This window comes from Asparagus officinalis, chromosome 8 (genome assembly GCF_001876935.1).
Source record: "Asparagus officinalis chromosome 8, Aspof.V1, whole genome shotgun sequence".
NCBI classification, from domain to species: Eukaryota; Viridiplantae; Streptophyta; class Magnoliopsida; order Asparagales; family Asparagaceae; genus Asparagus; species Asparagus officinalis.
In genome coordinates this window covers 102,403,990-102,476,078 of record NC_033801.1, presented here as the reverse complement: position 1 = coordinate 102,476,078, position 72,089 = coordinate 102,403,990, and positions in this window count along the sequence as shown.

Sequence of the window (72,089 nt, the reverse complement as noted above, 5' to 3'; positions counted from 1 at the left end):
CTGATTAACTTCATGTCGTTTGACGGGAAAGGTTTGCCAACTCAACACTTGATCTACTTCAAGTCTCACTTGGGTATGATTTTTGGTAATGAGCCCTTGATGGTACGGTTATTCGTAGGCACCCTTTGCGGGGCTGCCTTCGATTGGAATCAAAGTCTCAAGCTAGGGAGCATTAATAGTTGGGATAACATGAAAAATCTCTTCCTCAGTAACTTCTTCGATGATGACACTGAGGTATTAATCAAAACTCTTCTAGATGAGAAGCAAAAGAGCAGAGAGTTAGTCGACAACTTCATCACGCTTCCAGAATAAGGCGATGAATTGCAGGGATCCGGTCATGAAGGAGTTCATCCTCCAAGCTTGTCACAACAATCTTTCTCTAGATGTGTTAGAAGCCATAAGGGTGGCGTCATCCAAAACCTAGAAAGAGCTAAAGGTATACAGAGAACAAGTTGAACGCTTTCTCAAAAGAAAGAAAGCTGAGAGAAGTCAACCGATGACATCTGCAACTGCTGTGAACGCTAATCAAATGTCACAACAACAACCCCAGAGGCAACAAAGGACTCCCGATCCGAGGTCCTAGAAGGAGTATTCTTTTGAAGATGATGAAGTTCCATCCATCTTTAAGTACCTCCTCGCCAACAACAAAATCAAGCTGCCACCTATTGTGAATCAGGAGGAAGCTAGCAAGACTTCGGCCCAAAATACTGTGCATATCACAGGAGGGTTCAACATCCCACCAAGATCTGTTTTGCCCTTAAAGATAGTATTCAAGTCTTGGTTGACGTCGACATCATAATGGCAAAACAAGCCAAATAAGAATGGTGAAAACTCCAATGAGTATATGAGTATAAATTACATCTCCTTGAACCTCCAATGGTATATGAGGTTAAACTAATTCCTTAAAAACCCCAATGAGTATACGAGTATAAACTACATCTCCTTGAAACTTAGATGAGTATACGAGTATAAACTACATCTTCTTGAACCTCCGACGGGTATATGAGGTTAAACTAATTCCCTAAAACTCCAATGAGTATATGAGTATAAACTGCTTTTCCTAGACTCCGATGAGTACATGAGTATAAATTGCTTCTCTATATTCCTCCGAAGGGTATACGAGATTAAACTGCTTCTCTTATTTCCAAAGAGAATACTACACATGGTATTCTTAAGGATAACCTAACAACATGGCTGAAAATAATGCGCTCCTCATTTGACTCAGTTTTGCAAAAAAAAAAAATGCAGGGGGTCGATACGAAGTTTGAGGAGAATACGAAGTCAGGTACCAAGACCTGATTTCGTGGCAGTATAGCCCACCAACGGGAAGTTCCTGGAGAATATTACACGTAGTATTCTTAAGGATAACCCGATATGGGAAGTTCCTGGAAGATGTTATGCATGGTATTCTTGAGGATAACCCGAGATCAGTTGGTTATTCAAGATGAAGACCAGTCATCTGAATAATTCATTCTTAATCATGATAAAAAAAATTGATTAAGAACCTCCCACTATGGCTTTTTAATCATTTCTAAGATGATTAAAACCCTCCCACTGTGACTTTTCGAGCACTCTTTCGTCGAGATGAGATTCCATGACTTCATCGGGTCAATCTTTCCTCATGAAACTCTCATTATGACTCTAAAATCCTTCAAGGATGAAGCATATCCTATCTTCTTCAACCCACTTAGGAGCAAGCTTCCAAAACCATTTTTGGTCATCGACATCTCTTTGATAATCAGGATTCTCTTGCGAAGTGAAAGATAAAATGATATCTTCTTTCCTTCATTCAATCATTGGTTGGTTTCAATCGCCAGGAATAATCTCATCCACTCCCGCTGTGTTTTTGGAGCGCTCTTTTGTTGAGATGAGATTTAATAACTTCATCAGGTCAATCTTCCCTCACGAAACTCCCACGGTATAATTGTGGAGTGCTTGATGACTCACGGTACTCCACCACAAAACCTCTCACTGATCAAATTAATTAACGATGGGTGTGACGCCCCGAGTTCACACAAGGCTGCAGTCCAAGGTAAAACCCAGATTGTCAAACCTATCAAGTACCAAACATCATGCTACGATATGTTTTACCATCACAATCACTATCTCTCTAGTAGAATTAACAAATAGGTAAAGGTACAAAACAAGTAAATAGTAAAAATAGTACAAGATCAGGTTTGCACAGAAGAAATGTAAGAATAATCAATACATGAGCCCAACTGAAATAGAATAAAAATATCTCTGAGTCTGAAATAAATCTCACACACTGAGTCAAATGTAATCTCACTAATGCACTCAGCCTCTACAAAATAAAATACAAGTCTAGAGTCTGATAATAACCAACTAAATGTGGAGTTCTAAAATAACTACAAATATAAATAATAACTAGGTGGAATTTAAGATGCGATCCCATCAACCTATGACTCTCCGTGCGCTGGACTCATTGCCTGAAAGGGGGGAAACAACGAGTGTCAAAGCACTAGCAAGAGCATCTCCACCGCTCCTAAGGAGAATGGGTAGGAGTAAATAAGAAAATAGAGTCAGTACATATAAGTATAAAATTATTCATATATCTCTAAATGGAGATTAGTATCTATAAATCCACAACACGAGAATTAGTACGTCGAGTAAAATAAGCCAAACAAGGAAACCCTCATGTATATACCTTGTCTCAAATTGTGAATCCCTAAATAGCAATTCCAACTCTATGATTGAAAACAACAATCAAAAGAAAATACTCTAAACCTTAACTATATAGAACCAATACCACATCTCGAACTACCCTCGGGTAGTTGGCGCAATAATAAGAGAATATCTTCCAACTCAAAAAAAAAAAAAACACCATAGGCCATATCATGTATGCCACATATCAAAGAAAATATCCTATTCTTGGGTAATCTAACATGGGGGTAAACTACAACTGTAAAATATGTGTATATATATGCATCTTCACGTGTAATAGCGATACTCTTGTAAGGCTCTTACTCAATCACTCTGCGGCAATAGGTTTTATCTCTCTAATCCAGCTACATGAAATAACTATACTTTTGTAAGGTTTGCACATTTACATGTAGGTTCAACTTTCCTACTCAATCGTTCTACGGTAATAGGTTTTATCTTCCTATTTTTGGATATACTTCCATATGATCGTACAACGGTGAATAGGTACATCAGCCCTACCCAGAAAACACACCGATCATCTTCGAGTATTTGGTACCGCCGAGGTCTCATTACGAGAAAAACAACCAAATACTCCTAGTGTGGTACATCCTATGTCTCATTACGGGATAAACCATCACATTGAGCATCCATAACTAATGAACAATACGTTATTATATGTTGTCATACTTTCATCAACTCAACGTGAGTCAAAAATCTCAACAGTGCATGTCAATACAACATAGTCTAAGTGTATGTGCACATATCTTGGTGTGCGTATCAATATCTGGCATTCACCAACATTCCAAGAGTTAAACAACTCTTAAATATCATAATACAACAATCCAAGATCGAGAAACTCTCTCAAAATTCGAATGAAGAATAAACATGCACAGACCATATAAGGAGTGGGCGGTCGACCATATCTTTGAGTTGGTCGATCGTGATAGGTTTCAGGGGCTGCCCAGGCTTCCGCCTAGCACGTGGTCGACCGCCTTGAGTTGGTCGATCGTGATAGGTTTCAGGGGCTGCCCAGGCTTCCGCCTAGCACGTGGTCGACCGCCGCTTAGGCGCTGCCAACCGAACCCGATATTTTTAGAATCGTACAGGTTTATATACTGTTGTGTTCGTGTCGTGTTTTTGTGATTTAAACTTGTTTAAATCATACTGAAACATACGTAAAACATTGTAAACTTCAAATCATCATATTTGGGAATCATAAAACATATTTAACATGATTATTTGTAACAAGAAATATGTTTAAACCCTTAAACTTGCATGAAACATAAATACAACGATTAAGAATTATCAAATCTCAGTTAAACCACATGGTTGATTACTTTTAGGTCTTAGAACACTTCTGAAATTCGTTCTTAATCTCTTTAACATGAAAAGACCTAGTCTTTATACTTATAATATAAAAGAATTTGCTTTTATTCACAAATTAGTCGATTAGGCTCTATGAAACATATTAAAACTCTTTAAAAATATTTTTAAAACACAGAGAGGGATTAGCAGAGATGAAACTTGTCTGAGACTTGATCTAAATCATGAGAGATGAAGTTTCAAAGCCGATCTCCAAGTTGTAAACCCAAAACAATCCAAAATCCCATTCAAAAGCCTTCAAATCTTTCTTAAAAAATCAAATTAGGGTTTATAGGGGAGTTTGGTGACTGCTATGGTTTTTTAGAATACTAAAAATTCATGTTTACATGATATATATACCATAGAAAATGGATATAGGCTTTAAAAATCCGAAACCAACTCAAAACAGGAAAAGCAACATACAGGTTTCGCGGTCGACCGGGCCGGTCGACTGAGCTGCGGTCGACCGTGACGGTTGACCGGACTGGAAGTTTCTAATTTTTTACTCTTTTGGCCATTGTGCATGTTTCGACTAGTTTCTTTCTCATGTATGAACTTGTTTATGCTCAAAATACTTGTTAGTGTACTCATACACTATTTAATAATATTTATCAAAATAAATATTCACTTATTATAATTAATCACACATTAATTATATTATCAAAAATTTTAGGGTTTTAAAGTGGGTCCACCAAAATTCTTCATGGTTAAATCCGTTCAGACATCCATTGTGTCTAGCCTTTACTCCCACTGTTGAAGTCCTGACACGGCAATTAAAATTTCAATCTGCTGATCCATAGCAATTATTGAACCCCCTTCGTGTCAAGGTCTTGACACTTGATATCGAAAATCCTCATTAAGTGATTTGTACAAGTTAACATTCTTACTGCTATTTGTACCTCCACTCTCACTGTTTGTTGGTCAAACCTTCCTACAATTAGGACCAAAACCAAAATCCTCTCTCGATTCCTTCCATGAATGAGATTTCCATTTTCAAATCGAGTGATTAAACCTTCCTATAGTTAGGATTGCCTTAAACTCTCATTTGGTCAAACCTTTCTACAGTAAGGGTCAAAATCAAAATTCCTTCTCGATAAACGAGAAATTCACCTTCAGATTGGGTAATCAAACCTTTCGATAGTTAGGGTTATCCGAATCCTTTTGATTCTCAGAGTGAAGATTCCACTCTTAGTTTCACTTTTCCAGATTTTCGAAGTGAAGATTCCACTTTGAGTTTCTTTTGAAGCAGGAGATAGAATATAAAATTCTTCTTCTCCAGCACCGAATTCGTCTTGCCCTAAGAGAAGACAAAAGGGGTTCGTCTTTGCCCCAAGAGAAGACAAAAGAGGTTCATCTTTGCCCCAAGAGAAGACAAAAGAGGTTCATCTTTGTCCCAAGAGAAGACAAAATGGGTTCGTCTTTGCCCCAAGAGAAGACAAAACAGGGTTCGTCTTTGCCCCAAGAGAAGACCAAATTCTAAAAGTCTATACGTGTATATAGTCTACATGTGTAACCAGTTGTTATTATCGACTTAATAATAACTGAATCTATGCCTCTCTGGCATAAGGGACTTTATCTTGGTCCCTCATTAGAGATAAATCTGCATCTAACACATGCTATCGGGTAGTCCGTTCGCGTAAAAACGACAAATTTTACGTATTCAATATCATAGCGACCCAAATCCATGCCTTTCATGCATGAGATACTTTATCTCAATCTCTAATTAGAGATAAGTCCACGCCTAACACGCGTTGTCGGTCAGTACGTTCCCATAAAAACAACAAAGTCTACATATTCAGTATCGTAGCACTAAGTCTAAAAGAGTTTATTTTTTTAGCATAACATTACATGTAGAACAGACTTAGACAATCTACATACTAGCTTGACTCAAACGGTAGTCAGTAAAGACTCATCAAATCTGTTGATGGTAGAGGGTTTGCCAAAAAATCCTATAATAAGCAGCTCGTGATGACAAATTCGCTCTCAACTTGTATGGGGTCTACGGTGGTAGTCAAGTATGATGCCCCTATTTTCACACATGGCTGCAGTCTAAGGTGAACCTAGAGCTATCAAATTTGCCATGCACCCATACTGTGTAATAACATATTTCACCAATCATAGTAATATACTCTAGTGGAATCAAAAGAAGTATAGGTAAAAAACAGGCATAATAAAGAAATAAACATAATATACATGATATGAAAAGAGCTATCTCATAAATAAAAATCATGTCTTAACTGAAATACATCTGATATATGGAATAAAGAAAATGTCTCAACATGAATCAACTGAAAATCGTACTACGTCACACTACCTTTACAATATGAAAATAAAACTCTAAAGTCTAAATGAAATCATAGAAAAATCTATTGTGGAGCTTCTACTAATAACTCATGAGACGATGACTATGCAAAAACTCCGTCATCCTGCGGCTCTTCGAACCTCTGTATTACCTGAAAGAAGAGAAAACAACAAAAAGAACCATATAAAGAACGTCAGAGTGCTACAGCAAGATCACCTCCATCTGCCCCCAGGGGAAGGACTACTAGATGGATTGGAGGCTCTATCTATTAAACATAGTCTACATAAATTATTTTTCCTGTATCTAAGTGGAATTTATATTTAGAAACCTATAATATGAGACGTAGTACGTCGAGCGAAATAATCCAAACCAGGAACCCTCATGTATATACAATTGTCTCAATTTGTATATATCTAAACATTAATACCGAACTAAGAATAAACAATCTATATAAAATCAACAATTAGAAACCCACAACACGACACTGGTACTCTGAGCGAAATAATCCAAACAAGAAAACCCTAATGTATATACCATATATCTCAAATTGTGAATCACTAATCATTGATCCCAACTAAGACATAAAGAAAGCAATAAAGAAAATAAAGACATCATTACATCGTATTTATATTATCCTCCACTATCACTGTGGAGATAGAGTAAATACTTTCAAGAGCAAAGTACCCTGGTCATATATCTCAATGATGAATCACATCCATAACTGACATGCACCAAAGACTCAGGCTATCAATTAGCTATCTTAGTGTAACTCTTTGTAAGATTTTGAAACTTAGCATCATCATATGCAATGGACTACCACGTAGGTATCCTAAACAGTATACACAGCTCATTAGTCTCATCACGATCTCAGAGCATAACATGAGTGCAGGACGACCTATCATATAGGTATCCAAAAAGATAGCTCACAAGTCTCATCGCACCCTCGTGTGGACGGACTGCTAGACAAAGCATCCAAACCCTGGCCTGTGTGAATGGAATATCGATGCACTACCCAACGTTGTACTGAACTGATCTCATCAACGATATCTATTATTGACCCTTTTGTTTTGATAATGGTTTAACAAATAATTTACAACTAATATTGTTTGTCTAGTGTTTGTATTTTCTTATTTATTCTAGACAAATAATATGTTGGAGGTTGGTTGGATTGCACCCTCACGATGATATCAAAAGGAGGTTGGCGAAATATCCGAGTGAAGCCAATGCATTCAAGTCAAGTTTAAGTTCAATTTTCATCCGCAATCAAGATGAGCTTAATGAAGATCAATTGCCTTGGGTATATTAGTTTAGGTTTATGCTTTGTGTGCTTATGCTTTAAGCTCAAAGGGTGCACGTACATGTTTTCTTGATTTATTGATTATTATACATCCATTTGAGATAATAACGTGTTTTTAGATTATTGACTCAATATAACCAGTTTACATATTTTATAAAGACTATTAATCTATTTAAAAGAAGTTTCAAACTTGTTTAAACTCGTTTTGTCAAAATCAAGTTTTAATAAGTTAATGTCTGTGTATGTTTTTGCAAAATAGATGAGTTTTCATAATTGGGAAATACAATTTAAAAAATTTCTTCATTTACATGTTTATCTTCATATATATAAATATTTACCCAATTTTTACTAATTTTGGAGTTATTTTATTATTTTCAATTGATTTTACAAAAACAAGTTTTTAGTAGTTTTTCAGAAACTATAATATCTATATTAAAATAATTATTTCTCACAAATGGGAAGGTATATTTACGAAATTCTTCTAACATGTTTATCTATATGTTTAGAAATTTCTCGTAAAATTTCATGATTTTTAGAGTTGATTTACTATTTTAATTGATTTTACAGCGTTGATACACAGATTTTCAGGTTTGTGCACGTTCTGTAAATAGTGTCGGTCAGCCGGTACACTATTCACAATCGGCCGAACATTATACCATTGCAATAACGGCTAGTTTTTCTATATTTCGGGTTTTGATATTTTTCTTGGGGTTTGGTCTATTGTTTTGAGCAACTATAAATACCCTTCAACCCTCAACACTCACAACTACTTAAGAAAAGTTTTAAACAAGTTTACAAAGGTTTTAAGTGTGTTTAAGTTTTTTTTTGAGTGTGTTTTACTAGAGTTTTTGTGAAGAAAGTTTCACAAGAGGAGGAGATCATTTCTTTGGTGTTTGGACTTCAATCTCATCAGAGTTTTTGTGAAGAAAGTTTCACAAGAGGAGGAGATCATTTCTTTGGTGTTTGGACTTCAATCTCATCTCTCTCCCTCTTGATTTTCGAGATCATTTCTTTGGTGTTTGGACTTCAATCTCATCTCTCTCCCTCTTGATTTTCAGAGAAGTTTATGCTAAACTCATCTCTAGCTTTATTTATATATTTGTTTGATTATAAATTTCATTAAGCTAGATTACTTACTGAGTTTGAATTTCACTTTTCTCATTGATTACACACACACCCCTTGAGCTTTTAGTATTATCACATATTGTATACATTTGGGTTGTGGGTTGTATCTTTGAGAGAGAGCTTAATTGAGTTCTCATTTTGTTAGAGAACAAACTAATTGTATTTGAGCTTTCATTATGGTATCACTTTGTAATACACATTTACACCGAGAGGAGTGTATGGTGAGGACGTAGTTGATTCTAAGAGGAGTGGCGTCGATAGTAAAGCCTAGTGAGAGGTAGTAAAACCGAGCACTTAAGGGAGGCGATACGTGAGGACCAACACTTGAGGTTGTAGTTTTTATATGTACATTGTGAGTGACTTGTAGATTTTTCGATGAACTAGAAAACCAAGTATGTAGAGAAGTTCCTACTTTCAAACCGGGTGTGTTGATATAGTAGAGATCTCCTCGAAGTGAGAAGCGGAGACGTAGGTCAAGGGTTGACCGAATTACGTGATCATATCTTGTGTTCGAGTTTGCTTTGTGTATATTTATTTTGTGCTTGTAATTTACATTCTTGATCATAACTCATTTAATATATCTTTTGTAAGAATTAATTAATCAATAAATTTTTTAATTGGCATAAAATCAGAATTAGATTAGCATTGACCCTATTTACCCTCCCCTCTAGGTACTAACAATTGGTATCAGAGTTTGGTGCTCTTTGATTAGAGGTTTAACCGCGTAGAGTCAAAGATCCTCACTTTGATTTTGATAATCTATTTTTTGAGATTTATTATATCTTGCTTGCACTTTTTCAATCATGGATATGCACGGTGTACCTAGTTTAGGCTATGATATTAATATTGCTCCATCTTTCAATTCTTTTTCTATGTACAATAGTGTTTTAGATTTAAAATATTTGTTAGATCTAAAAATATTAAATTATGGGAAGTCATTGATCATGCTTATGTTGTGCCCTCCTTGGAGAAATCCAAGTGGAGCAATCATGATAGAAAGATGTTTACTATGAATAAGTTATTGTTCGAATTTATACTTAATGCTTTTGAGTCATCTATTTCTAACAAACTTGCTCATTTTAATAGTGCTTACAAACTATAAAAATTTATAGATGTACATCAAGAAAGCTTGCAGGAGATCCAACATGTGTTGGCGGATTCTACTTCAAGTGAGGTTGGAGCATCATCATCATGCACACGACCACTAGGAGATAGCCATAATGTGGTAAGCGATTCCGATTTTGATAGTGAACCATCTATTAGTGAACTCGCTTGTGCATATGATAGGTTAATGCATGCACACCAAATTGCATAATAATTTTGTTAATTTGAAAAACAAGCATGATAATTTAAAATCCGATCATGAGACACTAGCATCTAGGTTTCAGGTAATTGCTAATGCAAATGTAAATCTTAAAGAGAGCAACGAAGAACTAAGATTAAAAAATGCTAGTTTATCTCATGAAAAATGTAATACCATATTAGAAGTAGAGAACATTAGAAATGAGCTTAATTCTCTTAAAAATGATAATATGTGTTCCACTTCTAATAACAATGCTAATATGTCTAATGATGAGTTGAACAATGTTAAAAAATCATATTACCTCTTTAGATTCAACTCTAACTACATGCATTAACAATCATAAGAAGCTTATGGATATGTGTGCTAAGTTTCATGCTACTACATTTAAACAATCTATATATCATGCACATATATAGAGCAAAGTTTATAAGTGCTCTATTTACGACCGTAAAGACCATTTAACTATAATTTTCTATGATGCACAAAAACCATCAATTAATAATCATAATTTTGCATCCCATCAAGTTTCATCATCATCACATTTTGCACATACACCTGTACATAATCATAAAGTTCATCATAGGCATGCTCATGTATTTAAATGTGATTATTATGGTCATTTTGGTCATTTGACCAAGTTTTGTTTTGATTTGAAAAAGGTTTCATATTTGCCAAATGTTTCTAAAAGACCACATAAATTTAAATGTGATGTTTGTGGTAGGTTTGGACATCTTGCAAATTATTGTTTTGATTTGCGAAAAGGTTCTAATTTGCAAAATGTTTCAAAAAGACCACTTTTATTTAATGATGTTTTACATTTGCAAAATAACTTTAAAAGACCATCCTTGTTTGCAAATGTTCCTTGTGTACATCCATATGGTCTACAAAAACAAATGCATTCTTTTCATTGCACATATTACAATCGGAAGGGTCATTTGCACGATTATTACTATGACAGGACCCATGCACAAAATACACCCAAAAGGGATCATAACCCTAGGGCTTGGAGCTTTAATGATAGAGGTCATGTCCCTAAATTTTTTTGGCACCAAAAGTTATTGGGTGCCAAAACAAAATTGATTGTGTTTATTTTGTATTTTTTAGATTTTAGCTTTTTATTTGTTTTCAAACATATATATAAATATATACATTTACATTGTTTGAAAAACTTAAATGATTTATTTTTAAATTTTAAATCCATAGTTCATGATTCTTGTATGTTTTATAATCTTAATTTGAACTATGAAGAGTTTATTTTGACTTGTACTTTTGAATTCATTATAAAACACTTCTATGATGATATTTATGTGTTTGTGCTTGTTGATCATCTTTATGTGCTTTATAATGTATTCTTTATGTGGTTTGATCAAGTTTTATAAAAAAAATTCCTTTATTGATAAAACATAATTTTTGGATATATATATATATACTTTGTTTTGAGTTTTTATATGAGAGATTTGTGTTTAAGCAATCCCCCAGTTTAGTGGTGATTTATTTTCAAATCATGTTTACCGGATAATAAATGTTTATATGGGTTGTTACAAGCTCAAGAGCTTGATATAGTTGCCTTTCTTACCTTTTATTCGAAAATTGGTAGTGGTTTATTTTTATAGGATTTCACTTGATTTATGATTTCATTTGAGTTATTTATTTTTCATTTGGATTTTCATGTTAGTAATGATTTTGATGGTTCTCATGATTTGTTTTTATTTGAAAACTTTTTTCATGATTCTCCTGTTTTTCATTCTTTTATTTTCATAAATCTATTTATACATTGTTTTTATGTTTATGTATTGAGACACACTTTTTCATATTGATATATCTATATGTGTTCTTATAGTCTTGTTGTATGTGAGTGATACTTAGCATGTTTCTCATCTATGCTTACTCACATGTTTGCCTTAGCACTACATCTCATATATTTTCTATAAAGCATTTTGATTGGGGGAGCAATCCCTATTTATGTTTTTATACTCACCTATGCTAATTTGTAGGGGAAGCTTACGCTCTCTTATTGTTATCCCCATTTTTGATGTTGCCAAATGGGGAGAAATATTATGAGTATATCATATTTATTTTTATGTACGATAATCATAATTCATATATTCATTTCGTATCATGCATATCTCTTTTTTTAAATTGTTTGTCATCATCAAAAAGGGAAAGATTATTGGCCCTTTTATTTTGATGATGGTTTAACAAATAATTTACAACTAATATTATTTGTCTAGTGTTTATGTTTTCTTATTTATTCTAGACAAACAACGTGTTGGAGGTTGGTTGGATTGCGCCTTTATGATGATATCAAAAGGAGGTTGGCGGAATATCGGAGTGAAGCCAATGCATTCAAGTCAAGTTCAAGTTCAAGCTTCATCCATAATCAAGATGAGCTTAATGAAGATCAATTGTCTTGGGTATATTAGTTTAAGTTTACGCTTTGTGTGCTTATACTTTAAGCTCAAATGGTGCACGTACACAATTTCTTGATTTATTGACTATTATACATCTATTTGAGATAATAATGTGTTTTTGGATTATTGACTTAATATAACCGGTTTACATCTTTTATAAAGTCTATTAATCCATTTAAAAGAAGTTTTAAACTTGTTTGAACTCGTTTTGTCAAAATCAAGTTTTAATAAGTTCATGTCCGTGTATGTTTTTGTAAAACAGATGAGTTTTCACAATTAGGAAATGCAATTCGAAAATTTTTTTTGTTTACATGTTTATTTTCATATATACAAACATTTACCCAATTTTTACTAATTTTGGAGTTGTTTTGTTATTTTCAATTGAATTTACAAAAATAAGTTTTTAGTAGTTTTTTAGAAACTATAATATTTGTATTCAAACAATTATTTCTCATAAATGTGAAGTGATATTTGAGAAATTCTTTCTCTAACATATTTATCCACATGTTTAGAAAATTACCTCAAAATTTCATAATTTTTGGAGTTGATTTACTATTTTAATTGATTTTACAGAGCCAAAACCATAGATTTTCAAGTTTGTGCACGTTCTGTAAATAGTGTCGGTCGACCGATGCACTGTTCACAGTCGAACAAACAGTGTACCATTGCAATAACGGCTAATTTTTTTAGATTTTGGGTTTTGATGTTTTTCTTAGGTTTTGGCCTATTGTTTTGAGCAACTATAAATACCCTTCAACCCTCAAGACTCGCAACTACTTAAGAAAAGTTTTAAACAAGTTTACAAAGGTTTTAAGTGTGTTTAAGTTTGTTTTTGAGTGTGTTTTACAAGAGTTTTTGTGAAGAAAGTTTCACAAGAGGAGGAGATCATTTCTTTGGTGTTTGGACTTCAATCTCATCAGAGTTTTTGTGAAGAAAGTTTCACAAGAGGAGGAGATCATTTCTTTGGTGTTTGGACTTCAATCTCATCTCTCTCCCTCTTGATTTTTTTTCACAAGAGGAGGAGATCATTTCTTTGGTGTTTGGACTTCAATCTCATCTCTCTCCCTCTTGATTTTTAGAGAAGTTTATGCTAAACTCATCTCTAGATTTATTTATATATTTGTTTGATTATAAATTTCATTAAGCTAGATTACTTATTGAGTTTGCATTTCACTTTTCTTATTGATTACACACAGCGCCCTTGAGCTTTTAGTATTATCACATATTGTATACATTTGGGTTGTGGGTTGTATCTTTCAGAGTGAGCTTAATTGAATTCTCATCTTATTAGAGAACAAACTATTTGTATTTAAGCTTTCATTATGGTATCACTTTGTAATACACATTTACACTGAGAGGAGTGTGTGGTGAGGATGTAGTCGATTCCAAGAGGAGTGGTGTCGGTAGTAAAACCTAGTAAGAGGTAGTGTAAAACCCCGTGAATTTAAAAATATGTTGATAAATAATAATAATAAATGTGTCATATAGTGATAAATAACATTTATTGATAGTTAAGTATGATAGAAATTGATTTGAGAGCAATTCAATAGATATATGTGAATATAGGAGTGAAATCATGTACTATATACACGAGCCTGATATATGGAAAAACAATCAGTTAAGAGTATACGTGATTTACATAATGATGCATTTTGAATATGGAAAAAAGCAAAAGAAAACAGTTATAGGTCTCTTTAACAGCTTTCTAACAAATCTTAAATCACCATATTCTGAGGTCATATGAGAAAGTTACAGCCAAAATACCGAATGTGGTTTTCCCAGTCAGACTAGGTTTCCTGGTTCGGGTCAAATGGGTTTGTTTCGGGTTTGCCTCTATAAATAACTATATTTTTTTATAAAAATTCCTCTCTTTTATCGTATCTCTAAACCCTAGCAACCACCCTCTCCCCTTAAAAACCCTAGATCTTTTTCTTATGAATTTTGAGAGCTTTGTGAAGCACAATACCGACACGAGGGCGAGATCATCGACGTGGTTGCATTTGTGGATTGCTTATTGTTTGTTTTAGAGGCTTGCACATGAGATTAAGGCAAGATCATCTACAGCCAAACCTTACCCGTAGTTTAAGACATGTGTTTATGAAGTAATATGATTATTTTGATGCTTAGATCTAATTTTAACATGATAAAAAGTAGATTTTTGATATAAAATCTTAACCTGATGTTAGATCTATATGTTTTTCTTACTATTTATAATAGAAACATGATCATGATCATTAGGGTTGTTTAAAATTTTGTTTTTAACTTGTTAATCATGTTTTAATCATGTTTAAACCCTAATTTGATGTTTAATTGAGATTGCATGTTGATTAGAGATGCTTAAAACCTAGGTTTGTGAAACATAAGAAATATGAGTGAATTTAAATCAAATTATATCTGATCTATGAGTTTTTACAAGGTTTGTGAAACATAAGAAATATGAGTGAATTTAAATCAAATTATATCTGATCTATGAGTTTTTACAATCAAGCATATGTTAAACATGTTAAGAAATCATGTTCTAATCGAGGAATTTTGTTAATTAGGTTGTTAAACCCTAATTAGATTAACCCAAGAGTTTGAATCATGTTTAAGATAATTTCTATAAGTAATTATTAAAGCTTAAGTGTTGTTATATGTTTCGTGATAAGAAAGTTTTGTTTTTGAACAAGTTATGATATCATAAATCAAAAAAACCTAAAAACTTGAGAAAGCAGATTTTTTCTCTGGCTGGTCGATCGGCGCCCTAGGGGCGATCGACCGACAAATCTCTGTTTGTGCACGTTCCTGGTCCGATCGATCGGTGCCTTTAGGGCGGTCGACCGGTTTGTCTCTTTTGAGTTTCCTGAGTGTTATTTGCTTGCATTTTGGATGCGATCGCGGGGTGTGAGCTGCATGATGATACACGTACAGCCTTGAGTACACACGTATAGTATCGTAGCACACATATGAGTATCCCGAAGGGGATTATGACAAGTGTTGTCTGATTAGTCTGAAATAAAAGATATACATGCATTGTAATATACTGCTTGTTGATTATTTTACACACAAGGTAGTCGTGAACATGAGTTGTGGATCCGCACGTCGAGATACGTGCGCGGGTGTTGAGTACACATTTTGTTTTAGTTGTATCACATGTTTAGAGTTGAAAGTGTTGTTATAACACATAATAATACATAATTCATTAGTTGTGACTGCTCGGTGATGGATGTTTTTCCATAATGAGACCACGGTTGTACCACACCAGGAGTATTAGGCGTTTTCCTGCAATGAGACCACTGCTGTACCAATACTCAAAGATGATCTGGGTTTTTCGGATTAGGATGATGTGCCGACGCTCTGCTGTACGATCATCTGGATGAATCTTGATGCATCATTTGGAATAGGGAGATATACCTATTGCCCCAGAACGATTGAGTAAGGATGTTATTTCCACATGATAGTGTGCTGTACCTTACAAGAGTATCGTTGTTTCATGTATAAGTAGGGTACAATTCAGATACTTTTGGTATACATGGCATGATCTATGAAGATGTTTATTTTGGATGATATTTTTCTTATGACTGCGCCACCACCCGAGGATAGTCCGAGATTGTAACATTTGCTCATCATGTTTGAGGTTTGGAGTTGTAGTCTAGTTTTATGTATTGCTTCTCTTTTACTTCTTAGTTAAGATCAATGATTAGCGATTCATAACTTGAGACATATGGTATATACATGAGAGTTTTCTTATTTGGATTATTTCGCTCGACATACCAGTCTCGTGTTGTGGGTTTATGACGTACTACGTCTCATTTTCTAGGTGTCTAAATATTGATTCCATTGGATATGGGAAAAATGATCTAGGTAGACTATGCTTAATAGATAGAGCCTTCACTTCATATAGCAGCCCTTCCCCAGGGGATGGATGGAGGTGATCTTACTATAGCGCTCTGATGCTCTTGTTGTTTTTCTTTTTGTTTAAATTGTCTCTTTTAGGTAGTTCAGGGTTTCGGAGAGCCGCAGGATGACAGAGTTCTAGCATAGTCACCGTCGCACAGTCTTAGTAGCTAAAGCTCCACTGTATAGTTACGTTCTTTATTCAGACTTTAGAGTTGTATTCATTTTATAAAGGCAAAGTGCCTTAGTATGAGATTTAGTTGATGCATCTTGAGACATTTTATTATTTCAGATATTAGATGTACTTCAATTGAGACTTGATTCTTTAATTTATAAGATCTCTCCTTCTATATCATATCTGTTATTTTTACTTCCTTATTTTTGTCTGTTTTGTACCTTCACTCCTTATTGATTCTACTAGAGGATATTAGTGTGATTGGTGAAATGTGTTAATGCACTATGTGGGTGTATGACAGGTTTGACAATCCAGATTTTACCTTGGACTGCAGCCTTGTGTGAACCCCGGGGCGTCACAGGTAGTAAAGTCGAGCACTTGAGAGAGGCGATATGTGAGGACCAACACTTGAAGTTGTAGTTTGTGTATGTATATTGTGAGTGACTTACAGAGTTTTCGGTGAACTAAAATACCGAGTGTGTAGAGAAGTTCCGACTTCCAAACCGGGTGTGTCGATATAGTGAAGATCTCCTTAAGGTGAGGAGCAGAGACATAGGTCAAGGGTTGGCCGAATTACGTGACCATATCTTGTGTTTGAGTTTTCTTTGTGTATAATTATTTTGTGTTTGTAATTTACATTCTTGTTCATAACTCATTCATATATATTTTGCAAGAATTAATTAATCATGAAAGTTTTTTAATTGGCATAAAATTGGAATTAGATTATCCTATTCACCCTCCTCTAGGTACTAATAATTGGTATCAGAGCTTGGTGCTCTTTGATTAGAGGTTTAACCGCGTAGAGTCAAAGATCCTCACTTTGATTTTGCTAATCTAGTTTTGAGATTTATTATATCTTGCTTGCACTTTTTTAATCATGGATATGCATAGTGCACCTAGTTTAGGCTATGATATTAATGTTGCTCCATCTTTCAATGCTTTCTCCTATGCACAATGGTGTTTTAGATTTAAAATATTGGTTATGTCTAAAAATATTAAATTGTGGGAAGTCATTGATCATGCTTATGTTGTGCCCTCCTTGGAGAAATCCAAGTGGAGCAATCATGATAGAAAGATATTTACTATGAACAAGTTAGTGTTAGAATTTATGCTTAATGCTTTTGAATCATATATTTCTAACAAACTTGCTCATTTTGATAGTGCTTACAAACTATGAAAATTTATAAAAGCACATCAAGGAAGCTTGGAGGAGATACGACGTGTGTTGGCGGATTCTACTTCAAGTGAGGTTGGAGCATCATCATTACTAGGAGATAGCCCTATGTGGTAAGCCATTCCGATTCCGATAGTGAACCATCTATTAGTGAACTCGCTTATGCATATGATAGGTTAATGCATGCCTACACTAAGTTGCATAATAATTTTATTAATTTGAAAAGCAAGCATGATGATTTAAAATCCGATCATGAGACTCTAGCATCTAGGTTTCAAGTCATTGCTAATGAAAATATAAATCTTAAAGAGAGCAATGAAGAACTAAGATTAGAAAATGCTAGTTGTCTCATAAAAAATGCAATGTCATATTAGAAGTAGAGAACATTAGAAATGAGCTTAATTCTCTTAAAAATGATAATATGTGTTCCACTTCTAATAATAATGCTAATATGTCTAATGATGAGTTGAACAATGTTAAAAATCGTATTACCTCTTTAGATTCAACTCAAGCTACATACATTAACAATCATAAGAAGCTTGCGGATATGAGTGCTAAGTCTCATGCTACTACATCTAAACAATCCATATATCATGCACACATATATAGCAAAGTTTATAAGTACTCTTTTTGCGGCCGTAAAGGTCATTTAACTAAATTTTGCTATGATGCACAAAAACCTACAATTAATAATCATAATTGTGTATCCCATCAAGTTTCATCATCATCACATTTTGCACATACACATGCACATAATCATAAAGTTCTTCATATGCATGCTCATGTGTTTAAATGTAATTTGTGTGGTCGTTTTGGTCATTTGGCCAAGATTTGTTTTGATTTGAAAAAGGCTTCATATTTGCCAAATGTTTCTAAAAGACCACATAAATTTAAGTGTGATGTTTTTGGTAGGTTTGGACATCTTGTAAATTATTGTTTTGATTTGCAAAAAGGTTCTAATTTGCAAAATGTTCTAAAAAGACCACCTTTATTTAATAATATTTTACATTTGCAAAATAACTTTAAAAGACCATCCTTGTTTGCAAATGTTCCTCGTGCACATCCATATGGTCTACAAAAACAAATGCATCATTTTCATTGCACATATTATAATTGGAAGGGTTATTTGTATGACTATTGCTATGACCGAACCCGTGCACGATAATTTTGTGAGCTGCACTAGGAAATGACTAGTCGAATACACATGTTATTAGTCTACTATTCTGTGTTAAACAGATTTCTGTTTCTCAAGTTTTGATTTTTTTTGGTGATAATTCCTTAAATAAAACCCATTCAAATCACATGGAACATAGGAAAAAAAAGGTTTTAGTCTTCTAAAATTTACTATCATAGATTAGTTCACATGATTTAACTCTTGGATTAAACCTTAATTAGGGTTTAACCTCATAATTATTCAAATTTTCACATAAAAGCATGAATTATCTCATGATTAATTTGGTCAAGGTTATAACTAACATTTAACAGAGATAAGCTTGTTTAAAACACGTTCATGTCATTGTGATCTCACAACCTAGGGTTTAATCATGATTAATTTATAAGAAAACTTGATTAATTAACAAACTAGGGTTTGCACATAGGTTAAACTTAATTAATAAATTAAGAACAAAATTAACATTTATCATAATGATCATCATCATATTTCTAATATAAATAGTAAGAAAACCATGTAGATTTAACATTTGTTTATAGTTTAATATCAAAAATCTAATCTTTTTCACATTAGATTAAGTTCTAAGCAACATATCTGTCATATTACTTCATAAAAACATGTTTATAAACTATGGGTAAGGTTTGGATGCAGATGATCTTACCTTAATCTCATGTGCAAGCCTCTGAAATGAACAACGAGCAATCCAAAAGTATAAACAACTCGTTCTTTCTTGCCACACGTTGATAATCCCGCCCTCTTGTCGGTATTTTGCTTCACAAAACTCACAAAACTCACAAGAAATTGATCTAAGGTTTTTAGGGGAGAGGGTGGCTACTAGGGTTTAGATATATGATAAAAGAGAAGAATTTTCGTGAAAAACATAGGTATTTATAGAGGCCAACCCGAAACAAACCCGTTTGACCCGAACTAGGAAACCTAGTCTTACTAGGAAAATAACATTCGGTATTTAGCTTTAACTTTCTCGTTCGACCTCTGAATGAGGTGATTTAAGATTTATTGGAAATCTACTGAAAATACCTGCAACTTTTGTCTTTTTAGTGTTTCCAGATTCAAACTATATCAGTGTGTAAAATATGTATACTCTTAACTGATCGTTTTTTCAGATTTTAGGCTCGTGTATATAGTGCATGATTTCGTGCATGTTTCTCATCTATATTCACATATATACATTGGATTGATCTTAAATCAATCTCTAGCACACTCAAACATCAAAATATGTTATTTATAACCATATAACATATTTATTATCATTTATTATAATTTATTCAAACTTTTGGGGTTTTATATTCTTCCCCCTTAAAAGAATTTCATTTCTAAAATTCTGCAATCATATCTTAGGGATTAATAATATAAGAAAATCACCAAGAGGGGATAATCCAGATAATGAAACCCTCCCATACACATCTTGTACATCTTGTACCATTAATCCTCAGATATGAAATATAGCAATATCTATGCTTAACCATCTCGAATGCGAATATTCCCACTTAACTCCTAACTAAACGAAACTAGTATGTCGGGTGAAAAATCCAAACAAGGAACCCCCCATATATATACCATGTATTTCGAATGATTAGGAGCTTAGTGTTAGTACCCCCATGCTAGTATTAAATATAAATATGACCATATAACCAAATCGTAAACAAAAGCAAATCATAATCAATCAATCAATTTACCTGCTCAAACAGATGTGGGTAGTCGTGATGCATATCCTCTTTGTGCTCCCAAGAAGCCTCCTCAGCTCCTTTCCGGTTCTATTAAACTTTAACTAGAGGAATCACTTTGTTTCTAAGTCTCTTGTCCTCCTTGGCAAGAATACACACATGAATTTTAATAGTAGTCAAATCATCATGAATTTCAATCTCTGATGCGTCTAATACTCGCTACTGCTCCTCGTCGCGTAGATACTTTTTAAGCATCGAAACATGAAAAACGTCATGTATACTTGACATCGATACTGGAAGATCTAGCCGATATGAAATGGCTCCAATGCGCTCTACTATCCTGAATAGATCAATATACCTCGGGGCAAGCTGTCTTCGTCTACCAAATCGCTGAACTCTCTTCATTGGTTCCACTTTTAACAATACATAGTCCTCAACCTAGAACTCTAGCGGTCGTCATCTCTGATCTGCATAACTCTTCTAACGACTCTGCGCTGAAAGAATGCACTCCTGAATTTTTGCTACCTTCTTTGTTGTCAGTCTCACTAGCTCCGGTCCAAGTAATAGGCTGTCCTCTGGCTCTGCCAAGTAAATAGGCGATCTACAAGGCCTCCCGTACAACGCCACATACGGTGCCATGCCAATAGTCGCTTGATAACTGTTGTTATAAGCGAACTCAATCAGTAAAATATGGTTCTCCCAGCTGCACTGGAATTCTATAACACAAGCCCGCAACATGTCCTCTAATACTTAGTTGATTCTCTCCATTTGTCTATCTGTACTAGAATACGACAACTGGCTACCGAAAGAATTCTCGAAGCTCCTCCAAAAGTGTGAAGTGAAATCTGAGCCTCGGTCTGATACAATCATCTCTGGAACTCCGTGTAATCTCATGATCTCCTGGATAAATATCCTCGCATAAGTCTCCGTTGTATATATTGTCTTTACTGGTATAAAATGTGTTGACTTCATCAACCAATCAACTATCACCCAAACTAAATCGTTCCCCTTCTTCGATATCAGCAATCCTATGATGAAGTCCATGGAAATATCTGTCTATTTCCACTCCATAATGGATAAAGGCTGTATGGTTCATGCTGCTCTCTGGTGTTCTGCCTTTACTTGTTGGCAGATAAAGCACTTAGCTACATACTCAACAATCTTCCTATGCATGCCACTCCACCAAAAGTGTCTCTTCAGGTCCTTGTACATTTTTGTTATGCCTAGATGCACTGTGTATCTGGTACGATGTACCTGATCAAAAAAGTCTTTCTTCAACTGCGGACTATTCGTGTAAGGACCATGAATTTTGATACTAATTAAAATAATTTTTTAGCATTTTAAAATATTTAATTATGATTTTTAAAAGAGTATTTATATTTTTCTCAAATTTCTATAATTTTTATGATTTAAAGTCTAAGTTTTATTTTTATTTAAACGATTTAAATATTTATAAATTTATTTAGTGTAGTAAACGTTTCTGGAATTTATCCGTTGTATTACTAATACTATTACGTATCATTTTGAATAATATGTGGTATTATTATTATTACGTATATTTTCATATAATACGTTGTATTATTATTTCATATTATTTTGTATAATTTATTATATTATTGCTACTTTTGCATATTATCTGTCGTATTAGTACAACTGGTACGTTTTATTGTGTAGATAATTATCCCATAATTATTTAATTTTAAATATAAGAAATTATATTTTTATTAATTATTCTTATTTAATTGTAAAATTTCTTGTATTATTTCTACTATTGCATATTATCAGCTGTATTAGCAAAACATGTACGTTTTTAATTGTAGATAATTATTCCATAATTAGTTTATTTTTAAATATCCGTAACTAATTATTTTAATTAATTTTTCGTTTTAAATACCAAACCCTAACCCTAATATAATATATATATTATTCATAACATCTTTCATACTCTCTCTCTTATTTTCTTCAACGCCGGCCAGCACTACATCTCATCCTCTCTACTCTTTCTCCTCTGCACCTCACCATCTCCAGTCATCCCGACAGCCACCCGCACCCTACGAGCGTACACCGTCGCCGCTCACGTGCAGCCCGAGCAAACCCAACTGCGACTGGAGCTCACACACAAGAGCTCAAAGTCACCAGCGCGAACTTTCCATCGCGCCCAACGCTGCTACGCAGATGCCCGCTCAGCGCCCTCTCCCCGTTGCCAACCGACAAGCACATGCACGCCGCCGCATCCCTGTTTCCGACGACGCACACTTTCCCCTCCGACCAACCGTACCTACCTGCCACCAAGATCGCGACCACGCTCGTACGCCTGACTCACCACCCGCTCCCAATGACCTCCGCCGCGACGTTCTCCACCACGTTGACGAGCTTGTCACCCTCCGCCGATCGGATAACACCCGAAATGTCGCCGAGTTCGCTCGCCCATCCAAGGCTGGGCAACTCCCCCCTCATTCCCTCGCGGACATTACTCGCCAGGCCACAGGCCGCGCTGCAGCTCCGACGAAACCGCCAAGCGACAGCCCTCTCCCTCCTCTGACGCATAAACAACCCGCTTGCCTCCCCAACGACGCTGAAGCACACAGCCTCAGCTAGACCTCCGTACACCTACTGATCAAATCCCGTCCGCAGAGTCTGAGCTCCGACCACGGTCGACCAGATGTCCGATGAAACCCACCTCGCGCCGCCCTATCACCGTGCTCCCCCGACCACTACGCATTCTTCCCCATCGCCCAGTCCACGAGACAGGCCACTGCCGACACCGTTGATCCCCAGAGTCGTCGCTCCAGCCATCGACGTTCAGCCCCGTCGCCTCTCAGATCTGAACCGCCATCCGCTACATCGTCGAGATCCCCGTCAGTGTTGATTCGTTCGACGAACCCCGAGGCAAGATCCCGCTCTCCTTGTTTCGTAGTTTGAATATTTACGTTATTATGAATTATTTGCATAATTTAATTGTGACGTATTTATTTGCATGGGTTGTTTGGTGAAGAATATTGATTTAAATAATAGATATGTGATAAATAGTATTTTCGAAATAGTTATAATAAGTTAAAAGAATTTAATTTGATAATGGATTTATTTTAGAGAATTTATAATTTTTAAAAAGAACTTGTTTTGAGAAAAAGAATTATTTGGAATAATAATTGATGAGAAATAATTTTAAAGAATTATTTCTAGAAAAGAGAATATTTTGGATTATTATAATGAAAAATAATTTAAAAAAATTATTTTGAAAAATGAATTATTTTTCTGAATTACATAGTTGTTGTTCATGATTATATTTCATGTTTTGTAAATATTTTACTATATTCGTCATATCAAGATGTGGTTGCGTGAAATTCATGTTATTATTATCTCCTTGTTGTATTTGAGAACATTAGTAGTTCATGACTTAGTGGCCTCGTGCATCATGAACAGACTTAGTGACATGTGTGAGTGTGTTGACTAAGTCTAGGTGGTGAACCCGAGTTTCAATGAGGATTATGGTTGACATAGAAAAACGAGAAGTATTGGGATGGGGAAGTCATTGTTCATGTGATCGGATAAAACTGTTGATGTATCTTCCAGGCTCGCGCCAGTGGTTGATGTCGTTACTGGGGTTGGTTTGTAAGGCTAAAGTGAAGTGTGTACATCACTTTAGTCAGTGGAATTGTTTCGTCACCCGAGTTTTGCTTGAGTTCGGACCAAGCAAAAACAGTTTACGTGTAGTCCTCTTGCCGCATGTGTAGCGGGATTGGATGTGCATAGGAGATTTGTGAACAGTCAGTTATCCGTTGATATGAACGTTGACTTTATTTGAGATGCGGACCAATAAGTGATAGGATGGCTAGTACTTGACCCGGTTATCGTATGTAGTTAGATTTATGTTATCATGTTTTAGTAGTAGATTTTCATGTTGATTTTGTGGATTTCCAGTTGTACGTTCTTTTGTTATTTCTATTATCGTATCTTTTCCGCTTTGGTTTTCGATCGTTCTATTTCTTTTGTGGGGTCTTACCGTGTGCCATGCACGCTGACGTACACGTATTTTTTCTGGTGTACGTCAAACTTAGAGGAAGAACAGGTTTAGCTTGGAGATGCGTCAAAGCCTTAGTATTCTCAGTAGGAGTGCCTAGCAGACGGAGAAGAAGAAGAACTGAAGCTTAGTTATTCCTTTCAGATTGCTTTTGTAGCATTTCCTTTTCCGCATGATCATTGTATTTTACATTTCTCCAGTACTCATTTTTTCAGATGATTTTATAATAAGGGCATGTTTGACCCGAATATTATGTCTTGGATGATATTCATTTGTGATATGTATTATTTTATTCTGTGTTGTTCATTATATTCTTACTGATTGTGATCGAGGACCTGTGACTTCGCATTGTATTTATTTCCAGATGCTTAGCGTAGTAGGTTGAGGAGAAATGTATTTATTCTCCTTGATCTAATACGTCACGTGCTTGTTCATGTTCTGATTCCTGTATATTTTGGGAAGCGGGGAGTAACATGTTTTAGTGGTGGCCCATGCAGGTCCTGGTCCCGAGTTCTCACTAGTAAGAATATAGTAGACAATTTAGATACATATCATATTACATCCGTGAGACTATTCTTGAGCCCTTATTCTATTTTCTTGATAAATTTTGTTTCGTCCCTATCTTATCACTCTTTGACTCCGGAGTTTTCTACGGTTCTTGTCCCATGGCTTCGTGATTACCCTCTCTTTGTATAACTCCTCTATTCTCGTACCGGTCGTTATTTTATATGTTATTATTTTTACAAGTATGTTTTCTTTGATTTGACTTGTGTATCATTTAATTGTATTATTTATTATATTATTTTATGTATCAAATACAATATTATATTGTATGTTTTCATTTGTTTGTAAATCTATTTTATCTTTCATAGTTCATGTTTTATGTATTATACATTTTATTTATGTATATTACGCTGATTGTATTTATGTGATTTTCGACTACTACACAATATACTGCTATGTTTAAATTGATTTTATATAGTGATGATTATTATTATTGTATCTTGTTTATATTTATGAATATTGCTAATACTTCTAATTTATCATATTGTTTGTCGAATATATAATTATGTTCTTTTTATTATGTTTTATATAATATGTTTATTTTGAATCACATGTTTACTCTTATGTCTATTTTATCATATAATATTTTATGACTCTTTCCATCAAAATTTATTTTTGTTAGCATGATTAGTACCATGAGTATTCAGACTTTTCATAATGATTATATTTGTTATACACATCATATGTTTCTGAATCTTGTTTATCTCTTTTGCTTTTATATCTTTTATTTTTATACTTTGATTTATTTGTGTTTCTTTGAGCCTAACTATGATTTTGTATTATTTACTTTGTTTTATATAACTGTTTGTATGTGTATCGTTTCATTCTGCTATTGATTATTAAAATAATTTGCCTCTGTTTGTTTATCTATATGTATTAATGTGTTTCTATCTATGTTTATTTCTTAATGTTATTTCAATTGTGATTATGTATGTTCTGTATACCTTATTATAATCTTTATTGTCCTTCTGCCTGATTGTTCTGCATTCTTGTCTTATATCTTGTGATTTTCTAGTGATATTACGTCATTCTCATGTTTAGTATATTTCAGTCATTTTATATTATCATTGTCTACTATTGTATATTATGTTATAAGTGCATTATTAACTTGCTAACTTGTTTTATTACGTATAAAGTAGTTTCATTTAGTATATTTCGTTTCATTCTTTACTTCCAATTACATGTATCATCATTGTTGATTTAATTTATCAATCATTTCATCTTTCTTAGTTTTGTTTATGTTTTGCTTACTTATTTTCTATATATAGTTTCTTATTCATTCTAATACTTACTTTTTATTTTGTTCTCTGTTCAGGTTAGTTTGATTCATTTATTTAGTCATAATATTTATATAAATTGTGTTTTTTCGATAATTATTGCTGTGATATACGACTGTAATTATTTATTTTGTTTTTGATATGATATACTACATATAATTCATTTCTTGTATGTTATTGTGTCATATCACCTTGTCCTTCCATGATTATCTGCTTTGTATTGTTTTGTTTATCATATCTTTTTGGTTTATGTTCAATTACCTTCTAATATTCCACTTGCATTGTGCTGCTTATTTTTACATTATTATATTGTTTGTCGCATTCTAATTTCTGTATATACAATTTATAAATTCCTAATATTTGTGTAATGAATTATTTATCTGCCAAATTTTGTATACTACTTTACATGATTATTTGATTGTATAATTATTTTAATAATTATGTTTAGATATTTATACTTGACTGTCTTTGTATCTTTTCTATATTTCACACTACTTTTCATCATTCCATCAATTAAATATGTTTTCTTTTATTTGTGTTTATTTTGTATGTATTATTATTCTAATTGCTTTATGATTGCTTTTCCTATTATCTTTGATTTATACTTATTAGTATATCTTTTTATTTTGTTGTTTGATCCTGTTGATGTTCGTTTTTCGCTCGTTTACTCGTTTTTATTGATTTTATATCTTACATTGTGTTTTTAATATCTTTAGTTGAACCTGTATTGATTGTGTTTTTCAAAATTAATTTTCTTTTTGTTTTTGATTAACCATTGCTATACCCTGCTATTATATTTTGTTTACACTGTTATGTATTTTAGATTTTTTGACTTTTCTTATTATGTTGTTTATGTTTCTGTCTGTTTCTATTGTATTTGACTTATTTTTGTGTTTGCTTTAGATTTATTTTTCTTACTTGACTTTATTATTACTTAATATGTTTCTGCTTTGTTTCTATGAATGCTTGTATATTATTTGTATGATTCACCCTATATGATTGTTTATTTATATTATGAAGATCTCGATACAACAAGCACCTCAAAGCTTAGACGAAGGTAGCGTCGTAGGCTTAGACGAAGCCCCATAAGAAACATCTGAGCCTGGCGCTCTCCTGACTGTCACATGTCTATAAATAGAAGTAGACTCATGAGCCAGCTCTGTAATCTGCTACAAACATATCTCCCTTCTCTAGTCTGGACAACTCCAGCTCTTTCCTGGCCCGTGCCGCGGAAGAGATGTACTGATCATCGAAGAAATAGATAAAATCCTCCCATGAAAGTGTCATTCGCTGCTCTGAGGTGAACTAAAGTCTATACCATCCTCCGGCATCACCCTTTAGGCTGAAAGCTGCTAACCTTTTATTCTGGACCGAATCTACATCAAGCAAGTCAAGAATATTCCCCACATCTTCCTTCCACTTGTGGGCTACAAGTGAATCTGATGATCTCTAAAATTCTGGTGCACTCATCTTTTGGTACCTTTCGACTAGGCGAAGCCAAGCCTTATGCTCTGTAGCTACAACTGATGAGGGGGTGAGTCTTGGTGTGGCCTCTGGGGACTCCTCTACAATGGGGGTGACTGGAATCACTGACGGTGGAACTACGAGTGATGGTGCAACTGGTGGTGTCTGGTTTTCCACTCACTTCTCGAGTACTGCTAGCCTAGCTGCTATAGGTGCCATGAGGTTTATGAGGTATTGCAGAGCCTGTTGCTGCTCGGGTGGAGCCTACTGATACTCGGGTGGAGCCTGTTGTGACTCTGGCTCTAGCTCATCCTGTCTCTCTCTCTGAGCACGGGATAATCTCCATCCACGCCCTCGTCCGGCCATCTATAAATTTCCAGGAAGAGAGTTTATAAGACGTAGTTATGAGACCTCAGACAAAAGCATATATAACACATAGTAATAAGCAAATCGTATATAAATCATTCATGCAAATACTTTTCAATCCAAGTTGAATAGTTGTCACAAATTTTTTTTGTAATTTTTGAGATATACGTATATAACTGTAGGCGTATAAAAATGCCTATGGGTCCCTTAACACAGCTCAGCACGGTGATTCGACAAACCAAAGAACCATCGGGCGATATATCCAAACGTGATCGTTAGACCACAACATCGAAGCTAAGTGAGATGCGACGAAGCAGATTAACGAAGCGACGAGGTTAACGAATCGCACGCAAACAACATAATACATCCACTCGCGTGCGGAATCAAGCTAACGATTCGGTGAGTCAACGAGTCATCCAACCGTAGAACGGATTCAAACTCGAACTCCAAGGCGGATTTACTGCCAAATCAGGATCCGGACTGCCAAATCTGGATTCAGATCAACAAATCAGATTCCAGATCAATAATGAAGTTCGAATAAACCACGAGACCGGAAAAACGACAAAACCAAACACCAATTGGACTCGGCCAAAACCGAGCCACCAATTGGTGGCTCGGCCAAGGCCGAGCCACCCCATGGTGGCCGGCCACCTGTGCCAAGGCACAGGTCCGAGTGCCTATAAATAGGCTAGGCATGGCTCATTTGTGGAGGTTGGAATTTTTGAAGGCGAAGCTCTGCTGAATTGAGATCTGAACTTTGGAGATTTGAAGCTTTGAAGATTTGCTCTTTGAGATCCGGTGCTCGGCGATCTTCCAAGTCAAATAAGGCAGGAGTTCGAGAGGGATCGGATCTGAGATCTACACAGTTTTCCTCCGGATCAAAGCTTGGCCTTTGATCCCGAGAAGAGTCTCGATTTTGCTTGGTCGATTTCGATAACTAGGGCTATTATTTCCTTGGCGAAATAATCCCCTCGGCTGTTATTTCCTTCGCGAGATAACACCCGCTATACTGTGTAGATCCAACCGGATCTAGATCGTGCGGTAGTCCATGGATAAACCCCGGCGCAGGCGAAGAACCCACAAAAGCGAGTGACCGCAAAACAGGAGCTCGTGATTTGTTCGAAAAAGGAAAGTTGTAATCTTTTTTTTATTTTTTCTTTGATTTTATTGTAACCGGATCTCATAAAAAGACCGGATCTTTGTGTAATCAAAAAAAATTGCCAAAGAGCACAATGAACTCAATGAAAGCTACGATTTTTCCCGCGAACAATCTGGCGACCACAGTGGAGCCACCGATCTCGCTGCCGAGATCGTTGCGTCACAGCCGCGGATCCCGATCCTGGTCGAGGAGGAGGTCGAGTATGAATTCGACCAGCAAAAGTTCGAGGAGTACCTGTCATCCTCGTCCGGATCCACCTCCCCCCGCAAATCCAAGAAGTTCTCCTCCAGGAGAAAGGTTCATTGGCGCGAAGAAGTACAGAACGCCAACGAAGCTCTCGCCCCAACTGACGCCAAAGTTGCGTCGGGTGAAGTTCCACTGACCTCCAACCAGGTTGTAGGGTGAAAATTTGATTTCCCAAAAACTGGGAGTTTCGTTTGTATTAATAAGAAAGCTTATTACAAACTAATAATCAAATGTTTACAACAGAAGCAGAGGGAATGCCCTCTTTGTTTTGTGTGGGGACTTTAGGTGGCTATAGGACGCTTCGCTCGATGCTCGTGTCGAGTCTGCTTCCCTTGGACTGTTCGATCGAGGTTGCTGGAGAGCTTCAGTACTCAGTAGAAGCTCAGGTCGAAAGAGTTCGAGTCTGCTTAGTTCGCCGGCGATCGGTGCTCAAAACTAGGTAGTGGTGCTGGAATGCAAGGATCTGCTAACAGCTTGGTCTCAAACGCTTTCTCCAAGTTTTCGACCTCCCCTCCAGTGTGCTGGAAGGGGCTTTTAAATGGAAGAAGGACAGCTTGACTACTCCTTGAATCATGGGATGTGACCATACGTTATTCAGAGACGTCCTGCTGTTCATTCGTACCGCCAGTGGTCATTCGAAGAGCTGTGCTCTGCATCACGTTTCGTAAGAGTGGGAAAGCCCCTCCTCGTATGCGTGACAACGGCTGTCAGATACTTGCGTGGATCTGACCAACCACCGAGCGCCGGCGGCTCTCGTCCTCTCGCTTGGACAACTGAGGTGAGCCGCATTTATAAGGGTGCAGGCTGTTTTGATACCTGTCTGCTCACTCGTACTGTAGGCGGCTTGTTCGGCGGGCCTGGAGTGTCGTGCCTTCTCTCTTCAGGTCGGGAGAGGCGGGAAAGCGTGTTCTTGGTACTCGAGTGGGTTTGGACAGTTCGCCGAACGCCGACGGATTCGTCTCCCGACTCAGATAGCCGATGTGAGTCGCATTTATGACTGTCCAGGTCGACTCGACACCTGTCCAGTCCTTCGTACTGTGTGTGCTGTGAGCGGCCGCTTGGCGGTCCTGGGGTACTGTGCTCTCTCTCTTTGGGTCGAGAGAGGAGGGAGAGGCCCATCTCGGCACGTGGGGTAGCGGATACCCAGTTGTACTGGCGGCCTTGAGGTTTGCAGGCGGATTCGACTTTGGACTCGGGCAGGCGAGTTTCGTAAAAGACGAATTTCCGCTATTCTGATTGATCTCAACTCGTGCAGGCGAGCCGATCATTCAGGCGGACCTGGAGCCGAGCACGTTTGACGACCATGCGGCTCAGGCGCTAGGGAATTGTGCAAGCGACTTCTTACAGGCGATTTTCCCGTAGGCTTACAGAGGTATTTTTTACCGTCTACAAGACCCCCTTCAAAGTTTTCAGACCTAAACCGGCTTGCGTGTGGTCTAGAATACTTTGAATGAAGAAGATTTTTGGCGGAGTTAACGCACTTGGGTTTCTTTTAGGATTTTTAGCAAACCCTCAGCTATCAACGGGTTTGACGTGCCTTTACCGATTACCGTTTGAATCGGGCTAGCCATACTATTCCCCTCATTATGATGAGTTGTCGAGTAGTTTCTCTTAGACTTGATGCTAAGATTTCTACTCTCAACCTTAGCCGTTCGAGGCATGGTTTTAGGTTAGGCCATCTCTTTGGCGTTTTAAATTTTGGGACAAGTCGTGTTACTTGTCGTTTATCTCCATGAGCGAATGAGCCGTTCAGGCGAAGTTAGGCTCTGGAGGCGAAATTCTGTTCGACTTACGGATTCGGGTCGAATTTTCGCAGGCGAGACCTTTCCATTCGGGCGAAACTTGGTTCGATGTGGGTGAGCCACACGTCCGCTAGTGGGCTTCGTGCTTTCCAGTTAAGACGGCGTGGTTCTGTCACGTCGCGTTCTGACGTAAGCTTCGTGCTCCCCGTTTGAATCGTGGCCGTGGTTTTCGAACCCACCGTCAGATATAACCGTCGATTTTGGTTCAAGTTTGAGATTTTTCGACCGACCCGCTTCCCGCCTCGACGTGGCACTTCGAAATGTCAGGGGGTAATCCGGGCCGTTGATTTCGATCGTGGTCACGTTTCTCGTCCGCCAGTATCTCGCTTTTTGAGGGCGATCGTGGCCACGTTGGCAACTCCTCCGTTAAATAGGCCGTCTCCTTTCTTTGAGAGTTACCGTGCTCAAGAATCTTGAAAGTCTTCCAAAGAGAGAGAGTTCCCGCTTAATCCTTTCAATGGCGCCGAAATCCCCGCCTCGCCGCCGGTGCACCCGTCCACATACCTGAGACACACTCGGGTAAGTCTAGGGGCTCTTCTAACGACTTCGCGTAAGTTATAGGTTCGATCATTTTTGGTAGCTCCCCCGATTTAGGGCAAAGTCTGCCCCTTTTTGGGCAGATTTTGTATTCGCTCATAGGGGGCGATTTCTGCCTCTACAGGCGAGATTGACTTTTGTTGGGTGGAGGTGGATTCGTCTTTGATAGGCGAGTTCGGCCTCTTCTCTGGTAAAAGGGGAAGCGTTGTTTTCGCTTTCCAGCAGGCGAATTCGCCCATTTTTGCTGGACTGGCGGATTCATCCCTAGGGCGGATCCTATCCCGACTCTTCTGTCTTTTCATGCAGCGACCTTTTCTGACGAAGCCCTTCCGCAGGGCGGTGCCTTCGGTCTTGCCGGAGGTGCAAGGCGCACAAGGCCTCCCCGGTTTCCTTCTCTGGGTCCGGTGCCCGTGTTCTCCGTTGATAAGCCGGTCGGCTCGACAAAGAGGGTCGCCGATGGGCACCATCTAACGCTGCGTGAGTTGACCACTGACGCGGTGCTGACAGATGAGAATAGGGTGGAGCTGCCGAAGCCTCAGTTTTTATTTGGCGATTCTTCCACTGATCCTTCCGCCCTGTTGATCAAAGAGAGCAGGTGGCTCCGCGTAATGGACGGGGTCCATTACTATCTCCCCAACATGCCGAGGGAGTTCTCAATTGTTGAGTTGCGCTCTCTTGCGGTCCCAAGGACGATGAATTGGGATCTGACCCCCACTTAAGACGGGGTGACTTGTGGTGTCTTTACAGGCTCCACGGCAGGGTATGGGGTAGAAAGCACCTGTAAACGGGCGACTGGCTTGCGTCCGGGTCTACCGTTCAATGAGGCACCCACTGGAGAAACGATAGCAGTCGCGGAGACCTTCCGTCATCGCTTCTTCCGAGTCGGCGGGAGGTTTCCCCCAAAGGATTTTCGAGCTCCGGGGTGGGTCTACTCAGCGCCTGGCAGTAAGACCTGGTGGTCCAAGATCACCGATTACATCCTGGCCGAGAATTTCGACCTTGCGAACACAGAGTTGTATGCGGCCATTCAGTCCACTTGTCATGGTTTGAAGATCAATGCTCCCTAGTTCCATAGTGTCTTGGAGCTATATAGTGCCGACAGTGGCACGTTTTACACCCCCAACGGTGAGCTTGTCATAACTCTCCACGAGATGTACGACGTGTCGGGACTGCCTCTGGGCGACTTTCCGTATGAAGAGTATGTTCCCGACCAAGATGAGATCGACCAGCTCTCGGCCCACTCTCCACTGGTGGTGGAGACTCTGTGGGAATTGCTCTGCCACTACCACATATGCCTCAACACCTTAGGGGCGGTGGATCACAAGGGTAAGAAGAAAAGAGCTCCGGGAATCAGTCACAAGAACTGGGCTGATTATTTATTCCCGGAGAGTGATGTCAAAGGGATGCCTACTCTGCCATTGCGTATATGCGATCAGGCTGAAGTGGAGAAGAGGATGGCCGAAGGGGAAGCCACTATAGCTCTCGATCATGACGAGGGCGGGTTCAAATCTGGAATGGTCTTCCATTCGTTTCACCACCAGGCCATGTCCCCTATCTTTGGGAAGGCTTTGCTCGCGGGGTACCTCATGTTGTGGCTGAAGAGGTGTGTGGTTCCCACTCATTCCTTCGAGGCGCTCTGCTCGCGGGGTACCTCATGTTGTGGCTGAAGAGGTGTGTGGTTCCCACTCATTCCTTCGAGGCGCTCCCGGTGGAGGTTGTGTACCCTGCGGTTTGCTTGGCCCACGGGAAGTCGTATTCTTTGGTGTCGGCGACGATAGCGGAGGTTGTGTACCCTGCGGTTTGCTTGGCCCACGGGAAGTCGTATTCTTTGGTGTCGGCGACGATAGCATGTATCCACCGAGGACTCCGCACGTTGACGGCCCAGTTCTGCCAAGTGTCGACTGTCGATGAAGGGGAAGGGGAAATTATCAGGACCCCTAATCCCAGAGTGGGGCTGCCGTACACTTACTTGATGGCGTGGTTTGTTTACCACTGTGAGTGTTTGATGAGCGCTCCCGCGACTCTTCAAGGAGACATGTTTGTTCCTTTCCTTGAGCGTTTGGAGAAGTGCTCTTGGAAGTGTAAAGACATTCCTGATGCGCGGAAGACGCTCTCCCACTTTGTCCACTACAATTTTCATTCCTGATGCGCGGAAGACGCTCTCCCACTTTGTCCACTACAATTTTCGTCGCTTCTTCCCCTACTTTAGTGGAGGAAGATACGACGAATCTCTTAGGGATGCGCCGACGGCGGACCACCAAACGTCTCTTCCTCGTGGCGCCTTCCGATGGTTGGTAAACATTCGGCCGGGGTATCACATCCTACGCACCAGTTCTGTGTGCTACCTTGAGCCGTATATCCCTTGCAGGTTCGCCCGCCAGTTTGGGTATGATCAATTGTATGTGGGCAACGCCAATCCCCGCCTACACTTCGAAGGAGGACTGGTAGACGGAGCTAGTGGATGGTTCTGGACCCATGCTGGTGGCACCCAGGCTCGCTTTGAATTACCTACGAAGGATCGTGATTTGCACCACACGCTTCTATACTGTCGGTGGTATTGGGGCGCCAGCGCTAATCCCTCTGGTTTCTGGTTCCAGAGCTCGTGTCTGACGGAACGCGATCGTCCTCTCAGAGGGTCTCTCCATTCTTCAAGGCAAAGTGGCCGCCAAACTGCTAGGGAGTTGTTCTCAGAGGATCCAGTTGAGGACACCGAGGGTTTTGACGCCGGCTTAGGTGAATTTGAGGTTCCCGAGGTTCGAGTTCCTTCTCCTGGTCCCTCGTTGGATGCCCCTGGCGAACCAAGAGAATCTGAACGCCTAGGACCGGTCCAGAGTCCAAGAGTTGGACAGATGGGGACACCTCTTCTGTCTCCGAGTAGCTCGCTTCTCTCTAAACGTCAGCGAGAGACCACGGCCAAAAGTTCTCGAGCGGAGGCGGCCAAAAAGGCCCGTCGCGATGAGACAGTCGAGACTGCCCGAGCGGCGGAAGGGCAGGATAATGTTCCCCAGGAAAGCATCCCCGGGGAGGCGACGTCTTGGTCTAGAGCTGTGCTGCCCGCCTCTTCTGCCGCATCGGGGGCAGTTCCGGCGACTTCGAAGGACGCTCCTCCGCAATCTGGCGTTCCAGCGGCTTCTGTGTCCGCATCAGGAGGTAATCTTTGTAGCAGTACCCTTGATCGCAACGTTGATCTTACACCTTTTGACACTTGTATTGGGCCTACGCAGGTGCGATTGAGCAAGTGATCTCCGTTCCTTCTGACGAAGAGGAGGAGGCTGGAGACGAAGAGGGGCCCATAGGCTCAGGTAAGCGTAAGTTTTAGCATTACTCATTCTTCCGTACCTACTGTCAATAGGGTCCCTTTCGAGGGGCCTCTGCTAATCCTCTTCGTGTGTTTGTAGCTGATTCTGCCCATGAGGTTGCTGGCAAAGAGGATCCTACGTCTTGGGTGAGTCACTCGTCTGGTGAGACAGGCGGATCTGAGGAGGACGACGACGTCTCGGTTCACGAGGCGTTGTCCAGTGAGGAAGAGGTGTCGGCTCGTGAGGATGCGCCCGGCCAAATTAGGAAAATGTTCCTGCCCACTACGCGGAAGCATCGGATGGGGGTCGTTCCACCAGCGGCGAGAGTTCTGTTCAAAGGGAGGCTTATACTTCGCAAGTGACCACTTCCTTGCCGGCGGCGGTCGTTGACGCTGTGACCGTTGCTCCGAGGGCGCCATTGGTCACACCTGCTTTGGCGACGCCAGTCCCTACTTCTACGGTTATGACCATGGGTACTTCGACCATGATTTCATCAATGGTGGAGGATGCTGCTCTCTCTCCTTTGGAGCGTGAGCGAAGAAGGAGTGCGGCACGGTCTGTGGCTGATTTCCAAGACACTCTAGCCGGTTGCATCAAGCTCGCATTGGAGGAGAGTTGCCCCTTCGAGAATTTCGAAGAGGACCTTGACTACATCGTGTGCTTCTTAATCAAGAGGCTTGGACATACTGCGGCGAAGCCTTACTTCCAGCGTAAGGAGGAAGTGAAGGAAGCTGTTCAACGGTTGCTTGCTCTTCGTGCGAAGAGTTCTACTCTTGTGGATCTTGCATCCGACGAAGTTCAAGCAGCGGTAGAAGAACGCGATCGCCGTCTGAATGAGACCCTGTCGCTGGAGGCAAGATTGTCAGCTGAGTTGGAGCAGGCCAAGGCTGAGGATGAACGAATGGCCCTTGAGCAACAGAAGGCCGATAACCGCGTTTCTCGCTTGTCTTCAGAAGTAGAGAATCTGAAGCAAGTTATAGCTAAAGCGCAAGCCTCATTGGCCATTCAAGAGAAGGCTCGTGAACAGGCAGTCAAGGAATTGGAGAGCGTTGGATCTCACCGGATACTGACGGCTAATTCCGTTGGGGAAAAGGATCGAGCCTATAGGGAGGTCAAAGAAATCGTCCAAGACTTGGCCTCTCGCACTGAGGAAGATCTTCGCCAGGAGATCTTGAGGAGGCTAGAGCTTCATCATGCTAGGGAGATTAGTGAGGCGGAACTGCGGTTGAAGACCTTGTAATTTGCCTCTTTTTTATCTTTGATTGCCAGTTGTACTAGGATTCCTTTCTATGAATGAAATTATCCTTTTGTTTTTTGGCTACTGTGCATGCTCCATTTCTCTTTTAATATGTATTAGCTAGAGCGTTAGTTGTGAGGGGCTGTTTTTAGCTATCGGTGAATTTTGACCGTGAGCTCGTCTCCTCTGCGGGCGGATCTCCTCGCGGGCAGATTTGGAATTGACTCCAGCTCCAGAGGGGCAATTGGTTCTGATTCGCGGAATATGTCAGTGGCAAATTCGCCATCAGGTAGGCTCCGCTTTCGGTGGGCCACAAATGCTTACGTCAGCCACGAGAACGTGGGCACGTCGCTCCGTATTGAATGCGGCGTAGTGGGGCTCTTCGTCCTTCGCGCTCGATTCGGGCCGTTGTTTAAAGATCATGCTTAAGAAAAGCCGTTGGATCTTGGCCGTCCAGGTAAGATCCGATTTGTTCGGCCTTACCCTTCAACTGTGTTAGCCTTGAATGGTCTAATCAAGTATTGAGTAACCGCCTAGAGTTCTTAGGGTATTTAACACCCTTACTCTCTATCAAGAGGACCTATAGCCTCTTCATTGTCTTCCTCAGAGTAAACCCAGATCTTCCCTTCCTCCTACCCCCGATGGCGCCGAAGGTGAAGAGGGTCGCCTCCAAGAAAAGGAAAGAACCTTCTTCCTCGGGCGCTGCTGAGGCTGCTGCGGCCGAAGGTACTCTTTCGTCCTGGCTCTCGCGCGGGTTGAACAAGTATTCTTCCCTTGACTCCTCTCTATGTTGTTGTGTTTTACAGATCGAGGGGAGGTGCCGACTGCCGAGGAGCCTGCGGCTGAGCCTATCCTGATTTCAGACGACGAATCTGAAGGTCCTGCGACCTCCGCCGCTTCAGACCCTGCTTCCGAGCCGGGAGCTGAGCCCTGTCTCGAGATTCCGCCCATTACGGCGCTTGCTCCAGGCCAAGAGCCCGCTCCCTCCGAGTCCTTGCCTTGGCATGCTCGCGTCGAAGAGTTAGAGAACGCCGTGAGGCAAGTGATTTCTCTTGTCGACCTCGGCGGGCAGCTTCGACAGCTTCAGGCAGTCTCTCCTTGATCGTGTGGTCGATTTGCGACGATCGGGTGAGAATCGGGTCGCTACCCGTTGCATGCAAGCGCTCCGTCTCTTGGAGTCACGCATGATAGGATTAGAGGCCTTGCTACGGGAAGGTCCTGAAGCCGACATGGAGTCTTGTCTGGCTCATTTCAGGCGTCAGGAAGCTTGGGAACAGGAGGTCCGTTCCAAAGAGATAGCGGATTTGGAGTCCATCGCCAATTTCTGGGCGGGTCAACAACATTTGCTGGAGGACCAAATCATCGACCTCAATCGCACTATAGCTCGCCTGAGGACCGAGTTGGGACAGGCGGAGGCGAACTTGAAGGGGCTCCAGTCCGACGTTGTAAAGGGCAGTAAGAACGCTGAGGCGGAAACTCGACGCCTCCTAGCCTTGAGCCAGGCAGATGTTGCCACTAGGTCAAGCTCTAAAGCTCGGGTTCGGAAGGCTGCTGAAGACAAAGCTCGGGAAGACAGAGCTCTCCACCTTCAGCGTGTTCGACTGAGGCTTCGATCTTATGATTGTATTAAGACATTTTGTTTATGACTTGTTTGTTTATGAAATCATAACTTTGTTCAAATGTATTGTCTTAAAAACTGGTTGCATGTTTTACTTCTCCGAATGTAGTATTATGACTTTCGCAATTGCAAAAACCATAACTTTGTTCAAATGTACTGTCTAGAAGCCTTCAATAAGGTTTGTGTTTATCTGCCACAAATTTCTCCTTGCGTGCACGCTTCCTGATACATCGCCTTTCGGTGTTTTGCCCTGTAATGGTCGGCAGTCTCATGCCGCAGGCGAAGTTTGCTTCGTGACGACGAGTTCACCGTCAAAGCCAAACTCTATCCCGATGAGTTTACGCTGGTGGCGAAACTAAGGCGATGGTGAGTTCGTTGGGATGATAAAACTCGACTCCTGATGAGTTCACGTTGCTGGTGAGACTCAATTGATTGACGAGTTCGTTGCAGGCGAGATCCGATCGTGGCGAGTTCTGCTTGGAGGTTAAACTCAGCTACTGGCGAGTTTACACTGCAGGCGAAACCCGTGTGATGGTGAGCTTGTGTTAAAAACTAAACTCGATAAATGGTGAATTTACGCTGCAGGCGAAACTCGTATGGTGGCGAGTTTACACTACGGGCGAAACTTGAATGGTGGTGAGTTTGTCTAACAGTCAAAAACCCGACTGTGGGTGACGTTCGTGCCACGCGTCTGTCTGCGGGCCCAAGTGCTCGCCAGCTAAGACTCTGCGGGAGCATTAATGCTCATTGATGGTGAAGCGACCGAACGCTTCGCCTCTCGTGCCCAATCCGATCGGTCGGCTTGGGGTCTCGAGAGGAATAGCCTTTATTAGCGCTGAGTTCGAAGCGTCGCAGGACATCTAGACCGCTCGATCGCTTGAGTAACAAATCTCAGCCATTGAGTTCTTTCGAATATGTATCAGCACTCGCCTCTCTTCAGCAGAGTTCTTACTGCTTCGAGAAAAATCTGCTAGGAGAAAACCGCCGCAGTAACTTCCTCTGCTCTATGGCCTCTGCTTCCGACCACAGCGAAACGTGGGCGACGGGTGATATTACGATGCGCTTCCTCTCGTGGAAGCGGGTTTAGAGGCGGTCCGCCGCGCGGGCGATGCCTCGCTCACACGGCGATGTGAGCAGGACCTTGAGCGTGTGGAGGGGTGGATGTACCGCCTCGAGGAATTGGCCTATGACGACCCCTCCGACGTGTCGCCGCCTCTCTCGCTGTATCAAGTGCTCGAGCGCCAGGAGCGGGCGAAGCGGATTCGGGCAAAGGAGGCCGAGCTCAAACGTCTGCGGAAGCGGCACCAAGCGGTACTGGACCGGATGGATGCTTACCTGGACAGGGCTTTCTTCGAGGACGCTGGCTCTCTTCGCGGCGAGGCAAAGCTTCAGGAGCGTGGCCGTGAAGCGAGGAGGCTGGGTGAGGCCGCCGGAGCGGTGGAGAGGGAGCTCCAACTCCTTCGCCAGGAGGAGGAAGACAGCCAGGCGGACTTAGCCAGGCAGCAGCAGGAGCAGAAGGAGAAGGCGAGGATCCGGCGTGAGGCGGATCGTGCTGCGTTCAAGGCCAAAATTGGCTCTTTTAGCCTGTTGAAATTCTTGTAATGCTGCTGCTTAAGTCTTCTCTGCTCTCTTTTCTTTTGTCGTTTTGTTAATTTAGTTGGTGCCTCAGGCACCACAACTAAACTGAAAACTTGTGTAAACTTTAGCCCGTTGTGGCCTTTTTTTGCTTGTTTTGCTTATCTTTGCTTTGCATGCACATCTTTCTTTTTTTTTTGTCTGTGTTGTTTCCCATTTGAGTTGAACCTGGCGAGCCTCTGACCATTCTGTTTTGGACTTAGTCGTCTTAGGCTCTTGTTCTGTTCTCTGTTGCTCGCAACGTGGGATCGGGTTAACTCCGATTTTTGCGTTGTAGATCTAATGGGATCAAGAGAGTAACACTCGGCTTGTAACAAAGAACAACCGTTCGCTTCTGCGACCAACTGAAGCACTCAGCTTCGACTCGCCTCTCGGCGAGTTGTTGCTTGGGGAACCGACAGACATGTCGTCTCCTTCGACAATTGTCGTCATTTGGGAATGCGACAATTGATTGTGGTAGGAGCCATTGCGTGGTAGACTCTACCCATCAGTTATTCTAAAAGAATGTTAGAATATCTGGAATAGGTCAAATAGTTCAGGGACGTAGGAGTGTGACTATTGACAGGAGTAATAGTGCGTCGCGTGGTAGGCTATTGCTTAGGCTGTGCTATTCGTAGGAATAACGGCGCCAATCATCAGAGGTGATCATTAACTTGATGGGGTCTTATCGCGATTGGAGCAACTGTGGGGACCTACCATCCTTCTGAAGAGGATTGGTAAGTGGATTGTGTCAGAGGTTTAATGTTAACGTGACAGGGACTGTCGTGATTGGAACGACTTTGAGGACCCACCATCCTTTAGAAGAGGATTGGTGAGTGATTTTGTCAGAGGTTTAATGTTAACGTGACAGGGACTGTCGTGATTGGAACGACTTTGAGGACCCACCATCCTTTAGAGGAGGATTGGTGAGTGATTTTGGTTCTGGTCCTAACTATTTGAAGGTTTGACCAAGTGGGTGTTTGATGCCGCCCACCTGAGATGCTATTCTCGCCTGTTTTGAGAGATTCGCTAAGACAGGGTGTTTAGCTGGTAAAGTGAATTTCGCCTAGACTGATAGGCTTGCTTGATGCGGGCGATTCGCCTGATCTGAGTGATCCGCTTGCTCTGAGCGATTCGCCTGATTTGGGCGTTCCGCCTCTTATTCCATTTGGAGGGTGTGAGGGCCAGTTTAAACTCGTGCACTCATGGGAGTTGGTGAAGGAGAACTAGGGATAGTACTTCTTCAGATACTTGTCGTTGATGGGCATCATGATCTTATCGCCATTCGGCTTGACGGGGCGATAGGCGCCGTTCGAGTAGACTGTCTCTACTACGAATGGCCCTTCCCATTTGGACTGGAATTTCCCCTTCTTCTTGGAAGTGAGGATCATTAGTCGGCGAACGGAGAGCACGAGCTCTCCCTCTTTGAAGGCTCGGCGCTTGACTTTCCTGTCGAAATTCTTGGCCATCCGAGCTTGATAAAATCAATGTGCTGCTGAGCTTCCAGTCGCTTATCATCCAACGCCTCGAGCTCTGCGAGTCGCAGTTGGTGATTTTCCTTGGCCGTCATCCCTGTAGCTAAGGCGACGCGGAGGGATGGAATTTGAATATCTAATGGCAATACAGCTTCACAGCCGTATACCAATGAGTAGGGCATGGTGCCAGTCGGTGTGCGAACCGTTGTGTGATATGCCCACAGGCTCTCGCCTAGCTTTTCGTTCCAGTCGCGCTTGCTAGTGGAAGTCAGCTTGGTCAAGCTGCTAGCAACCACCTGCAGCTCAAGAAAGTGAGATTCAACTGCCGCTCAGTACCCGGGAGACTGAACTTAGCACCAGTGCAGCTAGTCACGGTCCACAACCATGCACGAAGACCGTCCACCAGACCTCCATGAGCCCGAAGCTTTTCGTTCCAGTCGCGCTTGCTAGTGGAAGTCAGCTTGGTCAAGATCTTGATGATCGTTTTGTTGAAAGACTCGGCCAAACCATTCGCTGAAGGGTTGTAGGCTGTGGAGGAGAGGTTCTGTATTCGAAATTTGTCACAGAACCTGGTGAACGCATGGCTAACGAATTGCGTGCCGTTGTCATGAATGATACGCCGGGGTACGCCGTATCGGTATATGACATGGTGCTTGATGAATTTGATCACGTCGCTAGTCTTGACTTCTCTTAAGAGTAATCGGTGATCGCAAGGATGAAGCGATGACCTTTCGCCGATGGTGGAGATATTGGCCCGACTATGTCCATCCCCCATGCTTCGAAGGGCCAAGACGCCCTCGTCGGATGCAGGTCCTCGGGAGGCTGGTGCATGTAGTTGGTGTGGATTTGGCATTCGTAGCAGCGTTTCGCATAAGCGACTGCGTCAGTAACCATCCCAAACCCATATTCATCAGCGGCAGTCTACCTCCACAGGAAAAAGAAGACCTCATCGCCCTCATACGGGAATACATTGACGTCTTCGCCTGGAATTACGAGGACATGCCTGGTCTGGATCCGCGGGTCGCCATGCATCGCCTCAACATCAGCCCTGACGCCAAACCAATCAAACAACAGCAGAGGCGGTTTCGCCCCCTAATCATGGAGGCGATCGAAGCCGAAGTGAAGAAACTGATCGAATCCGGTTTTATCAGAGAGGAGCAACACCCCGACTGGGTGGCGAATATTGTTCGAGTCTTACAGAGGTATTTTTTACCGTCTACACAGGTCAGCCCTGTTCTCGCCGAGGCCTCCACCGTTGAGGGCGTTGTGACTCTCTCGAAGAGAGCCCGCCAGAGGTGACGTCAACGCCTGGCACGCCAACTCGCAAAAGCGATGGAGTCCACCGACGGAGTCCGCTATCACGCGGATCTGAAGAACAGGAGAGGCAAACAGCCTCAACCAAACGGAACCGTTCGACACTTGAGGAGCGCATTCGCAAGCGCCGCGCACTATCAGCGCAGGCACGGGCTCAAGTCCAAGAGGCCCGAAGAAGACTGCAGAAGGAGGTGGCGAAGAAGCCGCCACCAACTCGCCAAGTTTGGAGGCCGAAGTCTGAAGCGGCAACTCAGACTAAGGAAAAATCGTTGCAGCCTTCGAAGCAAGTTCAACCTCCGGCGAACCGACCGAAGTCGTCGGTAATTCCCATAGCTTCTCCGGGAGATCCCGCGGAATCATCCCGAAGAAGGAGATCGGTTCTGGAGCGCCTCGGTCCAATTCCCGATGAGAAAGGCAAAGCTCCAGTTCAAGAACGTTTGGGCCCGATGAAGAAGCCCCGAACGATTCAACACGCTGGGGGTCGCCGTCACCTCCAACATGACAAGGAGTTTAAGCCAGCTGCGCGCACTAATTTGCGCATCGAAGTCCAAGAGCACGCTGAGAATTCACGCCCAAAAAGGCAGGTTTCGAGGCGCGTGACTCTTGAAGGCCCTAAGAAGGCAGTTCGCCCTCAGATGGAAACATTGTCATCTGATAGTGATAATGTTATAACTGAGAAGTCGTGCCAACACACAATGAATTACTCCGATCTTCAAGCAGACGAGTTGTACTATCGTGTTGGGGGTACGAGTAAAACCAGAAAACGGAGTCCTTGAGAACTAGAGACTCAATGCCCCTGTTCCAAACTCATTCGGGCGGTATTGTCGGAGTGCAACTGCACCAATACAGTTCCTGAAAGAGTTTTAGTTTTCGAAAGACTCAGTACCGAAACGCCAAAACCAAGGCCTAGGCGTTTCCGACGAAAGAGAACGGTGGTTGAAGACGGAGAATTTCTGAGGGTCACCACTAACATGACCAGCAAAGGGACATCGGCACGGGATAATCTCGAGTCGATTCTGAAAACACCCCGGCGTATAACCTGTCTGCAGTCTGGAACCATCAAACGAGCAACTTATGGTAGGGTTCGGACAAGACTTACCTTCAGAAGATGAAGAATCTGATGCCGGCTCCGCGGTTGCATCAGATAATACGGTGTCCAGTGAAGGACAACCCCGCGAGTCATTTATGATAAGCGCGGAACAAGTGGCCAAGATGCTTGAAGAGGCCATGGCTAAACAATAGGAGAGCTTCAGGTTCGAAATGCAGATGGCCATGCAGAACATGAGAGAAATGCATGACCAACAAATCCAAGCATTAACGAACCAGCAAGGCGAACCAAGTCGTCGTAACCAGGTCAATCTAGAAGATGATGATACGAACGCGAATGAAGCTCATAATGCCAATAATCCTCCCGTCAATGCAGGGGGTGGCAACGAGAATGCTAGCGAAAACACAGGTGAAAACTTGAAGATCAAGAACCTCGAAAGCAAAATCAATACATTGATTTCCGCTTAAGAGATGAAGAAAACAGGCATTCCTTGTCCATACCCAAGAGAATGGGAATCAATCCCATATCCGGCGAAGTTCAATCTAATTAACTTCACGCCGTTTAATGGGATGGGTTCACCCACTCAGCATTTGATTTACTTCAAATCACACCTGGGGGTTATCTCTGGTAATAAGCCTCTGATGGTACGGTCCTTCGTTGGCACTTTTCGTGGAGCCGCCTTCGACTGGTATCGCCGCCTCAAGCCAGGAAGCGTGAATGGCTGGGACGACATGGAGACTAAATTCCTCACTAATTTCTTCGACGACGACACAGAGATATCCATCGGGTCGTTGCTTGACGAGAAACAGAAAGACGGGGAATTGGTGGACACCTTCGTCAAAAGGTTCCGGAACAAGGCGATGAACTGCCGGGACCCGATCACTGAGGAGTTCATTCTCCAGACTTGCCACAACAACCTTGCATTGGACGTGTTAGAAGCAATGGGGATAGCACCGTCTACAAGATGGAAGGATTTGAAGGTCCAAGGAGAGCAAGCCGAGCGGTTCTTCAGAAGGAAGAAGGCGGAGAGAGGCCAACAGGCGACGAATGCTCCACAGAAAAATTTCGTCCCACGAGGGAAAGGTATGGCACATGCTAATGCAGTTGATGCTAATCAAACTTTCCAATTGCAACCTCAGCAACAGCAGCAGCAACAAGCACCACAACAACCTCGGGGGCAATGGCAACAACGGCCTCAGAAGCAGAAATCTTCGGAGCCGAGATTTCCTAAAGTGTACTCCTTAAAAGATGACGAAGTTCCCGGCATCTTTAAGTATCTGTTGGAGAATAACAAAATCTAGCTGCCGTCGATCGTGGATCAAGAAGGGGCTAGCAAAGTGACGGATCCAAAGTATTGTGCATACCACAGAGCGGTCCATCACCCTACCAAGTCATGCTACCATCTCAAGGATAAGATCCAGGCGTTGATTGATGTAGGTGTCATAACCCCGAAGCCGTCCAAGAATGTCGGAGAAAATGCGGTCTCAATCAGATTTGGATCGGTGCCCACAACATGGTTTGAACCAAAGCGCATCACCAAAGTCGGAATGAAGACAGTGAATGATGACCCACACGGACAGCGTCAAAAAGGACTTGTGCCACACACAGCCCCAAACGGCGAAATCCTCTGGGTTCATCCCGACCTTATTGAAGACGATCAGTGGACAACTTCCTCGACCAGAAAGGGTAAAGGCAAGTCTTGCAATGCTACCTCCGTGATCTTCGAAGAGGATGGTGATGAAGCTCCTACCTTCCCGCTCTCCGAAGAAGAACAAGAAGTCTTTGCCACTAGAAGCGGAAATGAGTATCACTACAATTATCCGTAACCTAGTGATCAAGGGGTGACTAAACGGGGACCAGCCAAAACTCTCACGGAGATGGGGGTGATTACGAGTCCTACATCGGGCGAAGAGGTTCGACGACAGCCGGTTAATAAGCCAAAAGAAAAGAATCCCCAGGAGGTTCAGAATCTGAAGCAGTCTCGTTTCAACCACCCGATTGGAAAAGACAAACCGGAAAGCTCGAAAACTCCGCAAGTCTTCGATATAATGGCCCAACTAGCCAACATTCCAGCGCGCATAACGTTGTATGAGTTGCTGCGACTGTCCAAAGAGACCAGGGAAGCCTTGCAAGAAGCCTTGGCCAACTCAGAAGTGTTCCTGACTCAGATCAAGCCGGTATCCGAAAACCCGGAACCGTTAATTCAACACTGCAATATAGCGGCTAAGAACCTTCCCTGCATTACCTTCACCAAAGAGGATATGCAGACGAAGAATTCAAACCATGATCGACCCCTATATTTCATTGGGTACATTGGCTCCAGCAAAGTCAACCGAATCCAAGTGGATCCGGGTTCTGCTGTGAGTATTATGCCGCTTCGCTTGATGCATAGCCTCGACATTCCAGTTAGTAAGTTGGCGTCCACAGGCACTGTTATCTATGGATTCAACACTAGCGGGTCAAGACCCTTGGGTAAGATCCGGGTAAAGTGTCAGATGGGAGATTTGAAGACGGAGGTCACATGTTATGTGATTGATGCCGAGATTTCATATAACTTACTATTGGGTCGGCCTTGGATCCATAGTAACGTTATAATCCCCTCCACACTCCATCAGTGTTTGAAATATGTCGACGCTGATAATAAGGTTAGGACGGTGGTCGCGGATAAACAACCATTCAAAGGGTAAGAGAATTATTTCACTGATTCTCTCCTTTATGGTAACGAATCCGATACGGAATCATCGGCCCATGGCACGGACAGCGGAGAAGAAGCTGATACCGAAGCCGGATTTGATTACAATGGAGGTTATGTTTTAAACGACATTGTACCCTTTGTAATCAACCTTGACGATGAACAATCGTCAGAGAGCAGTTGTAACTGGCAACTTGCCAATAATGAAATAAATAACGATTTAGAGTACTCCCTGTCTCTTGATGATGTGATAAAAGAATTGTATGATAATCCTGATCTGTATATGCCGCTTCGATCGTCCTATGTAGTGAAGGAACACATCCAGCATTCTTTCGGGACAACCCTAGTCATCCCGATCAAAATAGGAGAAGAAAAAGAAGTGATCTACGGTAAAGGAAAAAGCTCCCCATTACCAGATCATTTCTTAAGCGAAGATGAGGATGATGACAAACCTGGTCAACATTTATCTAAGTATAGTCCAGAAGCGCGTAAGCTCATGGAAAAGCAGGGGTATGATTTCACACTTGGAGAAGGTCTATATTTCGATCGAGGTCCTCGTGTTCCAGCCAAAGTGACATACGTACCAAAAGGGAAACCAGACGATTATTATAAATACGGACGAGGGTTAGGGTATGAATCTTCTTCAGAAGACGAATGTTGCTGGTTAATCAGTAACCAATCATCTGAGCAATACAAAGATGGAAATTCGTCAGATGCCTCGGAATGGAATTCCGATACAAGTCTGGGGGAAGCTTTCAAAGCCCTAATGGTGAACATGGCTACAGCTGATCCGTCCACGATGGAGAACGATGATCAAATGCCAACATGGGAAGATCCATGGGTTCATTACCTGAACATGCAGTATGGTGATAGGTTCGAACAGAGAGAACCCCCCACTGAAGATAAAATAGTCCAAGTTAACATGGGTAATGAGGTCAACCCAAAGCCGATATTCATCAGCGATAGTCTTCCCTCAAATGAGAAAGAGGAATTAATTGCTCTCATCAGGGAATATATTAACGTCTTCGCTTGGAACTATGAAGACATGCCAGGGCTCGACCCCAATGTGGCGATGCACCGCTTCGATATCAAGTCGGATGCCAAACCTGTCAAACAACAGCAAAGACGGTTTCGTCCGCAGATTATGGAAGCTATTGAAGCAGAGGTTAAAAAATTAATCGAATCAGGATTTATTTTCGTCCGCAGATCATGGAAGCTATTGAGGCAGAGGTTAAGAAATTGATCGAATCAGGATTTATCCGAGAGGAGCAACATCCAAATTGGCTAGCCAATATTGTTCCCGTCATGAAGAAGAACGGTAAAATCAGGATTTGCATCGACTTCAGGGACCTGAATACGGCATGTCCAAAAGACGACTTTCCTCTCCCGATCACGGATGTCATTATCGACAATACATGTGGATTTGAGAGAATGTCTTTTATGGATGGTTTTTCAGGATATAACCAAATCAAGATGCACCCAGATGACGAGAAGCATACAGCGTTCAGAACGCCCCTCGGTGTCTTTTGCTACACCGTGATGCCTTTCGATCTAAAGAATGCAGGCGCCACATACCAGCGAGCAATGACTAAGATTTTCCAAGAACATCTTAGGAAAACAGTCGAATGCTACGTTGATGATTTGGTTGTAAAAAGCCGCAACAAAGAAGATCACATCAAGGACTTGAAGACGATGTTCGATCTCATGCGAAGTCATCAATTGAAGATGAACCCCACGAAATCCTTCCTTGGAATGTCCAGCGGAAAATTCCTTGGATTCGTCATCACCACTAAAGGTATACATATCGATCCTGATAAGGTGAAGGTGATACATGAACTGCAATAGAAATCTAAGAGAACTCAGAGGATTGCAGGGGAGTTTAGCTTACATTCGGCGGTTCATCTCAAATCTTTCTGGGAAGTACCAACCATTCTCTAAGCTAAACAAGAAAGGGGTGTCATTTATTTAGGATGATGCCTGCCAAAAAGCATTCGAAGATATCAAAACATATCTAGCGAATCCTCCTGTTCTCGTTGCACCAAAATCAGGTAAACCGTTCTTGATTTATCTCAAGGCGATGAACCACTCGATAAGTGCCTTACTAGTGCAAGACGATGATAATGGTCACGAACAGGCAGTCTATTACCTAAGTTGGACCTTGATAGGCGCCGAGTCTCGGTAGACGATGATAATGGTCACGAACAGGCAGTCTATTACCTAAGTTGGACCTTGATAGGCGCCGAGTCTCGGTATCCGATGATTGAGAAAGAATGCCTCGCATTGGTATTCGCGGTGCAAAAGATGCGGCATTACCTAGTTGGGCAGACGATTTACGTCATTTCTAACGTTAATCTAGTACGGGTATTCATGACGCAACCGGCCTCTATGAATTGGCGGTTAGCGAAGTGGGCCCTTCTCTTGTCCCAATATGATTTGCACTTCAAACAGCAAAAGTCGATCAAAGGACAAGCGATTTGTGATCTTTTGGCGGCAAACCCGACAACGGATAGGCAGAAGTATATGATGACTTGCCGGATGAAACCCACGGGGTTAACACTACATCACACCAACAAGTATGGCAATTATACTCCGATGGTGCTTCGAGAGCAGTTAATAGGGCAATAACCCCCGGATGTCCTATAGTTTCCTCCGGAGTTGGAGTCGTCTTAATTTCCCCAGGGAAGCATGTGATGCCTCGAGCTTATTCACTGACTAGTCCGTGTTCCAATAACGTAGCCGAGTACAATGCACTTCTCATTGGACTCAGTTTCGCCAAGGAGCTGGGGGTCGAATATCTCGAAGCTTTTAGATATTCTCAATTGATAGTCAACCAAGTCCGTGGAGAGTATGAAGTCAGGAACCAAGACCTGATCCCGTACCACCAGGAAGCCATCAAAATGGCAGATTCTTTTGAAGAATTCTTTATTGAATACATCCCTCGTCTCCAGAACGCTTATGCGGATGTACTGGCAGCACTAGCGGTATCACTTGCGTAGCCTCCCGAAACTGAGCTGTTAGTCACAGTAAGGACGCATCAACTCTGCATACCCATATACGATATGGATAGTAAAGAGGAAGATGACGGAAACATACGCGCCAAGGAGGTGAATTCAACTCAAATTGGGTCTGAGTCCCGAGATTGGCGTTTTCCTATCATTGACTACGTCCAATATGGTATTTTGCCAGAGGATATAAAAGAAAGGGAATCAATACGTCGAAGAGCACCAAGATTCTTCTATAATACCGAGACCCATACATTATACCGTCGAGGGTACGATGGGCTGTTACTCCGATGCCTTTCGAACAAAGAAGCAGAAGAAGTTCTTAAGGAAGCACACGAAGGAGAATGTGGCGCACATCAGCCCGGTCCCAAAGTGTATGATCGCATCAGGAGAATGAGATATTTTTGGCCAACAATGGTTCGTGACGCAATCGAATACGCCCGAGAGTGTCATGCTTGTCAAATACATGCAAATTACATGCATCAACCGCCAGAGCAGTTGCACACGGTATGGACATTGTCGGTCCTATTTTTCCCCCTTCAGTCAAAGGTGATCGGTTCATCCTCGCGATCACAGATTACTTTTCAAAGTGGGCTGAAGCGATTCCGCTTAGAGAAGTGAAGACGAACAACGTTATCAATTTTATCAAGTACCATGTCATATACAGACACGGCGTGCCGAGATGGATCATTCATGACAACGGTCCGCAGTTCATAAGCAACGCCTTCGTTAGGTTTTGTGACAAGTTCAAAATTCAAGATGTTTCATCAACAGCTTATTATCCCGCTGCGAATGGATTAGCTGAGGCGTTTAACAAAACGATCATTAAGATTTTGTCAAAGCTCGTGAGGACCAATAAACGAGACTGGGACGATAAACTCGGTGAAGCGCTCTGGGCTTATCGCACCACCATACGCACACCTACAGGAGCCTCCCCATATTCGTTGGTATATGGATGTGAAGCTGTGCTACTATTAGAGATTCAAATTCTATCCCTTCGGATCGCCCTCGCGACTGAGATGACGACAGAAGAACAACATCAGAAGCGTCTCGAAGAACTCGAAAGGTTGGATGAAAAGCGCTTGGAAGCTCAACAACACATTGAGTTTTATCAAGCCAGAATATCTAGGGCTTTTAACAAAAGAGTCCGACAGAGAAGCTTCAAGGAAGGAGATCTGGTCCTCGCTGCTCGCCGACCGATAATCCTCAACTCCAAGAAGAAAGGTAAATTTGAACCCAAATGGGAAGGACCGTTTGTGATAGACACAGTCTATTCAAACGGCGCATATCGCCTGATTACTCAAGAGGGCGTCAGGCAATTAATGCCAATAAATGGGAAGTTCCTGAAAAAGTACTATCCCTAGTACATTCAGGATAACTCATTTGCCGGGAAGTTCCTTGAAGAATATTATAGTTAATATTCTAGAGGATAACCCAAAATCTTCTTTTACCATCAAAATCCCTCACTGATCAATTTTAATTGACAATGAGTCCACCAAAAATGTCTTTCTGGCCCTCTTGACTCTCTCCATGAACAAGAGGTCCACTTTTAGTTCAGAGTCCCCTTTCGATAAACGAAAGAACTCCCTTCTTTTTCTCTTTGGTTAAGCCCTCTCATGGCTATAACCGAAGTTGAAATTTCACTTCGATAAACGAAGAACTTATTTTTCAGATTAGATAACCAATCCTATAAAAGGTAAGTTTATCTAGATTTTCCAGATTCTCGGAGTGGAGATCTCACTTCTAGTTTCTTTTGCGCTGGAAATAGAATATAAAATTCTTCCTTTCCAGAATCAAGGAATAGAATATAAAATTCTTCCTTCCTTGTATTCGGGTTCGCCTTCACCCTAAAAGAAGATCGGGAAATAGAATATAAAATTCTCCCTTTCCCGCACCAATCTTTTCCCAAAATTTGTCAATCTAGGATTCATCCTAGGAAGTTTATCCCGAATCCTAAGCAGGGATAAGTCTGCGCCTAACACGCGCTGCCGGTTTAGTCTTTTTCCGCACAAAAAGACACCAGAGTCTGATTCTGGGGTATTTTATCCTGAAACCTAAGCAAGGATAAGTCTGCGCTTAACCCGCGCTGCCGGTTAGCTCTTAACCGTTAAAAAGAACTCGACATTGTGACAGGTTGTTATTAATAACACCAGAATCCATGCCTTACACGCATGGGGAATTTCATCCTGAATCCTAAGAAAGGATATGCCGACGCCTAACACGCGTCGCCGGTTTAGTCTTTTACCGATTGAAAAAGACACTAGAATACCAGTCTGGGGTATTTTATCCCAAAGCCTAAGTAGGGATAAGTCAGCGTCTAATACACGTTGCCGGGTAGCCTATTCCCGTAACAATGGCGAAGTCTATGTATTCGACGTCATAGCACAGAGTCTAAGGGAGTTCATTCCGTTAGCACAACGTTACATGCGGAACAGATTTAGACAATCCGCATGCTAGCCCGACTCAAACGGTAATCGGTAAAGGCTTATCAAACCCGTTGAAGGCTGGGGGTTGGCCAAAAATCCTAAAGTTAACACCTAACATGTGTCGCCAGGTAGCCTATTCCCATAATAATGGCGAAGTCTATGTATTCGACATCATAGCACGAAGTCTAAGGGAATTTACTCCCTTAGCACAACGTTACATGCGGAACGGATTCCGATAATCCGCATGCTAGCCCGACTCAAACGGTAGTCGGTAAAGGCTAATCAAACCCGTTGAAGGCTGGGGGTTAGCCAAAAATCCTAAAGTCAACACCTAACACGTGTCGCCGGGTAGCCTATTCCCGTAACAATGGCGAAGTCTATGTATTCGACATCATAGCACGAAGTCTAAGGGAGTTCATTCCCTTAGCACGTGGCTAAAAATCTGCTGACTGAACTTAGACAGCTTCTCATCATAAGCTTGCCTAAGCTCATCCTGCAACTCGGCTCTGATGGACTCTTCAGTCGCGACTAAAGTCTTCACAGCAACCTCCTCTGCCTCGACCAGCTTCTGCTTTAAGGACTTCAGCTCATCAGATAGAGCAGTGTGTGCTTGCTGATCCTGTATCTTCGTCATCTGAAGAATACTCAAAATCTCCTCTTTCTCACGGAGTTCTCTTCAGAGCTGGTCTATCTGGGTTTCACAAGAGGTAATGGAGGAATCAAGCTCGTCGAGTAAGGATGATCTAATAGCAAGATTAGCCTCAACTCGGTCTACCCGGTCCCGCTGCACCTGAATCTCGAGCTCAGCAAAAATCCGAGTATCACGCCATGTCTGTAAGTGAGCATCCAAATGGGAAGCAATGAATGAAGAAGCACCTGCATCCCGGAGCTCACGAAACGTCTGAAGCTCACGCTCTAGACAATCAAGGTCATCAACTAAAGCCTTCGCCAGATCCGGGTATCCTGCATCCCTTATCGAACTTATTCTAGAATCAAGGAAATGTTTAAACTGGTGAAGGGAAAGTCCGTCGTGGAAGAGTTTGCCAAGCATAGCATTCACAAAGGAGAAGAAAGAGCGGACTTTTATACAGATGACGATCTTCTCAGGGTCATTGTCCAATAACAACTCCTTCACGAGGACATGAAACCGAGAAGAAAGCCCTACACAAAAAAGAGAAATTCGTCAAAAGTCTTGATAAGGGAATAAATGACATTTCTCAGTTGCTTAAATTATACCTCCTTCCCCTTGAGTCACTGGGGGTAGTGAAGGTGTAACTACTGTGGGTGTATCAACTGGTGTAGTTGGTCTCACAGCCGGCTCAACAGGAGCAATCTCGACAAAAGCTCCTATCAAATACAAAACGGAATTCTCAGATGCGTCACGTTATAGCTGCATTAGTCAAAAATTGACTAGTCCTATAATTAACTTGAGAAGAGGCACGTACCTTCAGAAGAACCATCCTCGAGATTCTTAGGGAGTGTGGGTTCAGGAAACATATCTCTAGGCAACTGGTCATCAATCTGAGGAGAGCCATACATGAAGTGGAGCATAGGAGTGTCCACGAGCAAACCATCCTCGTCAAAATCATCAGTCGAGAAATCTGACACAAGAGAATATGAGTGCGAAAGAAGAATAAAGGGATTACGACCAATAGAAATAAGTTACCTCTTATAGGTGTGTCAGTCCCTCTATTCCCAAGATCCACGTTTGCCTCCTGCAATTTATCTAAAAAAGAGCAAGAAGCATAGAGACGATTAGGGAATGCATGAATTTTTGGATCATTCAACTTCTTTGTGTGTCATCTAAAAGATATATTGTCAATGGTAGATGTACCTGGATTCGCTGAATCGGGTCCTACATTGATAGCCTCCCTAACGTCGGCAGCTTCTGCAGGCTTTTCTACCTGGTACGGTGAGTCAGGCTCACCAGAAGGTACATAATCATGAGGAGAAGGATCATGACTCATCTCGCTATCCCCACGCTCTCCTACATAGGGATGGAAAAGCATGAGTCGAAGTGCTGAATGATCAAAAGGATGATTTATAGGGTAGATGTTACCTCCATCGCTAGCGGGATCATCACCAGCCAAATCCATCTCAGATGCTCGCGAATCTGTATGCGGCTTGTGGGCTAATCTCTTCCGCCTAGCAGCAGGGACAACAATCGAAGGTCTTGCCTGGAAAGAAGGACGAAATTCTTCGTCTTTGTCAGCCGCGGTCACTGAAACATTAAGCCATCGTCAGGGTTAATAATTCTGGAGGACAGAAGGAAAAGAACAGGTAGCTAACCTTGCTCGGAACAGTCCTCGTAATCTTCAGGATCTCCGCCTGAAGCTTCATCAGCAGAATGGAAGATCTTCTTTCCCTCTTCGTCAATCCGACGAGTCTTGCTCCGTGTCCTCTGTGACCGAGCACCTTCCCAAATCACGTGAGAATCAGCCTGAGAAGCCTCCTCGGCCACTAGCTCTGCAATCGGCTTCACGGGGACAATTTTATTAGCTGCTAACAACCACCTGCAGCTTAAGAAGGTGAGATTCAACTGCCGCTCAGCACTCGGGAGACTGAACTTAGCACCAGTGCAACCCGTCACGGTCCACAACCATGCACGAAGACCGTCCACCAAACCTCCATGAGTCCAAAGCTGCTGACGTGGATTCCCGACATAAAGCTGATCATAACCAAAGATTCAAGTTCTATTGTGTGGTTTTACCTAGGTATATTGTTTAGTTTACTTACATATATTGTATGATTATATCTAAGCTCAATATATGTACACTTAACACGATTTTTGATGTTTTCTATCATATAAATAATTTCTCATCAAACGTTGTTACAATAACTTTTCTCTCATGCTTACAGCTCTTTAATATTTCATTGTATACATATAATATATGCATAACATATATAAACATATTTACAAGTTCTATATTGACTTTCACTTTCATATAAAAACAGGTTTTCTAAGCAGTTTTCAAAAAACGGGTAGTTTTCACAAACGAAAATTGATTTTCCAAAAATTCTTTTTTAAACATGTTTATTTTATCATTTAGAAACTTTCCCCAAAGTTTCATTATTTTTGGACTTAATTTGATATTTTTTTTGAATTTTCAAACTAGCCCCAAAACCTGGAAATTTACATATATCAGGTTTCGGTCGACCGGTACGGTCGACCGACAGTTGTTCCTTTTCTGAGTAAATTTCCAGAGAGTTTTCCGGTCGACCAGAATTTTCATCGGTCGACCGAAATTTTTATTCGGTCGACCGAAAATTTATGTCGGTCGACCGTCAGCTTTAAAAGTTCATTCTCTGGGTTTTTGAACTAAGCGGTCGACCGGACCGGTCGACCGCCGAGTTGGACCGCCGAGTTGTCAGATAGTGTGTAACGACTAGTTTTTTCAAATGGGTCTTTTGGTCTTTTACTTATTTCTAGCTGATCTCATATCCTATTGGGATCATCATTTCTTCAGCTCCTCTTGTTCATTGAGAAGTTTTTCTAAACTCTTTCCATATAGCTTATTATTTCACTTTCATTTGATTAGCTATATTCATTGAGTTATTTATTGAGTTTAATTCACTATTATCACACACACTTATTGAGCTTGATATTTTTCATATTATATATTGTGGGTTGTGGGGTGTGATTTAGTGAGTGTGAGCTTCATTGTGTTCTCACTTGTTAATTGAGAACAAATCATTGTATTTAACTTTTATTTGTGAGAATCACTTGTAATACACTTGTACACCGAGAGAAGTGTGAGGAGAGAGAGACGGGGTCAAATCCAATAGGAGTGGCGTCGATTGACGAACCTAGGGAGAGGTTGTAATCGAGCACTTGAGGAGGAGGACACGGGCTAGATTCCTACACTTAGTGTGTAAAGTGTGATTGTTGAGTGATTGTGTAGTGTGAGAGTTTTCGGTGAACTTGTAAACCGAGTGTGTAGAAGTTCCGACTTCCAAACCGGATTATGATAGTGGATATCTCCTCGAGGTGAGGAGCGGGGACGTAGGTCGTGGGGACCGAACCTCGTAAACATATCGTGTATTTGTGTTTTGCTTAGCGCACTCTTAGTCATCATTATTGTTCATATTCATATCTTGCAAGATCAAATTAATCAATATAATTTTAATTGGTATTTAATTGGGATTAGATTAGCATAAGACCCTAATCACCCCCCTCTAGGGTCTAACAATTTGTATCAGAGCTTGGTGCTCTTTGATTTAAGGACTAACCGCCTTGAGTTAAAGATCCAAGTTATTATATTTGTGCTAATCTAATTTTGATTACATAGTGCTTCTTGCATTTCATCTTTATGGATATGTATGATTCATCTTGCTTAGGATATGCTATTAATATTGCTCCTCGTTTGGATATTTTTCCCTATGCTCAATGGCGTATTAGATTCAAACTTTTCGTTCAATCTAATCAATTTGATTTATGGGAAATTATTGAGGATGCCTATGTTGTTCCCATTTTGGAAAAATCAAAATGGTGTGAAAATGACAAAAGATTGTTTAACATGAATAAGCTTTTGTTAGAATATTTGATTAGCGCTTTTCACTCATCGTTTTCTAACAAATTTGCTAATTTTGATAGTGCTTATGCTTTATGGAAACTTATTGAAGCACATGAAGGAAAATTGGAGGCTATTCAACAAGCGTTGGAAAATCCCGCTTTGAGCTCTAAGGAAGCCTCATCCCCATGTACAATACCACTAGGTAATAACCCTAGTGAGGTATGCGATAACGATGATATTCTTACTTTTGATGAACTTGCTCTTGAATTTGAAAAATTACACAATTGCTATATTAATGTAAAGAGTAAGTATGTTAATTTAAAATCCACTCATGAAACACTAGCTATTAAGTTTAATTTTATTACAAATGAAAATAAAATTCTTAAAGAATGCAATGAAAATTTGAAAATTGAAAATGCTAGTTTGCTTCATGAAAAACGTGATGCTATGTTAGAAGTAGATAAGTTGAAATCTATGATGAGTAATCTTGTTTATCCTACTTCTAATAGCAATGCTTGTATGCACAATGATGAGTTGAATCAAATGAGAAAAAGAATATCTACCTTAGATTCAACACTAAATACTTGTATTGCTAATAATAAAAAGCTTATGGACTTATGTGCAAAGTTAAATGGTAATTCTTCTAAGAAACCTATTCACTATGCACATATGTATGACAAAATTCACAAATGTTCTATTTGCGGTCTTAAAGGCCATTTAGCTCAATTTTGTCATAATGCACCAAAAAACTGACAAGCCTACACATGATTGTGCATCCCAACAAGCTTCATCATCACATACTCATGTACACACACATAGTGTAAATCATAAACATGCTTATGTGTACAAATGTGATTATTGTGGTCGTGTTGGTCATTTGGCCATGTTTTGTTTCGATTTGAAAAGAAATTCTCGTTTGCAAAATAATTACAAAGGAAAATCTATTTTTGCAAATGAACCACGTGCATTCTATTTCGGTCAACGTAAACCATTTAAACCTCTACATTGCACAAATTGCAATCGTATGGGTCACGTTTACAATTTTTGCTTTGATCGTATTGGTGCACAAAATACGCTCAAACGGGTTCATAACCCTAGGGCCTTGGATTTAAATGATAGGGGTCATGTCCCAAGTTCTAGTGGTACCAAAATGATTTGGGTACCAAAAAGACTTGTATAGTATTTCATGTCCCAAGTTCTAGTGGTACCAAAATGATTTGGGTACCAAAAAGACTTGTATAGTATTTTTTTTAATGGTTTGTTTTGTTTTTATTTTTTTGAATAATTTCTTTTTTTTGGCTTTGAATGACAAATTATATTCCTTATGTCAAAATAAATTATTTATATGTTTTTAATAGACAAAATCACTTATATATATCTTATAAAACTTTTAGTAGATTGTAAAACAAATTTCCAAAAGGGTTTATATTGAAAAATATCTCAAAAACCATTTTTTTGTTTATCTGCCCTCTTACCTTCTTTCGGTCGACCGACCCGGTCGACCGACGAACTCTCTGAAATCGTTCCGGTCGACCGCGTCGGTCGACCGAAATTAAATCTCCTGCAGCAACTATGTTTTCGATTTATTGGGTTTTGGTTTTATTGGGTTTCTGTTTCAAACCCGAACTACTCATCATCATTGATCTAACCCTTGGAGACATCCTAACCGTTCACTCATCATCTCCTTGACCCGACTCTTCATTTTCCCCTCACTTCAACAATTTTTCCCGATCTATCGTTTCCCTTCACGGTCGCCCGCATCCATCGACCGAAATTCCCTCTCTCCGTCGATTTCTGTCAGCTTTTGCTAGGTAATGATTTCCTTCTCATCTATTTGATCCTATTTGATTACTCTAGTGATTGTTTTTCTTAATCTAGGGTTTTAGTTTTAGGGCATTTTGTTAATTTGCTCTAAATTTGTTTTTGTTTACAGGAAATTAAAAAATTTCTCTTATCTTGTCTAAACCCTAACTTATCATGCCTCCTAAGCCCTCTAAAAAGAGATCTAGACATGAATCTAGTTCCTCCACCCCAAAAGCTTCACATTATGAGGATTATCTGCTTTTTAAACCTCTTGTTAGGAAATATAGGGAACTATGTAAATTGAAAATCATTCCAACTAGATATATCAAATATCTTGAGTTAATCTTGTATGATACTCAGACTATTCTTCGAAATGTTGGATTAGATGAACTGCTAGATGAAGCACATAAAGTTCCCTATTATCCCTTTTTAGTTTATCTGTTTTATGCCAACTTGTCCACATCATCTTCTGCTGATGGTAGCTTGACCATAACCTCATCTGTTAAAAATATTTGCTATATCTTTTTCTGCCAACGAACTTGCAGGGATTCTTAAAATCCCAACAAGCGACGTTGAGCTCAAGTCTATTGATCTTAGTGATCCAGCTGTAAATCAACTTATGTTTAAGCCTGGTTGCTCTTATCCCATGAACAACAATTCTCTCAATTCAAATGCAAAACTCATTGCTAGAATTGTTGCTCAAAACTTAATTCCTAAAACCGGTAGCTTTGATCATTTTGCTTCTGATAAGATTAATGTTGTTTATGCCATTTTTGCCAAAACCAAATGGATTGGGCAACTATCTTTGTTAATAATATGGCATCAAAGCACACAAAATTTCTACCATTTGGCTCTTTTCTCACCCTCATCTTCAAACACTTCAATGTTGACCTCACAAATGAACCCAACATTGAATCTAAGAAGGATTTCTTTGATAGGGTTTCTATATCTAGAATGCAGATTTCCTTCTCTGATTCCACTCCTTCATCATCCTCTCGTTCCCGTTCTAGAGCCTCTACCTCATCCACTTCTGATATTTGTGACCGTCTGGATCGCCTTGAGACTCAGTACTCAAGTGTTCAGAAGCAAGTCTCATCTATTCAGAGGGATGTTAGGACTATTCTTTCATATCAGCGTCAGTCTCTCGGGATCCCTTCTAATTCTGAGTCTGATTCTGGTGAGGACTCTGCTGATGGCTCAGGCTCTTCTGATTCTGATGGTGATGGTGATGGTGATGGTGATGATGATGGTAGTGGTGATGATGATGTTGGTGGAGGTGATGACTGATTTGAGTTTCTTTATGTGATGTTTTTATTTGTTTTTGATGTTCTCTTCTGGTTTGTAAAACTTGATAACTCTGTTTTTAGTTTGAGTGTAATAACTCTTATTAGTATGGATTCATGTGAACTTTTATGTATGGGTTGATATCAAATGATTATGTAGGTTCATGTGAACTCCTATGTGTTCTTAATTGTTGAACAACCTATGTTTTTTGTTGTTTCAAAATACTTATGTGATGATTTGTGACTTATTATGTTTAGTTTGTTTCTTCTATGATCAATGATCAATGCATAGTTAAAACTATATTCATGTTTTTGGTGTGTGGAAAATAAGTTGCTTTTAATGCGTTCCTTGTTTTATGTAATGTTTATGTTTGTTTAGTATGCGTAGCTCCTTTACATACTCTTTAGTGTCATTTATTATATTTGACAGGGGGAGCCTTTAACATACACTTCTTTATTTATCTATGCTTATAAACAGGGAGAGCTTTGCTCTTATCTTTCATTTTTCCCTTTTTGATGTTGTCAAAGGGGGAGAAAATCCACATATAGTTCATATAGATCATATACTTGCTCCATATATGGTTAATGTGCTCTTTCATTGGTTCAGATGACCATTCATATATGATTTGTCTATGTTTGACTTATATGTGGGATTATCAGTCTATTGTGTTCATACTAAATTGTTTGCCATCATCAAAAAGGGGGAGATTGTTGACCATATAGTTTTGATGATAATTTGGCAAACAATTTATTACTAATAAGTTTTCTAGTGTCTTTGTGTTTATGGTTTCTTTTCAGGTATTTCAACACAAGTCAGTCAAGCGTTAAAGATTCAAGTTCTATTGTGTGGTTTTACCTAGGTATATTGTTTAGTTTACTTACATATATTGTATGATTATATCTAAGCTCAATATATGTACACTTAACACGATTTTTGATGTTTTCTATCATATAAATGATTTCTTATCAAACGTTGTTATAATAACTTTTCTCTCATGCTTACAGCTCTTTAATATTTCGTTGTATACATAGAATATATGCATAACATATATAAACATATTTACAAGTTCTATATTGACTTTCACTTTCATATAAAAACAGGTTTTCTAAGCAGTTTTCAAAAAACGGGTAGTTTTCACAAACAAAAATTGATTTTCCAAAAATTCTTTTTTAAACATGTTTATTTTATCATTTAGAAACTTTCCCCAAAGTTTCATTATTTTTGGACTTGATTTAATATTTTTTCTGGATTTTCAAACTAGCCCCAAAACCTGAATATGTACATATATCAGTTTTCGGTCGACCGGTACGGTCGACCGACAGTTGTTCCTTTTCTGAGTAAATTTCCAGAGAGTTTTCCGGTCGACCGGAATTTTCATCGGTCGACCGAAATTTCCATTCGGTCGACCAAAAATTTATGTCGGTCGACCGCCAGCTTTAAAAGTTCATTCTCTGGGTTTTTGAACTAAGCGGTCGACCGGACCGGTCGACCGCCGAGTTGTCAGATAGTGTGTAACGCCTAGTTTTTTCAAATGGGTCTTTTGGTCTTTTACTTATTTCTAGCTGTTGTTTTAGGGTGCTATATATACCCCATTGCTGCTCTTCTTCTCTAACCACTAAGAAATCCAAATTTGTTGTTTAACAAGATATTAATCGCGTTTAAGAGCTGTTTAAGAGTTGTTTCGTTAATCAGTTTTCAAGAGAAAGTTTTCTACAACAAGAAGAGGCTCTCATATCCTATTGGGATCATCATTTCTTCAGCTCCTCTTGTTCATTGAGAAGTTTTTCTAAACTCTTTCCATATAGCTTATTATTTCACTTTCATTTGATTAGCTATATTCATTGAGTTATTTAATGAGTTTGATTCACTATTATCACACACACTTAATGAGCTTGATATTTTTCATATTATATATTATGGGTTGTGGGGTGTGATTTAGTGAGTGTGAGCTTCATTGTGTTCTCACTTGTTAATTGAGAACAAATCATTGTATTTAACTTTTATTTATGAGAATCACTTGTAATACACTTGTACACCGAGAGAAGTGTGAGGAGAGAGAGACAGGGTCAAATCCAATAGGAGTGGCGTCGATTGACGAACCTAGGGAGAGGTTGTAATCGAGCACTTGAGGAGGAGGACACGGGCTAGGTTCCTACACTTAGTGTGTAAAGTGTGATTGTGTAGTGTGAGAGTTTTCGGTGAACTTGTAAACCGAGTGTGTAGAAGTTCCGGCTTCCAAACCCGATTGTGATAGTGGATATCTCCTCGAGGTGAGGAGCGGGGACGTAGGTCGTGGGGACCGAACCTCGTAAACATATCGCGTGTTTGTGTTTTGCTTAGCGCACTCTTATTCATCATTATTGTTCATATTCATATCTTGCAAGATCAAATTAATCAATATAATTTTAATTAGCATTTAATTGAGATTAGATTAGCATAAGACCCTAATCACCCCCCTCTAGGGTCTAACAAAACTTAGCACCAGTGCAACCCGTCGCGGTCCACAACCATGCACGAAGACCGTCCACCAGACCTCCATGAGTCCGAAGCTGCTGAAGTGGGTTCCCGACATAAAGCTGATCATAACCAAACTGGCGGGGGGGGCGGGGGGGGGGAGAAGGCTCTATAAAATACTGATTCCTCACCCGGAAGGTCAGATAACCCGGCCTAATGTTCACTAGCCAATTAAAGCAGCCAACATCTAAGTGAGTTCGATACTCTCTCGGCTTCTCCTCATCAATCAAACACTCGCCATATCGGCTGGAGAACTGCGGAAAGCAAGTGGAAAATGCCCAACACTTGTGGACCTGTAGCTGCTTTCTGATGTCAGGGAATCCTCGTCCCTCCCACTTGCCATTCTCAAGCAACTGTAGTAGGGGAACAGAGTGGTCTGTGGCATTCGGTACCGACATCATATCAGAACGATGAAGGACGAACCAAGCCATCAAATAAGTGTATGGGAGCTCCACCTTAGTAAGAGGAATCCGAGCCGATGGTACATCTTCTTTCTGTGTGAAGGCACTAGAAATCTGTCGAAGCCCTCGATGAATGTTAGCCACCATCACCGGAAGAAGCGAAAGTTCCTTTTTGTAGGCAAGTTGAACCGCTGGGTAGAGCACTTCCAATGGCAAAATGTCACCGGACTGATACGGGACCACGTATTTCTTTAACCAGATAGCGAGGTAACTAGCGAGAAGGGTCATCGGTCAAATCAGTGCGGTCGCATGCCATAAGAATGATTTAAACTTGGTCCCTGCAGGAAAGCCACTCTCAGGACTGCTAATGGTATAGGAATGAGCGTCAATCTTCTTTAGTAGATTATTAACCCCTAAAGGAGTGAGGGGTGCCAGCTCACAAATAGCCTCGCCAGAATTGCTCTCTAAATTCCTGAACAGATAACACGCAAACTGCCTCAGGCTCACATGTGACTTAGTCCTCTTCGCTAAAGGCTCAGACTGCGCCAAAGCAATATGGTAGTGACATGTGAGATCCCATAAAGTCTCATAGCGGTCGGGCATACGGTCCTTCAGCTGACTCAACTCATGGTTGGAAGGAAAGTACTCCTGATATAACATCTGACCCATGGGCAAACCAGAAATCTTGTGCATCTCATGGAGAGCCAAGCCCAACTCTCCTTACCTAGTCAGAAAGGTGTTCGAATCCGGGTTATAGAGCTCACACAAAGCAAAGAAATGCTTAGCGCTGACAGGTAAGCCATACATGGTGGAACGAATAGCTGCATATAGACCACAAGCGTGCAACTCCTCGCTCCATCGGCTTAAGACGTATTTCGTCATGCGAGTCCACCAAAGCTTGTCTAAAGAGTGGACCCAGCTATAAAATCTATGACGCGTCGCAGGCATCTCCCGTCCTAACTCAGCGAGGCGATTCCTCAAAGTAGAAGCGGAGGCAAGAAACTCATTACGCGGCGGTGCATCTAGTCCCAGTACTCCAGGACGCAGTCCAATGATATGATTCCTGCTTGAACCAGGGGCGGCCTGATGAGTGATATAGCCACAGTGAATGCTCTCGTGCTCCTCCGTCAAGCGCCATGACATCTCCCGTGTCAAATCCTGACGCCTGAGCTCAGTCAACGAACGGTGTCGAGGAATCTTCGGCAAATATATGAAACCACCGCTATTCTTATGAAGCCACTGCTCGGCGTTAATGAACACTGCATCCAGATCTCTAACAGAGTCGCCAAATAAAAAGCCAGTCTTCCTGAGAGGCTGAACAGAACTGGCATCCTTCACAAAAGGCGCATCCGTAATCAACTGTCGAAGAGCTCGATGTCCACCTTCCTTCACCACTTGGGCAACCTCTGTCGACGTGCCCGGAGCAAACTGAAGAGTAAGCGGAATAGGTGAAACATCATCGGAGGTGAAATAATACTCGTCACGACGTCCGTCCACTGCATGGGATGAGAACGCTCTAGAGGGATATTCCACTGAAAACAAGCAATTAAGTGTTTGTTAGTTTCAGTTATAAAAGGAAGTTGAACTCATCTTACAAATGGATAAGATAGAGTCACTGCCTTATAAAGGGCGAGACGATTTGGCCACATTATGCACTTATAAGGTAGGATACATCAAAAACATATCCCTGCCTTATAAAGCACAATGCAGCGTCAAAACGCCCCCTTTATTTATTTTGAGATATGGTTTTGACCAAGCAAAACCCATCTTTAAAGCGTCGATCCTCGCCAAGGAGAATCAAGGCTCTTCCCGATTGCCTCACCAAGGAGAACAAAATGGGGATAAAGGACTAATTTGAAAATACGCCAAAAAGAGCCCACCAGCATACGATGGGAGCACGCCATCAGCTGACACAGTAGGGGAGCGACCTCTCGGGACACGCGACATGATGATCTGCAAAATAAATCAGGGGGTCAGATACAAAATTTTTAGTTAGGGTGACAAACTCTAACCATAAAATTTTATCCCCTCTTTATTATAATTAAATCCTTCAGACCTCCAAATTTTACCCCCCTGAAGGATTAGCTCGAGGCATTAAATCATAAACCCTAACCCTCATATGCAATCCCACAAATTCATGTACTAAATTAAACATGAAATATGCCAAAATTATGGAGGATTTACCTGAAGAAAAGCTCGAGGATCCGACAAAAAATCAGATCTTGAAAGAGGCTCGAACCACACGCTCGAGGGGCCTGAGAGAAATTCTAAATATGGAAGTTTTGAGGGATTTCTCAGCCAAAGATCCAAAGGAATACTAGATCTAATGCAACTATGAAATGAGGGAAGAGAAAAGCAAAAAAGGGGAAAAGGGGGGGGGGGCGGCCCTAGAAGGAGGAAAAGAAAGAGAAAAAGAACCCCTTTTATAGTGTGAACCAGCCTTAAACCAGACCGAACCAGGTTGAACCAGACCAGACCAGTCCAAATCAGTTCAAAAGAGGCTGAACCAGACAAAACCAGACTGAACCAGACCAGACCAGAATGAACCAGTCTGAACCAGTCTTGAACCAGGATGAACCAGTCTGAACCAGTCTTAAACCAGTCTTGAACCAGGTTGAACCAGATTAAACCAGTCTTGAACCAGTTTGAACCAGATTTGAACCAGAATTCAAATTGAAGCTGAACCGAGCATCGAAACGACTTCAAATCGACTGAGGGCTCAGTCCTTTGCTTATTCTTTCCTCTCCCGCACATTCGGAAGGGTCGGAAGATTTTTTTTTGAGCTTAATTACTGCCTTTTTTGGGTCATTATTAGGCCGGTTCGGCTCATTCAGACATGAAAAATACTCCAATAAGGTATACGAGTATAAACTATTCCCTATTTTTGGTTGAGAAGTTTCTGGAGAATATTTTTCTAAAAATATTCTTAAGGATAACTCAACAACACTGCGCCGGACAACGCGTCGCAAATAAGAACTCAGCACCAACAACCGATGGTCAGTTCTATGTTGAACCAGTAAACACGAGCTAAAAATCAGAAAATCAGGAATCGACTTCGAGTTCGAAACTCCGACAATGGTCAGACAATAAATGCAGCACCGGAACCCTTACAGGCATTCGACAAAGCACCGAATAGCCGGAAGGATTGAAGGAATCAAGAACAGAAGCCATTCCAAAGTCCCGTTACACCGACTGAAGGTTGGGACAATCATATCCAAAGTATTCCAGACTCTTCTATAAAAGAACGAGGCTGAAATACTTTGGATGGGGTATCTGTAGGCGTATAAAAATGCCTATGGGTCCCTTAACATAGCTCAGCACGGTGATTCGACAAACTAACGAACCATCGGGCGACATATCCAAACGTGATCGTTAGACCACAACATCGAAGCTAAGTGAGATGCGATGAAGCAGATTAACGAAGCGACGAGGTTAACGAATCGCACGCAAATAACGGAATACATCCACTCGCGTGCGGAATCAAGCTAACGATTCGGTGAGTCAACGAGTCATCCAACCGTAGAACGGATTCAAACTCGAACTCCAAGGCGGATTTACTGCCAAATCGGGATCCGGACTGCCAAATCAGGATTCAGATCAACAGGGTGGCCGAGCCACCCCATGGGGTGGCCGAGCCACCCCATGGGGTGGCCGAGCCACCCCATGGGGTGGCCGAGCCACCCCATGGGGTGGCCGAGCCACCCCATGGTGGCTGGGTGCCCGAGCCACCCCATGGTGGCCGGCCACCTGTGCCAAGGCACAGGTCCGAGTGCCTATAAATAGGCTAGGCATGGCTCATTTGTGGAGGTTGGAATTTTTGAAGGCGAAGCTCTACTGAATTGAGATCTGAACTTTGGAGATTTGAAGCTTTGAAGATTTGCTCTTTCAGATCCGGTGCTCGGCGATCTTCCAAGTCAAATAAAGCAGGAGTTCGAGAGGGATCGGATCTGAGATCTACATAGTTTTCCTCCGGATCAAAGCTTGACCTTTGATCCCGAGAAGAGTCTCGATTTCGCTTGGTCGATTTCGATAACTAGGGCTATTATTTCCTTAGCGAAATAATCCCCTCGGCTGTTATTTCCTTCGCGAGATAACACCCGCTATACAGTGTAGATCCAACATGATCTAGATCGCGCGGTAGTCCACGGATAAACCCCGGCGCAGGCGAAGAACCCACAAAAGCGAGTGACCGCAAAACAGGAGCTCGTGATTTGTTCGAAAAAAGAAAGTTGTAATCTTTTTTTATTTTTTTCTTTGATTTTATTGTAACCGGATCTCATAAAAAGATCGGATCTTTGTGTAATCGAAAAACAATTGCCAAAGAGCACAATGAACTCAATGAAGGCTACGATTTTTCCCGCGAACAATAACGTCCTCACTCATTCTAGAAATTCCTAGCGGACTCTATACATGAATCCTAGGAAACTCTATCCTAGCTCCACGACTCGACACATGATGATCCTAAGGATGCTGGAACTAGAGCTCTGATACCAACTGTGACGTCCCTGTTTTCACACATGGCTGCAATCAAAGGTGAACCCAGAGATGTCAAACCTACCATGTACTCATACTGTGCAATAACATGTTTCACCAATCACAGTAATATTCTCTAGTAGAATCAAAAGAAGTGTAGATACAAAACAGGCAAAATAAAGAAATAAATGTAATAGACATGATATGGAAAGAGCTATCTCATAAATAAAATCATGTTTCAACTGAAATACATTTGATATATAGAATAAAAAAATGTCTCAACATGAATCAACTGAAAATTGTACTAAGGCACACTGCCTTTACAATATGAAAATAAAACTCTAAAGTCTGAAGAAATCATAGAAAAATTTATTGTGGAGCTTTTACTAATAACTTACGAGACAGCGACTATGCAAGAACTCCGTCATCATACGGCTCTCCGAATCTCTATATTACCTGAAAGAAGAGAAAACAATAAAAAGAACCACATAAAAAGCATCAGAACGCTACAGCAAGATCACCTCCATCCGCCTCCAGGGGAAGAGTTGCTAGATGAAGTGGATGTTCTATCTATTAAGTTTAGTCTACCTAGATTATTTTTTCTGTATCTAAGTAAAATTAACATTTAGAAACCTACAATACGAGACATAGTACGTCGAGTGAAATAATCCAATCAAGAAAACCCTCATGTATATGCCATTGTCTCAAATTGTTGATATCTAAACATTAATACCGAACTACGAATAAACAACTTATATAAAATTAATAATTATAAACCCACAACATGAGACTGGTATGTCGAACGAAATAATCCAAAAAAGGAAACCCTCATGTATATACCATATGTCTCAAATTGTGAATCACTAATCATTAATCCCAACTAAGACATAAAGAAAGTAATAAAGGAAATAAAGACATCATTACATCGTATTTATATTATCCTCCACTATCACCGTGGAGATAGAATAAATACTTTCAAGAGCAAAGTATTCCGATCATATATCTCAATGATGAATCACATCCATAACTGACATCCACCAAAGACTCGGGCTATCAATTAGCTATCTCAGTGCAACTCTTTGTAAGATTTTGAAACTTAGCATCATCATGTGTAACGGACTACCCTGTATGTATCCTAAATAGTTTACACGGCTCATTAGTCTTATCACGATTTTAGTGCGTAATATGAGTGCGGAACGGCCTACCATATCCAAAAAGACAGATCATAAGTCTCATCGCACCCTCGTGCGGACGGACTGCTAGACAAAGCATCCAAACTCGACTCAATAGCCTGTGCGAATAGAATATCGACGCACTACCCCACGTAGTGCTGAACTGAGCTCATCAACGATATACATTTCATGTATAAACTATGTAAATCTGGTATATTGATGCAGTATCCCATATAGTATTGAGTTGTGCTCATCAACGATATCTAACGAGTGTATGAACAATAAACAACCCAACACTTGACATAATCCCCTCCAGGATACTCATGTGTATGCAAACGACATTGTACTTGTGTATTCATGAATTTACATATAAAGGAGTGTGGCTCGAACCCCGTGAACACATCTCAAACAGATACAAAACACAAACTCAGAAAATAGCCTTAGTAGTTGACTACTACGCTTAGTAGTCGACTACTCTGAGCCCATCCAGAATCTGGAAAAATTGGACCAAGTGTGAGTAGTCGACTAATATGAACATTAATCGACTATTCTGCTATGAAAAACAATTCTGTGAATCGTACCAGGAAAGGAGTAGTCGACTACACATGTTATTAGTCGACTATTCTTTGTTAAACAGATTTTAGTTTCTCAGGTTTTGATGTTTTTAGTGATAATTACTTAAACAAAACTCATTCAAATCACATGGAACATATGAAAAAAGGTTTTAATCTTCTGAAATTTACTACATAGATTAGTTCACATGATTTAACTCTTTGATTAAACACTAATTAGGGTTCAACCTCATAATTATTCAAATTCTCATATAAAAGCATGAATTATCACATGATTAACTTGATCAAGGTTATAACTAACATTGAACAAAGATAAGTTTGTTTAAAATACGTTCATGTCATTATGATCTCACAACCTAGGATTTAAGCATGATTAATTTACAAGAAAACTTAATTAATTAACAAACTAGGGTTTGCACATGGGTTAAACTTAATTAATAAATTAAGAATGAAATTAACATTTGTTCTAATGATCGTGATCATGTTTCTAATGTAAACAACAAGAAACTTATGTAGATCTAACATTTGTTTACAGTTTAATATAAAAAATCTAACCTTTTTCACATTAGATTAAGTTCTAATCATCATATCTGTCATATTACTTCATAGATACATGTTTATAAACTATGGGTAAGGTTTAAATGCAGATGATCATGCCTTAATCTCATGTGCAAGCCTCTGAAATGAACAACAAGCAATCCAAAAGTACAAACAACTCGTTCTTCCTTGTTACACGTCGATGATCTCACCCTCGTGTTGGTATTTTGCTTCACAAAGCTCACAAAACTCACAAGAAATTGATCTAGGGTTTTTGAGGGCTAGAGGGTGGCTGCTAGGATTCAGATATATGATAAAGAGAAGAATTTTCATAAAAAAACACATGTATTTATAGAGGTAAACCCGAAATAAACCCGTTTGACCCGAACCAGGAAACCTAGTCTGACTGGTAACCTTTGGTATTTTGGTTTTAACTTTCTCGTCCAACCACAGATTTCAGGCTCGTGTATATAGTGTATGATTTCATGCATGTTTCTCATCTATATTCACATATATACATTTGATTGATCTTAAATCAATCCCTAGCATATTCAAACATTAAAATATGTTATTTATAACCATATAACATATTTATTACCATTTATTATAATTTATTCAAACTTTTGGGATTTTACATCAAGGCCTTAGTAACCTCCTCCTCCATAACATTGATTTAATAGTCACTGATACACCAGCTTCATCAGTTAGCCTCGTGACTCGAGCACTTAGGGTAGCTTCAGAGATAGTAGCTGTATCGGTACCAATAGCTGGTTCTACAATTAAATCTTGCACAAAGAGCTCAATGTGGTGAGTCTCTAATGCATTCTCAGCTTGCTCTTCCCAAACTCCGAAAAGTATACGAGAATAAAATGCTCCTTTATGCTCCAACACCTTAAGAGCTTAAACTGTGTAGACTCTAGCTATGTACGAGTATAAACTATGTTTACGCCGCAGCGGGAGTCAACGCCTGACAAATTTCACCAAAATTAGGCTTGGGATAATTCTATTTCCCACACACAGAGTTCAAATGCAATTCAGATATAATTCCTCGACAAAGATGATCAGTTCAACGTTAACTTAACGACTCAAGTTAATTCACGTATCAACACACCAGTTCCAGTTCAAGATTTTGACAACGATCAGACGATAAACACAGTACCAGAAGAATTTTAGATTATTCAAAAAAAATACTGAATAGATTAAAAACTAAAGAAGTCATAGAATTAAAGGCTGGGCCTACCATATCCAAAGTATTTGAGACTCCTCTGTAAAAGAATGAGGCTGAAACACTTTGGAGGGGGTATCTGTAGGCATCAAAAATTACCTATAGGTTACCGTACACAGCTCGAGATGAAGAGAAGACGATGAATTCCATTATTAGAGTCTAAAGAGGATCATCTGATGCCGTGAAGAAGCAAAGCAAGTCGATGAAGCGTACGAAATACGCAAAACGACAAAACGATAGAGAAACGACACAACTAACACTGTGTTTCACACCCATAGTGCGAAACACTCAAGAGTGTTTTGCACTATGTGCGTAACACCCAAGAGTGTTTCGTACTATGTGCGAAACAATCCTGAGTGTTTCGCACAGGTGCGAAACACACCTGAGTGTTTTGCATAGGTGCGAAACACACAGGGGTGTTTCGCATAGATCAGTCTTCCGACGATGCAAATTTTGATAGATTTGCAGGATTCGTTCAATCCGGAGCCTCTCTAACTGCCTCGAGGCTATCCTTAAATGTTGGAGAGCTGTTATTAACTGAAGATATATTCTTATCCGTGACCACGGTATCCGAAGCCCTATAAATACATCCCTAGGGCTCTTATACACAGGGCGGCGGTAATTTCGAGCTTTGAGACGAGTTGCTGACCTTGTGAGAGGAGAGCCACGAATTTTAGATCTCTTGGCGAGTTCTTGGTGAGTTCTTAAGCATAAAGAAGAACCTTTGGAGAGATCTGCACCCTGTCACATGTTCTCTCAAGATCATACTGTTGTTTTAATCTTGAGAAGGGTATTTATCTTGTATCATTGAGATATTTACTTCCATTCTTGTTTCTATAAGGGAACAAGAACGATAAGCCTTCTTCACGATCAACCGGATCTGATTTTTGGCAGTCCACGGATCAACGAGTCCCCAGCACAGGTAAAGATTCTACGCAAGCAGCGATCGATAAACGATCCTGCGTGTGTTTCTAGGAAGTCCTCATTTATTTTAAAAAGGCTCCTTCTTGTTGAATCTACAATTGATAAACAATTGTAATGGATTTCGTAATAAAAAAGATTTTCGATGCAAACAAGTCCCCTCAAGTACATTTATTTGTAGGTAATTTTTGAGCAGGACAATTTATCTATTTGCTCGTACCTAAATTGTAATTCTCATGAACATAAGTAAAAATCAGTTTGAAACATCAAAATATTTTATTTTATAAGAAAATAAATTTTAAAAAATATTTTTTAAAATCACCTGCTAACAGGAATTTAATAATTTCATGGGAATGCATAATAAATTAACTCATCATAATAAGCATACCGGATTCTATTTAGATATCCATTATTTTTCTAAATGAAATCTAGCAACCCAACGTTTTTGGTTGTATAGCGCTTGCTAAATAAAATTAACCATCACATCAAATTATACTAAATTATTAAAGTGAAAATAACAATATCATCAAGTCAAAGAGACCATGTAACAATTTGAATTCTCTATCTCTTAAGTGACTCGTCCTAGAGAATTCAAATGCAGTCTAGTGCTACACATCTCGCAATATGTGCTTATGACATACACCTGTGAAATCCCCATTCCCAGGATTGAGACCCATCACTACATCTCATATGTTGGTGTCATGCATAATAACCTGTTATGACTAAGTCATTATTTACTAGTTATATGTTAAGCACGAGTTTAAGAAATCTCTAAGTTAGATCATATCTCCAAGCAAATGACTATCACAGTGCATGATCTAAAAAAATAATTTCTAAAAATACTATAACAATTATAGATATGATATCCAATTTATATGTGCACTAATTAAATCTATTAATATTTTATATATTGCATAATTTGTATTGGATATTCAAGGGCAGATAATTACTCTTCCAGCAAACTCTAGCT